Below are 71,562 nucleotides of genomic sequence, written 5' to 3' on the forward strand. Positions count from 1 at the left end.
GCCATCATAATTTAACTCCCCCCCCAAAGTTGTGGTGGCAGAGGATACTTAGCTTGTACAGCTTTATCAATTGGCTGCTCTGTCGGCTGAGCCGTGGGTTGCCCGTCGGCCAGTTGTATACCATGCAATGCAAAGCAGTAAAGCCAACATCGTCCAACAGCAATTTGTTATACAGTGATGGACGGCTCACTACAAAGTGCTCTATCTTGCAGGTGTACCATGAATTGCAGCATTGCTTCCAGCATTTGAGTCAGTGTAACATAGGGATTATAGAAAGGTTAGTGAAATCAGATTTTCCAGTATCTCAGAGTACTGCCGAAAAAACACAGAGAGTAACGAAAGGCTAAAACAAAGCCCTTTTTATTACAGATTGTGGTATAAAGTCTTACTAAGGAATCTTACTTAAAATACTTTTTTCATTTAACATTACAGCACATGGCTAGCCCAATTATAACATTTGTCTTTTTTGTCGTAGTAAAAGTCCTAGAACATAGAACATTTACCTAAACCAAGAAACTGGACGATCAGTAAGTGTGCGGAAAATGATCATTAGACTCTATTGTTTATATGTGCGTTGTTCTTTATAACGTGTTTGTGTGGAGCCCCCTGGAGGCGAGGTTCAATATGGACACAGATCTGCATTTCTATGACAAATAAATTGCAAAAGTTATTACATCTGATTTTACACAATAATCCAAAAAAAATCATAATTACAAATCTGATCTATCTTAATAACGTTTAAGGTTTACTCTGAGCCTAATTATAGTGATGTACATTCACATAATACAGAATGTGTTCAGTCCTCTTTGGTATGAATGGGTTTCTGCTAATGTGCATGGATTTGCAGAGCGTAACTGTACTGGCCAATAGGAAGAGAATGGTCCTTGCTAAGTACATAGTGCAACCACAGATTTTTGGGACTAGATTCATTATGCATATAAAAATAAGTGAAATAGGTGTGGAGAGGGTGTATATTAGGCATATCTCCCAATATTACCCTCTCCAGGAGGGACACATTGCTCTGCTCGTGCACTTCCCTCTTAATGTATGGTTACCATCACCTTTCTTCTCAATTAACCAGCTCACCACAGGTGATGGCAATCATACTTTAAGAGGGAAGTCCAGGAGCAGAGCATTGTGTCCCTCCTGGAGAAGGTCATGTTGGGAGGTATGTATTAGGACAGGGCTGGGCAACACCGGCCCTCCAGATGTTAATGAACTACACATCCCAGGATGCTTTGCATTAGTTTTGCTATGTGGCCATGCTGAAACTGATGCAAGGCATGCTGGGATGTGTAGTTCATCAACACCTGGAGGGCCGGTGTTGCCCAGCCCTGTATTAGAAGCTCTGTAGGATGGCGTTTTACCATTTTCCCGTGATCTTTTTTTCAAGCTCTCAAAATGCGCAAACAAACCAAACCTTCAAACTAGCGATGGTCTTGGACAAATATACCATCTATAATATATATACAGACGGAGCCCCTCTCAACTATTTTCCTTAGGTCGTAGCTCACCATGGCTCACCATGGCTATGCTATTGTTCTCAGCAGCAATACAATATATAGAACAATACAGTAGGGGATTAGCAGAGTAATCCTATGACTCACTTAATCCTATTGAAGGGCTAGATGAGGAGGGCTCCGTCTGTAGCGAACTATAGAAGTTTTACACAATTGATGGCCATCAATGCATTGGATCTGATTGGGAAGTTGAAAGGAGTGTTGGGTTATAAGAGACATTCTTCCATATCCCTACAAATTTAGACACACACATTTAGTACAAGCATCTCACACATAGGGGTAAATTAGATTGGAGTTCTGTTGCCCATAGCAACCAATTGGATTTTGAGTTTTATTTATTTAGCACCTTCTAGAAGATAATAGATAGGATCTGATGGTTGGTTGTTATGGGCAACATCCCATCTTCAATAGCACTCCCATATTAGTACATTTACCCCATAGAGAGAACGAGTACACCTTGCAATGTGCTCCGGGGAAACAAAACAAGGATATTGGAACACCAGGGCAACGCCACAGCAGCCTAGGGTGGACTTTGCAGTCCACTGAGATATGTATATTAGGTCCGGAGGAGGCAAGCAATTTATGGGTAAAAAATTAAACATACCGGCTATGCAGCCTATCAAATCACTTGAAACTATTAGCACCAGTCTCTCGATGATATTACGAAGTCCCAAAGAATTCTTCATCCGCTGAGTGTATGTTCATAGTGAGTTCTATTAGTTAAAAATTGCTTCATAATTTACGGATAACATGACGCACTGAGGTATGATGACCATGCACCATGTAAGGTAAGTGTGTTTGGCTACATAAGGCATATGCACGTTTCCCTGTACATATAAATTCCAACAATACACGTGTATAAATCGATCATGGGTATCACAGTGATCCATTATACACTGGCTAGATAGTCTCAGCGGCTGTACAGTGGCTAGATGTCTCTATGGCTGTGCACTAGATAGTCTCTATGGTTGTATACTGGCTAGATAGTCTCTATGGCTGTACACTGGCTAGATAGTCTCAGCGGCTGTACACTGGCTAGATAGTCTCAGCGGCTATACAGTGGCTAGATAGTCTCAGCGGCTATACAGTGGCTAGATAGTCTCAGCGGCTATACAGTGGCCAGATAGTCTCTATAGCTGTGCACTAGATAGTCTCTATGGCTGTGCACTAGATAGTCTCTATGGCTGTACACTGGCTAGATAGTCTCTATGGCTGTACACTGGCTAGATAGTCTCTATGGCTGCAGGGCCTGTGCTAGGCACCGGAGTGCCCCAGGCGAGTCGGGGTGGGAGCGCCCCGGTGCCGGGGGAGGGGGGGGGGTACCTGTCCTGCGGCGCTGTATATTTAAAGCTGGTGGCGGTGGCAGAGAGGGGTCCCTGCAGTCAATGAGCGCTATCCGCCGGGCTATGCAGAAGCGCTTCTGTTGTGAAAACACTGGCAGCACGGCGCACGCTGACTGGCTGAATCTCAGCCAATCAGCGTGCGGACAGTGTTTTCACAACAGAAGCGCTTCCGCATAGCCCGGCGGATAGTGCTCGTTATTTCTTATTGACTGCAGGGACCCCTCGCTGCCTCCACCGCCAGCTTTAAATACACAGCGCCGCAGGACAGGTACCCCCGCGGCACGGGGGTCAAAATGCCGCCCTCCAGTGGCCGGCGCCCTAGGCAAATGCCTAGATTTGCCTAGTGGTGGTGCCGGCCCTGTATGGCTGTACACTGGCTAGATAGTCTCAGCGGCTGTACACTGGCTAGATAGTCTCAGCGGCTATACAGTGGCTAGATAGTCTCTATGGCTGTGCACTAGATAGTCTCTATGGCTGTACACTGGCTAGATAGTCTCTATGGCTGTGCACTAGATAGTCAATATGGCTGTATACTGGCTAGATAGTCTCTATGGCTGTACACTGGCTAGATAGTCTCAGCGGCTGTACACTGGCTAGATAGTCTCAGCTTGATTACAGTACCAGGCACTTTTTCACTTCTCCTCCCTTATCACTGCTTCATACATCTACCCTGTGTTCTCCGGTAGGAGGCATCACTAGGGTGCTGCAGAGTAGGACTGCACCTGGAGGTCACCAAAATGCTGGCTCCTCCTCAATCACAGGGGGTTGGTGCAGACATTAATGTCCAGGGCAGCCCAGCATCAAGCCCCTGGAGTGATGTAAATGGGAATTTCTATGAGGCCATGACACTGTCTAATGCTTGTGTCAACCTAATGACCTGTCAACCTAGACCCATGTCGACCTTGACCCATGTCGACCTAATGGTGTCGACCCAATGTTTGTCGATCAGCATACTGTAGACCAAATGACCGTATCCCCAAATCAGGCCCTGGGTCTGTTGAACCTTTAATGAAGGAGGCCACTAAAGATTCTTAAAAGATCTATTAAATGATTGGACACATTAAAATTCACTTTCTTTCTTACCTATATCGAAAATCTCAATGAAGGGTGGTAAGGTGCTATAAGCCAAGAAGTCGTTTAGTTTTTTCTATGATCAGGTAAGACACTGGTTGGTGTAGGGGCCTGTGGTCACCTCTCCGCCTAATGATGTTCCTACCTGTAGAGGTGCTGTGAAGCACTATAAGCATCTTCAACATTGCTGTGTAAGAGATGGCAGATTAACGTAAACCCAAGGACAGATGACTGCAAAACTCCCATGATCCTTCCTGAGACACCTAGTTCAGTTCATTTTCAGCTAGAAGACTCTCGGCTATTCCATTCAGTCCATTATCTACCAGTGCTTCCACAAGTCTCTGTAACGTGGCTTTCTTCCCTTCGCAATCAATGAAAAGTCGTAGCATCTGGTAGGCCTGTTCGTACAAACCTTCATTACAGTAATCGTGAGACAGGTTTTCTATGGCGGGATCGCGCAGAGCCCGGCAGTTTATCTTCAGCGTCCTGCCCACTTTTTTCCATGACCTGCCAACCAAAGTGGCAAACCGCTGGTGATGTGCAGCAGTCAGAGGCCTGTCCACTGAAAGAAACATTCCCATTAGCAATATTCAAAGGGAGATAAAGGATACATTGAAAAAGAGAGAAAAGTAATTAGACCCTCTCTAAAGGTGCCCATACACGTTACAATTATTGTATACAATATTGTATACAATATCGCATCTCATAGCATATCGGTTTAGCGATGAGTACAAAAAGTATGTGCAGCACATACTTTTTGTACTAGATCTCATCTAATCTGATCTCATCGCCAAACCGATATGCTATGAGATGCAATATTGTATACAATAATTGTAACGTGTATGGCCACCTTTACACACGGGACGACACTGCTGAGCGATCTGAGCAATGTAGATTGCTCAGCACACAGCGACGTGTCAGTGGTGTGTGCTGAGCGATCTGTCATAGCCAGTGTTCTCCGGTGAGAACACTGGCCCTGACTGGTGATTAACTAGTTTTATCCAGCATGCTGGGTATTAATCGTCGGGCGATAGCGACGCAGGGGGCCGGACATCCAGAGCAATGAAGAGGCATTTTCTAAGCGATCTAGTGAAATCGCTTAGAAAATGCCCTGAAATCACACCGTCAGGGCCAGATTAGGGGGGGGCGGTGTCAGTATCCCTGGGCCCCCATCTCTCTAGGGGCCCCTTGTGGTTGGCATGTATTAAAAAAATTTTTTTTTAGCTAAGGGTTTTTTGCATGGGAGTGGGGTAGTGCTGCAGCTTCACCTATCTGCCAATGCGGCAATGATTAATGGTGCTGAGCATCGGGAGCCAAGGCACCCTGACTGCACAAGTGTGCAGTGCATTACTGGGAGTTGACTAAGTCCCATGAGACTTTGCACAAGAGGTCAGAGGCTGAGAGGCTTGTGCTGTGCTCTGCTTGATGAAGCTCATCATATGCTTCTCAGGTCCATGGAGGATAGCAGCAGCAGCGGCCTCGTCATGGGAGGGTTTTTAATTTTTTAATTAGAGGCAGTGCTGAGCCTGTAAGGCAGAGTAAGGTACAGAGAGACAAACACAGGCTTTTCATGTGGTATTTTATATATATTTTATACACTCATGCGTCTATTAGTTGCTGAGAGCAAAAAAATCTGAAGGAAGCTGAGCAGGATCTAGAAAAAAATCAATGTATAGAAATTATAGATCTTAAAGAGACAGAAGTATTTATAACTAGACACGTAGAAATACTCAAAAAAGTGTCAAAAATTTAAGATAAAGTCATAGAAACTAAGAAAAAGAGGGTTTCAGAGAGATAAAGAGGATTATGAGAGAGATGCAGTAAGAACTTGGCATAAAGAGAGAAATATATATAGGATGGAAAACCGGGAGACTGCGTACCTGGGAGCATCCTTCTCACCAAGTACCGTATAAAAGAAAATGTTCGGCTTTTAGACCTAGAAGAGATCAACCAGTTCACAAAAAGTATCTCAATACAAATGACAATGGCGCTTATAAAGGATAGGAATTTTGTACTCCCCTGTAAGTGTCCTTGTGGTCTCCTCTCCTCTCCTCTCATATGATTCTCCTAATCAGCAGGTTATATGAAAAACATAAGGGGACAATGCGCACAAATCCTCGTGCGATACTGAATTGTATTTTTAGATATACAAATATTTTCTGGGCATAAGGTATAGATATACAATCTACCGTTCTGGTGTTTCTTTTCATATTTGATGCGGAGGATCACCTCCTACACAAATTACTTACAAAGTATTAGTGTGAAATCAGCATATCTGGGGGGTCTTTTCTCCACTTCACTCCTCCAGTAAAGGTAAACTATAAAGGATAGTAACCCACAAAAAGCAAATGCTGTAGTAGGTTTTCAAATAGTTCCTGCAGCAGCAGATGCCAGAAGCAACATACTGAAACCCTCTTTTCAGCTTGTCTTATCACTTAAAGATTGAGCAGTCAGCTAGTTTACAATAAGGAAAAGCAAATATTATGCTAGCCACCAGGATTGAGGTTGCTCCACCACCCAGCCTCCTGCCAGCCGAGCTCCACCCTTTTAGAAACAGGTGTCTGAACACAACAGATTAATGTAATGCCAGCACTAGGCATGGAATGGGTTAAACATCCCAGGCTGTGTGTGTGACCATTAGGGAGCATGTGACTCGGGGATCCAAAAGGTGCTTGGGAATGGCAGAGCTAGCTGAATATGGGGTCAGGAAAGGGAGGAGTCTTCCTCTCTTTCCTGCTGAGATTTTCCCGCCCTCCCTTCCCTGTGATAATCGGTTTTAAATGGGGTTTTTTTTCGGGATGTTTTAATCGCGTTGGCTGATAGGTGGGAAAGAACGGCAGGTTAATAGTTTATTAGCCTTCATTACCCGTTTATGCAACGTATATAGATGGTTTTCGGTGCGCTCGCCTATTCATTGACTTAGGCCTTTCGCTCGATCTCCCGCTCGGGGGCAGCGAGACCACCTGGCTGGGTGGTAGTCAATGTAGTAGGTCGAGTGGATACCGCTTGGTAGGGTAGTTTGATTACGTATGCTGAGTTTGGGGGTGGAGTTTAGTTTAGTAGCCGTTCTTTCTTGGCCACCATTTATTTAAATTAGTTTAATCAAATCAAAAACTAGCTTAAATATTCAAATAATAAATCAGCTAACAATTTCTGCCAAACCTATGTCTCCGAGTCTTTATTTCAGGTTTAATGTTAAGATAAGTTAAGTTAAGGTTTAACATGCTAGAGGTACACACACATGAGGTGCTAGGATGTTTAACACTGCCTTAATCCTGGTGGCTAGCATAATATTTGCTTTTTCCTTATTGTAAACTAGCTGACTGCTTCATCTTTAAGTGATAAGACAAGCTGAAAAGAGGGTTTCAGTATGTTGCTTCTGGCATCTTCTGCGGGTGTGGTATGGGACTCCGACAGTCGGGATCCCGACAGTCATTATCCTGACTGGCCAGAGTCAGACAGCATGGTGAGTGCAAAAAAGCCCCTTGCGGGCTCGCTGCGCTCGCCACGCGAGCCACCTATTCTATTCTCCCTCTATGGGGGTCGTGGACCCCCACGAGGGAAAATAGCAGGTGGCCGTCGGGCACCCGGCTGTCGGTGTTTTGACAGTCGGGATCCCGACGTCGGGTAAATGATTGTTGGGATCCCGACTGTCGGGAACCCATCCGGCACCCTCTTCTGCTGCAGGAACTATTTGAAAACCTACTACAGCATTTTCTTTTTGTGGGTTACTATCCTTTATAGTTTACCTTCACTGGAGGAGTGAAGTGGAGAAAAGACCCCCCAGATATGCTGATTTCACACTAATACTTTGTAAGTAATTTGTGTAGGAGGTGATCCTCCGCATCAAATATTAAAAGAAACACCAGAACGGTGGATTGTATATCTATACCTTATGCCCAGAAAATATTTGTATATCTACAATTCAGTATCGCACGAGGATTTGTGCGCATTGTCCCCTTATGGTTTTCATATAACCTGCTGATTAGGAGAATCATATGAGAGGAGAGGAGACCACAAGGACACTTACAGGGGAGTACAAAATTCCTATTCTTTATAAGCGCCATTGTCATTTGTATTGAGATACTTTTTGCGAACCGGTTGATCTTCGAAGGTGTGGAGGTACCTCTTAATCTCTTCAAGACATCGGCTGCATATTACAGCGCAGACAGACATATATCCTATATTTCTCTTTCTAGAAGAGATCAAAACAGGGACTGGCAATACCCTGGAAAAACTTGGAGGTCAGAGGGTGGACAAACAAATGAACAACGTGCTTTTTTAGGGGAATGACCACCAGAATCCCAATCACGCATCCCACAGTTGAGGGGGGAAGAACAACAAGGTACCACAGAAGGGAGAAAGTGAAGGTTCCTAGAAAGAGAGGAAAAAGAGCTTCCAAAAATAGAACCAGAATGAGACACCCCTACCAGTAGATCTAGGTCGACGGATATTGAAATCTGTCAAAAAAAAAATAATTTTAACGGTAGTTGAGAAACAAGTTCTTCAAAAGGGACTGTCATAAGCTCCTTCAAAGGAGGCAGAAACGTTTAATCTGCAAATTGATCTAAATCTCTATGTGAGAAAATTAATATTAAAGCGGCACTTCCTTCGGAAATCCGATGCCGTTATAAAAAAATTGGGATACAAATTCCTCAGGTTTAAAGTGCAAACCGACTTTTTTTCCTTTGGAATAAAAGGGTCCCTATTTGGAGATGTTCTCTCAATTAGTAAAAACTGATATATAAAAGCTAGAAAATCCAAACAAATCAAGAAAAATCTAATTACAGTAGAATTTAATGCTCTAAAAGGACTAGCAGAAGATACAATCATCGTAATTAAAATTCAGATAAAGGGGGGTGGGGATTGTGCTTTTAGAGAGAGATTTTTATGTAAATGAGGTGTATCACCTCTTGGGAGATGAAACATCATATGTGAAAATTTCAAAAGATCCAACAGATCAATATATCAATATATACTAGACCTTCAAGTCTTATTAACCGAAGGACTAAACAATGAAAAAAAGTATAAATTTAGAGGAATACAATTATCTTCTTTCAAAAATCCATAAAAGTGTAACCCAACCACCTGGGCGACCAATAATTAGTGGAATAGGCTCCCTAACATCAAGGATGTCTGAATTTGTTGACAGTTTTATAAAAAAAAAAATATGTGCCAATGTTGGAAACAGACATACAAGATTCAACACACATGTTACATGTACTCCACAATCTGAATTGATAACCTGAATACAAATGTTGTACAGTAGATGTACAGTCACTGTACACCGCCATACCCCATGAAAAAGGGATTAATGTAATCTGTGAAAGACGAGGTGAAGACCCAGAAATAGAGACTAACTTTATTTGTGATTGTTTAAAATACAATTACTTTATTTTTTGGGGAAGAATTCTTCCACCAGTGCTATGGAACGGCACTGAAGCCTGCACGGACCTTACGTCTATTTTTCCTGGCGTATTTGGCCGGCAATTATCGTCAGTTTGCTGATAATTAGCAGCCGTATTTTAATACGGCCACTTAGTAAATTAGGAATTACCATTCTTTTGAATGGTGATTCCTATTCGTATTCTATCGATGGTATATTAATTTGTATTTGTAAATACAAATACGAATGTGCCATTAATACGAATAGGCATATTTTCGGGATAGTAAATCCCAAAAATATGAATGTGTAAAAAAATAGGTGTATTTCTGTATACGAATACACCTATGTTTTACGATTTTGGCTTAGTAAATTTCCCCCTAAATCTCTTGTATCAAAAAGAGGAGGGGACAGAGAAAAAAGCTAACAAAAAGAGAAACCTTCTGGATAATTACATTAAATATACTAATTCCAAAAGGGCTCAATGAAAACTACGAGATCACACCCTTTATTCAAGATTCCTAACAAGAAAATAAAATAAACATAAAAAACAAAAAACCCTCAAAGAAACAAACAATGATTATGATAATAATAATAATGGGTACTTGTTTCCTAGAAGGGCGCCCATCGCGGGCATCGCATGTACATCGCATGCCATTATAATGGCATGCTATGCGACCGATGCGATGGCTGCGATTTTACATAGAAATGCATGGTAAAATGTAAATCGCGTCGGTCGCATCGCATGCGGCCAAAAAAATCGCATGCGATGCGACCAACGCGATTACCAATTTTACATAGGGAACAATGTTAAATGGCCCAATTGACCCGATTTTACATAGGGAACAATGTTAAATGGCCCACAGACCCCAAATAGCCACCCTGAAGTGTAAAATGGCCCCCCCAATAGTTAACGCCACCCCACGATCAACGTCAGCCCGAAGCATGGCGGTACGCGTCCTCCGACCTTTTCATACCCCCACTATCCACGTCGGCGTGGAGTTGAGAATAGAAAGTGGGGCGAGAGCAGCGAGCCACCGAGCCCGAAGCGTGGCAAGGGGACGCGGAATACAAGCCCGAAGCGAGGGGACACGGAATACATGTTAAGTAATCAATGTCCCCTCGCGGGGCTCGCTGTGCTCGCCACGCTTCGGGAGCGTGTTCCGCGTCCCCTCGCGGGGCTCGCCAGGCTTCGGGCTCGGTGGCTCGCTGCGCTCGCCACACTTTCTATTCTCAACTCCACGCCGATGTGGATAGTGGGGGTATGAATAGGTCGGAGGACGCGTACCACCGCCCCTTGCGGGCTCGCTGCGCTCGCCACGCTTCGGGTTGACGTTGATCGTGGGGTGGCGTTAACAATTGGGGGGGCCATTTCACACTTCAGGGTGGGTATTTGGGGTCTGTGGGCCATTTAACATTGTTCCCTATGTGAAATCGGGTCAATTGGGCCATTTAACATTGTTCCCTATGTAAAATCGCGGTAATCACGTCGGTCGCATCGCATGCGATTTTTTGGCCGCATGCGATGCGACCGACGCGATTTTTTTTCCTTGCGATGCCTAAGATCAAAATCGTGGGCGCCCTTCTAGGAAACAAGTACCTAATAATGTTCAAAAATAAAAACAATCTCTCAAATGTTTTCCAAAAAATATTTCGAAAAAACTTATTAGAACTCAGGTACGTATAATATTATGAAAACAAAAACTGGGATTATTTTGCTTATTATGTTTAACTATGTGTAAAGCATATCTGTCTTTTGGACCTATAGAAATATAAAAAACAATTTTTGGCGTTTTTCACATTTTTTTTATGGCATCACGGAACACATTCAGGAGACACATGACACCACTGCTTACCATATATGAGAATCTCATTTTTATTGGAAATGCATTCTTCAAGCTATTTGACATGGCACTTGTGTACGGGTGTGGTATGGCGGTCCGACAAACGGGATATCGCCGGTCAACATCCCGACATCGGAATCCCGCCCGCCGGTGCTCCGACAGGGAGGCAAGCGCAAAGAAGCCCCTTGCAGGCTCGGTGGCTCACTTCACTCGCCACAAGTTCTATTCTCCCTCTACGAGGTTTGCGGACCCCCACAAGGGAGAATAGCCCCTGTTAGTCTGGATCCCGACTGTCGGGCATTTAAACAGTTGGGATTCTGACCGTTCTGAGTACTGACTGCCGGAATCCTGACTTTCAAGCAGTCACCCCTTGTGTACAACTACAAAAATCTTCTCTACTCCACGTTAGAGGACATTTCCATAACCAAGGAGAGAACTCACCATACTCTTGTCCATTAAATTGGAAAGGGATTCCTTCAGTTGATGTAGAGCACAGAGTGTGGGGAGGGGAACCTTGGCTGGATGGAACCACTGGGGAGCCCTGGTTGGAAGCAGAGATGCTGTTCTGTGGAGTGACGGAACTCAGCGATAACTGCATTAAATTCCTGTCCAGTTCCGCAAGTTCATCATCTTTCTGATAACTGGGCTGAGCATAAAGAGATGGAGAACGTCAGGGACAAGTGAATTTGGAGAAGTTACCCACAGTGTTGCAGTAGCTGTGTATCACCATTACAGGGTTTCCACGCTGTTCTAATGGCAAATCCCCAGCATCACTCCCTATGTGAATTAATTTCATACCCTACCGTCCATTAGGGCCAGGAGGGAGAATGTGTCGACCTATTTGTGTCGACCCTGTCGACTTTAGTCATGTCTATCTAGTTCATGTGTCGACCGAATGTAGGTTGATCTTCATAGTGTCAACCCTATGATCCATACCCTATCTAGCACAGCCTGGAAAATGCCAGTTAAGGGGCCCATACATCAGGAGTGTATCAGGCCAATTCCCTGTTCTACGGATGCCTGTGCCGGGGCATTCGCAAAATCCAATATGTTGGAAATCCTCGATTTGCAGATTCCGACACACATAGCCCGACGCTTGGAGATGATGTCATCTGGAAGCGCCACCTCCGTCTACACTGCAAATGGAAAACTGTTGAAGATATCCCTCACACAATGGCCACCGCCTCAGAGGAGACGGATGTGAAGCATGCTATAGGGTGGAGGCCATTTTGGGAAGGACTTTACTAGGGTCAGAAACTAACAGAATTCTCTGGAAGGGTACTTGTGTGTTATCACGGCGCCCACTACGCTATTTGCATAGAGGGCTATTCACGGTAGTGAAATCGCATCGAATGCCATACAGTATGGCATGCGATGCGATTTCACTACCGTGAATAGCCCTAAGCCCTATGTAATGTATTCACTGCTCTGTCGATAAAAATCACATCGCATGCCATTATTGTATGGCATGCGTTGCGATGGTGTGTGATAAAAAAATCTCATTCCATCTCATCGCATGCCATTATGGCATGCGATGCGATGAGATATCGGTTTTGATGGAACCTACAATAATGCCATTTAATGGTAAAATGACATATAATGTCATTTATTTGGGCCCCCCCCCTCCCCCCACTATCCATGTCATCCTGAAGCGTGGCGAGCGCAAAAATTGACGCTACGCCACTGGACAGTACCCATTATTGCTGGCTATGTATCAGATCGGATGTGGTGGAGTTTAAAAGGCATTTTTTTTGTTTTGTTGGACAGATTTGGTTCTTAAAATATTCACATGTATGGCCCATTTGTCCTCTTTACACAGCACACAGCAGTGCAGGGGCTGGTACAACACTGGTAGGGGGCTTATTTGTATGTATATGATGAAAATGCCATCAAAATAAAAATGCATTGACAAGTCTATACGCTGAGACGTGCCCTCCTGCAATATTGTGGGGGTGCCTTCACCATGTGAATGTGACATGATACAAAAAACAGGCTGTGGCACTCCATAAGAAAATTCAATGGTGATGTTTAGTAGACTGCATGGGTGAAATTCACTAAGATGTGAAATACACTTCACAGGTCATGTAGCTATGGGCAACCAATCAGAAGCTACTTCTTATTTATTTACCACCCTCTGGAAGATAGTAGACAGGATGTGATTGGTTGCCCATAGCAATATGACCCGTGAAGTGTATTTTACATCTTAGTTAATTCCACCCCATGCGTCATAACATGACGCGTTTCTCCACCACCCATCATCATCTAGGGGTCGTGTCCGGCACTCACTACCACAGACGCAATAAATAGCTGATTGAAAATATATACAGACTGCGAATTACCTTCAATGAGAAAATATACTGCAGACATTGGTCCTCCTTCTCCAGAATAGTGTCAAGCTTCTCGCCGTCAACTTTGAGTTCCAAATGGACTAGCAGAGACTCTATGTTTAGGCAATGACTGAGTTGGTTTTGTAAGTGTTGGTGTAGCCTCCGCTCTTGGTAATCCTGAAGAAAACGCTTACAGGTCTCTTGATCACTGAACTTCAGGTGAAGAATCAGTTCACGGTCACCTTTATTAACCTTTAGGATCTCAAGAGAATTTGGAGAAACCCTGGAAACATCTGTGAACCAGAGACATAAGGAATGGTCACGCTAAATATTCCATCCCTGGGATGTGCTCAGTTAGCTTCCAGGAGTCGATGCATGGGTGGTCAGCCATACTACACTGTACAACAGGCACTTCTGGGGGAAATCCTCTGCCCGGGCACCACACGATGTGTAGTACATAGGTTACACATTGCCCATTTTCAGATTTTGTTAATTCAGTGTTGGTTCCACTTTAACATTTGGAATGTCACAGCAAATCTGTCACATCCATATGAATACATAGGGCCTTATTCTAGTTCACTCTTTCTGACAAAATCCTTCCTAGATGGACAAAACCATGTGCACTGCAGGTGGGGCAGATGTAACTTGTGCAGAGAGAATTAGATTTGGGTGGGGTTTTACTTCAAAGTGAGATCTATGTTGCAGTGTCAAAATAAAGCAGCCAGTATTTACCCTGCACAGAAACAAAATAACTCACCCAAATCTATTTATCTCTGCACATTTTACATCTGCCCCCCTGCAGTGCACGTGGTTTTGTCCATCTAAGAAGGATTTTGTCAGAAAGAGTGAACTAGAATAAGGCCCATAGGGTAGCAGGGACAGCATATTTCCACACGAGGGTAATGTGGAAGATCCAGTCCAGGTCTTAGAGCAGGAAAATTAGATCCAGTCCAAGTTTCCTTAACTGATGTGATCAAGGTTTGGCTGATTAGCAGCACCTGTGACTCCCTGTTCTATGTGTGTCCAGGGCAGGAGGTCATTGCTTCTAATGCTGAAAAGCAGCCGGGTGATGGGCCGGTAATGTAATATTATGTTTGGGGCTTTGTAGTGTACCCTGACTGTGAAATCTGTGGAAAACCCTGCAATGCTGTAACCTTGTTTGCCAAGCTGTTAACCTGGTATGCTGCTCACCTGCTACAAAATAAAGTCAGACTTCATCTATATCCAGTGTATGCGATTGCTTGTCACAATAAAAAAAATCTACTATACCTGTCAATGCTTTGCTAAGTGCAGCGTACACCGTCGGTCTACAATTGTCATATTGAGCAGGGAGAGAGGTAGAATCTGATTTGATATAGAGGTAAACACTTCCAATCCAATCAGTAGGACTGGATGTCATCTTTAAGGCCTGAAAGACACAAAAAAGGGAACAAGGCGCAGCAATTATCCTCCATGCACAGTAAAAGAATCTTGTAAAACAGATTGATAATCATATGAAAAGCGCTTTGTAACTATTGAATTACATTGGGACTGATGCACTAGGCAAGCTTGCAGAGTCAGGATGGCACATACAACACAGCATTGGTTCCAGCGCCACAGCAGCACATTATTCCCACGACCCTGTAATTGAATAAACATGACCCAACTGGTATTGATAGCCCTGACCCAATCACAAAAACAGAAGTAGCTAATTGGATACACCCCGATGGTCCACCTGTGTGAGCCTGCAGACTCCTATAATATCAGTAGTACCCCCCCTTCCCCCCGCGCATGCATCACGGCGGGGCCGCAATCCCATCTGCCCTGCCCGCAGCCGCTTCTCGCCATAGGTTTTTATGGGGGATGTGATGCTGCCCGATGTATCAATATTGGGCATCGTCGCATCCGGTCCTAAATATACCGCCATTTTGAGATGGCGGTAGGTTATTGCAGCCTATGGCTACAGACCGCACTACCGGCGGCACAGTGGGGTCAGCGCTTACCACACATTTGCAGAGACCCGGCACCTGTCTGCAGGAACATACATAAGGACATTATGATTGCATATTACAATGCGATTGTGGCCCAGATCGCATTGTATATTTTATCCTTCTTAAATGGGCCCAGTCTCTTTCATTAGAGACTGTGTGTGTATCTTAGAAAACTAGCTAGGAGCACCCTAGGTCAGTGATGGCTAACCTTGACACTACACATCCCAGCATGCCCTGCATCAGTTTTAGCATCGCCAAATAGTAAAACTCTAGCAGGGCATGTTGGGATGTGTAGTTCAACAACAGCTGGCATGTCAAGGTTAGTCATCACTGGCCTAGGGGACCTGGAGATCATGGCCAATGGCATGACCAACGGGACAAGATAGTGCACATGTGCCATATAATTCATGGCCACATTCTGCATCATGACATCGTCTGTCAGTTTCGTCTGATTGGTCATCACAGCTGACTGGAGGACCCTGATGTTGGCAGGTCACAATGTACACCAGGGTTTACACTGTACACACTACCCAATGTGCACTATATGTGGGTCTGAGTTACCAGATTGGACAACATATCGCCAGGTGTGTACCCAGCATTATACTATATATATATAAGACATTTTTGCTTTCATTAGTATAAAATAAATATTACGGACGGTTAGTATACCAACACAAAAAACAAAAGTGTAGAAAAGTCCCAAGGCGCTATCCGTCCTTGCAGCCACCGACCCAAATGGAGGAGCACTCGGAACTCCTCACTGGCAGATGCTTTGGAACGAAGAAAGGTCTCGATGGCGCTGAACAAATATGTCTCTCGAAAAGTGTGTTGCTCGTGATTAAGGGCAAATAAGTATATGAAAAAAACGTATTAGAATTTTCAAAGATTTGGTTAAACGAAGGTGTTCACAAAAAACACTTAGTGGGGGGGGATTCGTACCCAAACTCACTGGTTAAATGTGTGGTAAAGGTGTATAAAGGTATCTTTTTAGGGGGTCCCCCCGTGCAGATAGAATTAATAGGAATACCAAGAAGGTTGAACAATGTCCTAAATGGCGTACCGTACTCACTGTATATACAGGAGTTTGACGCCTATAAAGGTTTCTTTTGTTGACACTTGGTACGAAAAAATGGTCAAATATCACAAATCGGTGCCTACCGTACTCACTATGCAGGTAGGTTGGATAAGCATATAGCGGTTTCTTTAAACGGAGAACGGCCTCTCAATTTCTTATCAGCCCCTTCCCCAGGGGTATGCAGTATATACAAAGAGAGGAGGACCGGTCTCAGTAAATGGATTTATTACTGGTACAACTGATATGTGGCCAATAGCCATAAACAGATAGTCCAATAAACACAGTAAAAACAAAGATTAAAACACTCACTTCTCTGCCAACATGTTTCGGCTGTCACAGCAGCCTTTTTCAAGGTAGAGAGTGAGTGAACAGACAGTGATTAAATAGCATGTGGAGAAAACACTTCCGGGTTAAAATGATTATATATAAAAATGTCAAAAAGGATCTACTAAAGTGCATAAATATCCTCTAGTGATGCCGCTCTAGTGGCGGATAGGCTGGGGAAACTTACTTTGACAAGTTCGCTGTTTAATAGCTCATTGTACGCCAGGTTTTAGCGCTGTGGAACGCACAATCGCGTACTACTTCTGCGATGTGGAACGCAAGGCCGGAAGTATCGTTACTTCCGGCCGGGTCAGTGTCCCATATCATCTCCGGTCTGCCGGAAGATAGATGTACTACTATCTCCCGCGATGTAGAACGAGGATGTATCCATCCCAGCCGGGTGATCTCAGTGAATGCACCGTAACGCGCTTCCGGTCTGTGGAACGCACGGCCGGAAGTGAGGTGACGCCATGGTACACCAATAATGAATCCTGTTTTTATATATATAGCGCACCATAAAGTGACAATAATTATACATAATGCGGCTGGATGGGCATATATTACTAATGTAAACATTTATATATTAAAAATGGGTAAATATTATTGCCGCAAAAGTATACCCTTTATGCTGTGTTTTCTCCATTCACATAATAAATACATATGTAATTACAAGTACAAAAAGTATACAAAAAATATTCTATAAAAGTACAAAAAAATACAAAAATACAGAAATTACAGTAATTTTAGTATAAAATGGTTTTAAAATGGTATAAAATATTTACAGAAACCACTTTAATTTAAAATCGTGGTTCAAGCCATCAGGGGATAGAGTTGACAGATTAAAGATCCATCGCATCTCTGTTTGTGCGAGGCAAACATCTCTATTATTATACCTCCAGTTGGTTTTAACCATCTCCAACCCCCAAAAGCCTGTAATCGACTTAGTGGAGCTATTGTGTATTTCCAAAAAATGTTGTGAAAACGGATGTTCTTTAAAACCTCTTTTAATATTGCGAACGTGTTCGGCAAGGCGGACTTTAAGACTCCTTTTAGTCTTGCCGATATATAGTTTCTCACATGAACATCTGATGGCGTAGACCACGTAATTTGAATTACACGTAATGAATTGTTTAGGTTTAACAAGAGAATGATTTAATTCAATCGCTGTAAACTTTCTAGTGGATGAGGGGCAGGATTTGCACATAGCACAGTCACCACAGCGGTGAAAACCGTTATTACGTGTAGAAATTATATTCTGTTCAATAAATGCGCTTTTAACCAGTTTCCCTGAGACTTGCAGCTCGTCTATAGACAAATTTAGGTTTATTTGGCAAGATATCAACTAAAACTGGATCCTCTAGTAGGAGTTTCCAGTTTTGTTTAAAAATTTGTTCAATAGATCTATTGTAGGCATTATATTGAGTGCTATATGCTATGCTATAATTATTAGTGTGAGAGGCATCACCGATGGGTTTATCTTTGAGTAGCTCCTCTCTTGAGAGGGACCTAGTCTCATCAAGGGCCGCTTCCAGTAGAGTATCATCGTAGCCTTTATTTAAAAATTTATTTTTCATTTTTTCAGCACTGACCTCAAAATTGTTGGAACTAGAACAGTTACGCTTCAAGCGCACAAACTGTCCTTTGAGAACATTAGATACCCATCTATTAAGGTGATTGCTGGATGGACAAATGTATGAATTTGAATCTGAAGGTTTATAATAAACTGTAGTTTCCAGTTTATTATCCTCCACAAAAATTCTTAAATCCAAAAAATTAACCTCAAGTTTGCTGATATTAAATGTCAGCTGGATATTAAGACAATTTTTATTTAGGTAATTACAGAATTCATTGAGTTCTGTTTCTTGTCCCCTCCACACAAATAAAATGTCGTCGATATAGCGCCACCATTGAACCAGATTTGCACCCCAGCCATGGCCCTGCCACACCATCAGGTTTTCCCATCCAGCCATAAAAATATTCGCATAGCTGGGGGCAAATCTGGTCCCCATGGCAGTACCGACCTCTTGGATGTAAAAACACCCGTTAAAATTAAAATAGTTATTGAGTAAGATAAACTCAATCCCTTGTATCAATAAATTTTGCAGATCAGACGTGATATTAGTATTGATCAAAGCTTGTTTAACGGCATGTATACCATCCCCATGTTTTATAATGGTATATAAGGACGTGACGTCTGCCGTGATCAGAAAGCAGTCATCGTCCCATACAACATTGTTTATCTTATTTAAAACATCTTTGGTATCTTTAAGATGAGACCTATTCTTGAGAACAATTGGCTGCAAATGATGGTCAATAAAATAAGATAAATTAGCAGTGATACTGTTAGTGCCAGCGACGATGGGACGTCCTGGTGGATTTATTGTATTTTTATGAATCTTCGGTAGGAGATAGAGCACAGGTACAGAGTACTCCTCTCTCACCAAAAATCCAGCTGCATCACTGCTTAAAGTGCCCGATGTTACATAACCATCGATAAATGTTTTTAAATTTAACAAAATTCTCTGTGACGGGTCAGTCTTAAGTTTCTTGTAGGTGACACCATCATTAAGCTGACGTAAGGCCTCAGAGGTATACATGGCTTTGTTCAGAATAACAACTGCTCCGCCTTTGTCGGCCAGCTTTATTATAATGTTGATGTTATCCTTTAAACTATCCACGGCCTCTCTTTCAATTTTTGTTAAATTGTGTTTAAGGGTGGGTAAATTATCCTTAAGTATTTGAAATTCGCTATTAACTATTTTCTGGAATGATTCAATAAAACAACCCTTCATATATTGAGGATTGAAAACAGAGGGTTTCTTAAAGGGGGCAATATCCTGACTAGTATTACTAGGTTCCTTTGTTGCAAAAAAAATTTTTAAAGTAATTTTACGAATACATTTATTGACATCTAGATACAGATCAAAAAAATTGATTGTATTACTGGGAGCATATTTAAGTCCTTTCTGCAAAATGGATGTCTCTCCTTCAGTGAGTACATGATCACTAAGGTTATAGATTTTTGTAACCTTATCCTCTGAATTATTGATCGTAGGTTTGGGGTGTTTGAGCCTTCTTTTGGTCCTGTTTCTTTTACGTGAACCTACATTGGTTAGTATACCAACATCTGAATATTTGGCATCTGTATTTCTCACAGGGGGGGCGAGCCCAATGAAGCTCCATAAGGGAATTCTCCCATTGTCAGTAGGGATTCCAACTGTCGGGCATTTAAACAGTGGTGATTCCGATGTTGGTGTAGTGACTGTCGGAATACGGCACCCCCAGGAGCAGTGTCTCCTGCTCTCTCACTGTTTGGTAGTGGACTCCCGCATACCTCCCAACTGTCCCGCTAAACGCGGGTACGTCCCGATTTTTGGGGACGTTCACGCGTCCCTCCCGCGGCCGTCAGTGTCCCGCTGTGGAGGGGGGGCAGTTGGGGGAGCCCCCCCAATCTGACAGAATAGACGCCGCACGAGTGTCCCTGTTCTCTCATTGAGAAAGTTGGGAGGTATGCTCCCATCCCCCACCCCCATGGAACTTCAAGTCAGTCTCTCTTGCCCTCTCCACTATTACACCACCTGGCGGCTATCTGCCCCCACCCCCCCAATCTCCCACCTGGTGACTGTCTCCCACCCCTTCTGTCTGTGTTTCACATTGCCAGTGTCCATCTGTGTGTCAGCGTACGAGTGTCAGCATCTGTTTGTCAGCATCTGTGTCACCGTCCATGTGTCATCATCTTTGTGTCAGCATATGTCTGCATATCTGTGTCAGCATTGGTCAAGGTGTCAGCAATAGTGTGTCTGTGTGTTAGCTTCAATGTGTCTGTGTCCATGTCTCTGCATCCGTGTGTTAGTATCTGTCCATGAGTCAGCATGTCCGTGCGTCAGCAAGTCAACCATGTGTCAGCATTTGTGCATCAGTCTGTCAGCATCAGTCTGTGTCAGCGTGTCAGTGTCTGTGTGTTAGTGTAAGCATTTGAATGAGTACACGTGTGCCAGCATCTGAGTGTCCACGTCAGTGTTTGTCAACATCTGTGCATCACACCTAAGATTTAGGTTTATGCTGTGGGAGGGGAGATGGATAGGGTACGGAGCAGGAGGTGAGTTTTAGACTGGGGGTTGTTGAGATGTGGCTGCAAGAAGCTTGTGTCCTGTGTTAGCCCACATCATTTAGCTGAGACTTTCTGGGGCTTGTAGTGCCGCAGTAGCTGGAGAGTCAAAGGTTTTCTGCCTCTGCAGTGGAATGTATATCCTTATGCAATCTCTCATATTTGCTGTGGGGGTTGCAGGGTGGTTGGAATGTGGGGGAAGAGGGGGCTCTGCCTGTTCTGGCAGCTGTGGGTCCGTGTAGCAATGGGGAGAGATGCGCTCTGGGTAGGAGGACAGGCCAGGCATGGGAACCTGGTCACACCTCTATTGCACACAGTCATATACTATAGGAAAGGTCTCTCATCCCATGCACGATGGTAATGTGTTTGCTGCACACTCACACATTATATCATTTCCTTACTGGCATAGGTGTGGCTTTTCCTGTAAGCAGCAATTGGATTACACAGGAGAACTCAATAGAGCACACAGATCCTTATACAAGGAGCAGTCACTCCAGGAATTCTTGGCAACAGAGCATACATGCTGACAATCAATGTTGGTCGACATTCAGTAGGTCAACATCAACAGGTTGACATCAAGTGGTCGGCACTGACAAGATTTACATTTTTTTTTTTACAAATTTTTACCATCCACATGGACTTAATAGCGGTAAAGCATCCCAAAGCATGGCGGACAAGGAGAGTCATGTCGACTTTTTTGTTGGTTGTGTCCACCTACTTCCAATGTCGACGTTGTGCATGTTGATCTTTTGCTGTTGACCTAGAGATTGTCTGCGAGCTACACAACACCCGCGCTTGCTTTGTAGACACCTGAAATAGGTCGACGTGGCTAAGGCCGACAGGGTTGGTATTTCATGCCCTACCACCCATTACGGTATGGTGGGTAGAATAAAATAGTGCGCTGAGGGCAGCAAGCCATGCGAGGGGACGTGATACACTTTTACGATGTCCATGGCGTCTATGTCGACATTTGGGACAAGAAACCTTTCAAAATTCTTGTCGACCTTACTACAGCAAAATGTCTAGTTACAGCACTGTCCAAACTGTGGCCCTTATTCTGGTTCACTCGCAAAGGCTAATTCCTTCTCAAATGGACAAAACATTGCACTGCAGGGGGGGAGATGTGCAGATAGAATTAGATTTGGGTGAGTTATTTTGTTTCTGTGCAGGTAAAATACTGACTGCTTTATTTTTACACTGTAATATAGATCTCGCTTTGAATTAAAACCCCACCCAAATCGAATTCTCTCTTCACAAGTAACATCTGCCCCACCTGCAGTGCACATGGTTTTGTCCATTTGAGAAGGAATTTGCCTTTGCAAGGGAACCAGAATAAGGGTCTGTGTGCCTTGGATTGGTAGTCCAATCCAAGGCTAGACACGGTGAGATATGCACTACTTTTCTATTCGATTTTGGTTATAGATGCAAAATTGAATAGAAAATCGAATGGGCATCGAATGGTTTTTCTACATTCGATGCAGATTCGATCCCAATGCGCGTTCCCGTGTAGTGTACATCGATTAGAAAAATAGTTTGGTACTTATGTATTATCTGGACCATAGTTGCCTACCCTCCTGCATTCTGCAGGAGACTCCCTGAAATAGCAGCAATCTCCCTCTCTCCCTCATTAGTCTAGCAATCTCCCTCACGTCACCCAGCCCACATTACACTGTTACATTTTTGGGGATAAAAGGAACGAGAGACAGATACGTTTACAGTGAATCATCAGTAGCATTTCCCAGCACTTTACCAAGTATAGTAGCCTTTATTAACTGCTTTGGGGATCATCTACATTTGGATATAAGTCATTTTAAAAGAATTCTCTGAGATGTAGCAGTACACACCCACGCTTCTAGGTGCCACGTTCACAATCTCTTTTCACAATCTCTCCATATATGGAACTAGACACGCCCTTTTGGTAGAGCATGACACGCCCCCTCAATGAGAAACTGCAAAATTCCATTACGAACTATAATCTCCCTGAAACTAGTTTTCAAAAGTAGGCAAGTATGATCTGGACTCCCATGTTAAATGCACCCCATTTTTTCATACCCCTACTATCCAACTACGCATGGAGTTGATTTTATATAGTGTGGCGAGCGCAGCGAGCCACCGTGCCCGAAGCGTGGCGAGCCCCGCGAGGGGATACGGTCTCATAAGAAAACCGGGAGCCCAGATATTACATAAGTACCAATAGTTTTGTCAGGCAAGACTTTATAGTACAGATCTGCACTATATAGCCAAATTGAATACATTTTGCGTACCACTCAAATCGAAACAGGATTGAATCGCAAGTAAAATGGCACCGTGTGTACCCACTATAAGAATGACATCTAAAAACAATTTACTTAATTTAATATAGGTTTTTTTTCTTAATTTCTGAATAAGAAACTATTGGCCTAGGGGTGCCATGAACAGAATTCTGATACTAAGGCGATGATATTCAAAAAAGTTTGGCTACCATTGGACTAGTGATACTAGATGTTTGAATCTTTTTTAGATCTGCCCTAACACTGCGATAGAACGAGAGCTGCATAGGTTCGAGTGTACTTAAGAGCCTGTGAATTTGATGGTTGTTAAATAAAGCTATTGAAGATAGACAAAAGTGCCCAGGGGAAATATCAGGTTGAGTGGCAGGTAGATCTGCCAATCAGGTAGCATAGGGGCGGCAGCTTAGAGAGGGGTATATTAGGTGATGCTGGCAGGAAGTGCTTCCTCTTTGAGTCTGGATCCCCACCCTCCCTTTCATCTTTGCTGCTACCTGGCCTCTGGACCATCACCAAATTAGCTTCTATGGCTTTAATGATTAATCGGCTAGAAGGCGCTCTCGACCAGCAGTCAGGTGGGGTGTCAGGAGATCGATGTGCGGTATTGCCCCCCTTTGCCAGGACGGCGGGTGAGTCCCGCCAGGACATAGAAGGGGTGGTATGTCCGTCACAGCGCGGGCTGTACCTTACGGTAAGGGGTGTTATCGGATTGGGGCGTTTTAGGCGCTATCATGAGTAACACCCTGGGACTGGTGCTGGTCTCAAGTGCTTTCTTTGCCATCCCTTAGACAAATAGGGGTCACACCATTACAATAAATATTCATGACCTGTTTAAACTTACGCAGTGGTTGTCCGTGTCATTATTTATAGAATAAGGTGTTGTGTGAGTTATTTCTAGGCATAAGAGTTAAGTAACGGTATAGGCCAAGCAGCATAATTCATTAGTCGCCTTACAAGGAAAGTGTTAAAGATAAAGACATACGAGCTGTCATACAAGGAAGTGTAATACAGTTTAATACCTGGAATCAGACCTCATTTACAGAGTATACATCCCATACCAAACCACAGCCACAATCCACTACACGTAATGCTACACATTGTATTACACATTCACTTATAGTAAACATGTATATTGCATAAAAGCATTGTCTTTGTCAGAGTTGTTTAACTCCTGGAGTGAATGGATTGGCACATGCGCATTTTCGCACGTGCGCAAACCCCGACCAATTCGGCCCGCTATAAGCGGTTCTGAATTGGCCCAACGATTGAGAAGCACGGATGTAACTAACATTAATAATACGTTATATTTTTAGAGATGCCTCCTGTCTATGAGTGGTCTCAAAATATAACACCATGCATTGGAATACAGTCACAGTATCGGCTGCTGGGATTCCAACAGTCAGGGGCCCTGATCCGGCTTCACTTGTAATTTTGGGAGGATCCATAAAACTACAACTGCCAGCGGTAGCCTGCGGGGGGGGGGGGGCAGGGGCAGCACAGAGGAAGTCCGCCCCGCACATCAGGTACAGTGGCGTAACTATAGCCCCCCAGCCCCCGCGGTGGTGGGAGGCGCTGAGAAAGTGGTGGCGCCTTGGGGTATACGGGGCTATTGTTACCCGCTGCCGTCTCTGCCGGTACCTGGCCTGCCGCAGTTGTCTGCGGTCACGGTCCCGTCTCTCCCGGCACCGGCTCCTGCTATAATGAAAAGTGACACTTAGAAAATGGCTGCCCCCATACGGCAGACCGTTTTTGAGGATGCTAGAGACCACCACCTCCTATAGCATCCTCAAAAACTGTCTGCCGTATGGGGGCAGCCATTTTCTAAGTGTCACTTTTCATTATAGCAGCAGGAGCTGGGAGAGACGGGACCGTGACCGCAGACCGCGGTGGCAGGCCAGGTACCGGTATAATGTGATGTGGGGCGGCTCATCGAATTTTCAATAATTACGCCACTGGTCAGGTGACGCATTCTCAAAATGTTGCGATTGTATTGCTATTATGCGAGCATTACGCTGCATAGCGAAGTGTGCGCATATTAAATGTAGCCCCCTGGCTGTGCAGCGGCAGCACCCCCCTCCGACAAACGGTCCAGATACTCCTCCATTGTCAGAACCGCACCCATTCAATGCTTCATCGCCACCCGACAAATGCGCAATTGCCCCATGTGCGAATTCGTAGCCGCGCTATCAGGTCTAATCAGTCCCCATATCCTGGGATATGTGGGGCGTAGTGGTAATAAAATGACGCCATGACCACTATTACATTATCACCTGAACACTAGTATTGGTGCCAGCGCACAAGATAATTCCTGTCAATACATCGCCAACAATAATTCCTCTCGGCCAATCACCTCATGAATAGGACAATGTGATCACTCCCCGGCTACAATTTTGGATATTGATTTGATCGTGCAGTGCTAGCTTTTTGTGGCCCACATGTGGCGACCAAATTTACATAGGTGTGGTCATCTTAATGTGTGCACCATTGGTACCCGGCCACTTGACCCAACTCATCAAGTCTATTTACTACTGTACCAGTGAGACAGCAGTTAAACAGTCAACGGATTGCTACCACACCACATGGGCCTGATTCAGACATGATTGCTCAGCCCAGAGATCCATTTAGCCTCTGCCCCGCGCCCAGTGAAACCTGTCTTCCAAATGAATGTGTACACTGTGGTTAATGGATGTGTACGGCTGCAAATCCACAGGCTCAACACTGGCCACAACTCATCGCAACCGCCACGTAGCCCAGAACTTAGTGGCTGCGATGAATGCAGGCTATATGGCCTGCTAATGACGTCATACACCCTCTCTTTTCCACACCTGCCTTTTCCCAGGCACTCCCAGTGGGTTTTCCGGCATGCAGAGTTTTTATGGCCGCTGCAAACCCCCCCCCCCCCCCCCCCCCCCCCACACACACACACACGCAAAACAAACAGTCTCTGTCGCCCCCCCCCCCAGATATGCAGCGGCATTGTGTAAAAACAGTGATTTACAACGATACTAGATTAAACCCATTATGTGTCTGGAAACACCTAACCCGATGTGAGTTAGGTGCGCTACAGAAAAATGATATCACTATTTTCGGACTTTGACAACATATCTTGTGAAGTGTTTTTGATTTATTTGAACTCATACACATTAAATCCCCTTTTTTCACATAACCAATTAATTGGGGACGGGAGGATCGATGAGGAAGATCCCAACAAGGAATCACCAGGTCTTCAAAGGAAACTTCTGAGCTAAGTATTCCTTACAGGTACATCCTGTTGATATAGGCAAAGCGCCACCACACTATACTACCCTCTTTCTTGAATCTGTCACCCCCCCCCCCTCCTGGCACAGGGAGAGGCAGGTGTCACCTGGGCAGCGTGGGGTCCAGGGGCTGTTGGTGCAGCGGGCTGTTCGCAGTGTCTGTGATGCGCTGAGTGAACGGACACTGCGGACAGCGGCGGCAGAATTTGAAAATTCAAAAGATAGGCTGCTGATTGGCTGAGGGAGAGAGAGCCAATCAGCGGCCGAGGAGACTGTCAGCAGCACTTCAGGAGGGGGGGGTTGATGTCATCAAGCACCGCCCCTTAGTACTGCAAATCCCTGCCCCATCCCCCCTGCTGGAAAAGCTGCTGGAAATTAACACTGCTGCAGTAGAGATGCAGGGGGAGGGAGGGGGGGGGGGGGACACGAGGATGGTATCCGGGAGGGTTGCCTACCGCCATTCCAGGGGGCCAGGAGGGGGACCCGATTTTTCAAGGGTAGGCAACCCTGAGGTAGGAGCTGGATGGTGGGCACGTTATCTCTCTCCACGGCTAAGTAAATAGAACTCAAAGACCAGCCAATCAGCTCCTAACTGCCATGTTACAGGCATCATTTACCCAAGGAACTATAAAAAACACTCCTAAAGCATGTTGTGAGGGAATGTGATCACTAGAAGAACCCTGTATCTAAAACCAAGGGGTGTCCCCATCTTTCCTGTGCACACAAAGATGCTGTGACATATAAGAGTATGTAATCACTAGGGCAGCAGTTCTCAAACTGTGGGTCCTGACCCCAAAGTGGGTCCCAACCTGCTAAGCATGGGGTCGTGACTCCATGTTGCTGACCATCAGGCTGATGACTTTTGTAATCTCAGTCAGTGGTTCAAGGAGTCTGAAAAATCTGTTAAATTGTCTGTTATTTTAGACTCCTCCCATCATTTTGTGCCTCCACAATGCTGCCATGTATGTGCTGACTACACGTGTGATGTGATGGGTTATGGTATATCCAGGGCCGGAGCCACCACTAGGCAGCCTTAGGCATTTTCCTAGGGCGCCGGCCACTGGAGGGCGGCACTTGGGAGCCCCCCATCATGGAGCAAGTGGATAGGTAGTTCCACAGTGGCGCCCGCACTGTCCCCTACCCCCTTTGAGCCAGGTCCGCTGCGTCTGGAGAGCGCATTGGCGCCCGCACCATCCCCACACCCTGCCCCTCCCGGAGCAGGTGAGCGGCGGGGGGCTCCAGTCGTCCCCCCTGTCATGGAAAAGTGCCGTACATAGCACCGGCCCTGCCACCACCACCACCAGGTGCCTGTCCGAGGCAAAGTACGCGCCCCCCTGGCTCAGGGCAGGGAACAGGTCGAGCAGCTCCCAGGTCTCCCGCAGCACGTGCTGGGCTGGCCCAGGCTGCTGGTTGGTGGGGAAGGCTCTGACGGTGGACTGCGCCCTCCCGATACGAAGCTGAAGGACGGGAATGCAAAGTCTCCCCCATGTGTAGCAGTGCACGGCGGATTGTGCAGTCCCCCCCCCCCCGGAGCAGGTGAGTGGTGGGCGGGCGGCGGGGCACTCCCCCCCGCCTGGGGTGGTGCCGTACCTGGCACCGGCCCTGGGTATATCAGACTCCTCCCATCATTTTGTGCCTCCACAATGCTGCCATGTATGTGCTGTCTGCTCACTACACATGTGATGTGATGGGTTATGGTATATTAGACTCCTCCCATCACTCTGTGCCTCCACAATGCTGCCATGTATGTGCTGTCTGCTGACTAAACATGTGATGTGATGAGTTATGGTATATCAGACTCCTCCCATCACTCTGTGCCTCCACAATGCTGCCATGTCTGTGCTGTCTGCTGACTACACGTGTGATGTGATGGGTTATGGTATATTAGACTCCTCCCATCACTATGTGCCTCCACAATGCTGCCATGTATGTGCTGTCTGCTGCCTACACGTGTAATGTGATGGGTTATGGTATATCAAACTCCTCCCATCACTATGTGCCTCCACAATGCTGCCATGTATGTGCTGCCTGCTGACTATACGTGTGATGTGATGGGTTATGGTATATCAGACTCCTTACATCACTCTGTGCCTCCACAATGCTGCCTTGTATGCGCTGCCTGCTGACTACACGTGTGATGTGACGCGTTATGGTATATTAGACTCCTCCCATCACTATGTGCCTCCACAATGCTGTCATGTATGTGCTGTCTGCTGACTACACATGTGATGTGATTGGTTATGGTATATCAGACTCCTCCCATCACTCTGTGCCTCCACAATGCTGCCATGTCTGTGCTGTCTGCTGACTACACATGTGATGTGATGGGTTATGGTATATCAGACTCCTCCCATCACTCTGTGCCTCCACAATGCTGCCATGTATGTGCTGTCTGCTGACTACACATGTGATGTGATGGGTTATGGTATGTTAGACTCCTCCCATCACTCTGTGCCTCCACAATGCTGCCATGTATGTGCTGTCTGCTGACTACGTGATGTCATGGCCTTCTGCAGTAACTTGCTGGGGTCCTGTCATTATTTCTATTGTCTGATGGGGTCCCAGAGCAAAATAGTTTGAGGACCCCTGCACTAGGGGAACCCTATATCTAAAACATTGGTTCTCAACCTTGGTCCTCAGGACCCCCACACAGTGCACATTTTCCAGGTCACCAGTAGCTGCCCTCTGTATCACCAACTGTCACATTGTAAAAATGTACAAGTTACCTGGTAAACATGAACGGTGTGGGGGTCCTGAGGACCGGGTTGAGAACCACTGACCTAAAACCAAGGTGTGATCCCAGGTTCCCGTGCACACACAGGTGGGGTGAAATGTAATAGGAGTGTGCGATCACTAGAACACGGTACCTAACACCCAGCTGTGACCCCAAGATTCCAGGGTTGGTTTTGCCTTGTAAATAATTGCCGCTGTAAAAAAAACAAAAAAAAACATCCGTGATTGGCTGGCATACCGCACCTCTGGCAAATCCAGATTCTATTGCATATGCCCCCCTATCACATAGCCATCCTGTGCACATGCAAGTGGGGTCACATAAACCAAGAGCATGGGGTCACTAACAGGCGTAGGCAACCTGTGGCTCTCCAGCTGTTGTGAAACTACAAGTCCCAGCATGCCTTGCTACAGTTTTGCTAAGCCTGGGGCACACACAGCATGCTGGGACTGTAGTTTAACAACAGCTGGAGAGCCAAAGATTGCCTATGCCTGCACTAGGAGTACACATTATCTAACACCATGGGCCAAATGTATGTTTCGGGATAGGTTTTACATTTGTTTAAAGCGGCAATCAATTACATGGCAAAATCAACCTGGTTTTGCAGTGTAAACGATTGCTGCTTTAAAAAGCTGGGAAAACTCTCCCCAAATCTCTCACTTTCTGATTCTCACACCCTGTTACATTTGGCCCCATGTGTGCCCCAGTCATCTTGTGTGCATGCAGATGAAGTAACACGTAACAGGAGTACGTGGGGGTAGCATACCATATAAATGTGATCACTACTAGTCGAACCCTTGCTACCACCCAAGTCACAGGTTTGACCCCAGCCTTCCTGTACCCATATAGACAGGGTAACATGTAACATAGCGTCCCCCTATCACAGTATAGCAATACTATGTCCGATACATCCACATAACCAGCTTACTTTACCTGTTCGCCCAATTCTCAGTAGCAGTCTGAGTGTCAACTCTTCCGACAGTGCATGCAGCTCACACACCCCGGCCAGTGACGCTGCCATCAGCAGGAACCTGCCTCCCACTTAACTCTTACACTGCTGTACACACCAGGAAACACCTTGCAATTTATTACACACTATATACTTCCTTTCCCCAACACAGGCAGTAATAGCATCAGGTAGCAGGGCAGTCATCAGGGGGGTTCTGTGGGGACTCCAGTCCCGGGACCAGACAAAAGGGGGCCCATGACTGGAGTCTATAAAGTATAAATTGTTGTTAACAAAGTTCACATTTCCCTTGAAGCAATGTTGAGATTGAGACTGAGTAGAGAAACCAGTGCTGCAGAGAAAGGTCTCCCCAGGCACGCTGGGTGCCTTTTTTGTCAGTCCCGGGCTCCACAATTTGGACTATGTAAAAACCGGTCCGGGACATGTGGAGAGCGAGATTACAGCCTCCCCGTGTGGTCCGGACGGTTCCGGTTTTGTGACATGTCCAGACCATACAAAGAGGCTTTATTCTCCCACTCCTGCTCTCCCTGGTGACAGCTGTCACCTGAAGCCCCCCCAGGCAGAACACCCCCCGGACCAGACACTACAAGCTCTGGGATGCAGATTTTGATGTCCAGTCCGGCGGTCCGGTGACTTGTCAGGGTCCAGTTTTTACCCACACCCTCCACAATTTCTGATGGCAGCCCTGCCAGGCAGTAGCAGGATATTTCTACACTGGTCCGCATGGATAACTGGATAATGGGCTAGAAATATAATTTATTGATCTCATAGGTAGTTTTGGAAACTCAATTTGCGATGAAGAAGAAGAGCAATAATATAAACAACAATAATAATAATATTCATAACAATAATAATTATAATAATAATGATTAATAATAACAGGGGGGGGGGGGGGGGTTCCTAAAATTTTTCTGGATTTTCTTGCCTGATGGTCCTTATTGAGCAATCCAATTAAAGTCCTAGGTTTTTTTTTTTTGGGGGGGGGGGGGGGGGGGGGAGGCGGTGATAATGCACAGGATCCAGGATAAGTTGCCACACTTATGTGTTATCATAGGGCTGGTTATCAGGGAAAATGTTTTTCTGAGGCACATGAAGTATAATCCCTGATAAATGCTGGCTATCGGGGCTAACGGGATAATGATGGTAAATCACTCTGAACACCGCACTAATAGAAATAACAACAATGACAACAATACAGTAATAATAATATCGATAAAATACTAATAATAATACTAATAATATAATAATAATCATAGGAGGAAGTAGACTAGAAATAATGGTACTTATTTCCTAGCACGGCGCCCATCGCATAAGATTGTATGCCTTAATTAAAGGTGCCCACACACGTTACAATTATTGCATACAATATTGTATACAATATCGCATCTTATGGATCTCATGGATCTTATGCACCCATAAGATGCATAAGATCCATGAGATCCATAAGATAAAAGATCCATCAACACCAACCCGAAGCGTGGCGAGCGCAGCCGGCAGTGTCCCGCTGCGGGGGGCAGTTGGGAGTCCCACCCAATCTCACAGAATAGATGCTGTGCGCATGCGCACAACGTCTATTCGCGGCAGAAAACGAGGGCGTGGCCTAATTTACATAAGCCACTCCCTCATTTGCATACGCCACGCCCCCTTCTAGTGTCCCTATTTTGATCATCAGAAAGTTGGGAGGTATGTGTGCGCATAAATTAGCCTTCAAATCTTTTGTCCGTCCTGGGCAAAAGATTTCAGGCAAGCGCACATCTTCCCCACAGATTTCTCTTAAGATCCCGTGTGTGTTCCTATGGATCTTTTGTTACATCTTCTGATCCTTTCATGCAGCACGTAAGATCAGAAGATTTAGCAAAAGATCTGCGGGAGCGCATCCGATCGATTTTGGGCGATCGGTCGGAAATAGGCCAATCTGCAATAAAATCGTTCTAGGGTGTGGGCACCTTAAGTAGATTTTAAGTGTTCAAACATAAAGCTGGGTGCACATATGAGGACATGTGTACCCAGTGATGTCGGGGGCCCAGCACATACACACTTTCCGATGCCGGGTGTGTCGAGCAGAGAGAAGCGGGGTGGCATGGCTCTTGCTAGCGATAGGGGTGCCGGACGGGGTCCCGACAGTGGGGATCCCCACAGGCATTCCCCCGACGTCGGGATCCCGACTGTCAAAACACCGACAGCCGGGTTCCCGACGGCCGTCAGCTATTTTCCCTCGTGCGGGTCCACATCCCGACTGTCGGACCCCTATACCACACCCGGTGACAAGAGGCAGGGCCGCCACTAGTAATGTAGGGGCCCGGGACCCCCCTCACGCGCGCCGGCACCACGCCTCCCCCCCACACCCAATTACTATTATACTTACCAGCGGTGGCGGCGGCAGGCGGCAACGCAGTATCTTCTCCCTCCGGGCGTCGGGACTCGGAGCACTCACTGCACATTGCAGCCTGCAGAGTGCCGAACCTCTCTGTATCCTAGGCTCTGCGCTCTGCAGGCTGCACTGTGCATTGTGCGTGCCTGGCCGCCAGGTGGCATTGTGCGGGGTGGGGGGGGGCAGGACAGCTGTACCCCTGGCACCCCCCTGTCAGTGGCCCTGACAGGAGGGTATCACTGTGGGCCAAATGCACTAAGCTTCAAAAGTGATAAATTGGCGAGTGATAAACCACGAGCCAATCAGCTCCTGCCTGCCATGTCACAGAGTGTGTTTGAAAAATGTCAGAAAGGATCTGATTGGTTGGTTGTTTATCACTCTCCGTTTTATCACTTTTGAAGCTTAGAGAATCTGTTCCAGAGTCTTGTACATAGAAACCTCCTGAAGTCAGACAACGAGCTTCCAGTGGTGAGTGGGTTAATGTTATGCCCCGCCTTCTCTGACACATTCCGTGACCAGATGAGACTCATTAGCATGCCGCTGCGGATTGGCCGACTGGCGACAAATCTGATAGGCTGGTCTGTACAACGATCAGCTGGTGATGCTGGTGGGCGGCGCTGCTGCTGCTGAGGTTGGAGACGCTGTGAGTGACCCGTGCAGGCTGCGTCAGGTTAGGTTGCGTTGGGTTTGTGTGACTCGCTGCATGCAGCTAGCACATGTACTGGGAGAGAGGCCTGTGTGGTGCTGACAGGCATAGGAGGGCTGCTGGTGAGACTGCTGGCAGGCATAGGGCTGGTGGTGAGACTGCTGGCAGGCATAGGAGGGCTGGTGGTGAGACTGCTGGCAGGCATAGGGCTGCTGGTGAGACTGCCGGCAGGCATAGGGCTGCTGGTGAGCCTGTTGGCAGGCATAGGAGGGCTGCTGGTGAGACTGCTGGCAGGCATAGGAGGGCTGCTGCTGGTGAGACTGCTGGCAGGCATAGGGCTGCTGGTGTGACTGCTGGCAGGCATAGGAGGGCTGGTGGTGAGACTGCTGGCAGGCATAGGAGGGCTGCTGGTGACACTGCTGGCAGGCAGCACAACTGCAGGTAACCAGCTCCTCTTCCTGGTATTGTGTCTGAGTGTTCTAGTGTCCTTGGCTACATATAGGAGGAATGTACTGTGATAATATATGTATTTTATGTACAGCATGAAGCCCAGCCATTTCCATATGCCTGTTATATATCAAAGCCATGATAACCTAATTAATATATATAATCCCATGCACCCCGAGAAGTCATCCAGATAATGTAGATTGCAAGTTTTTACTGGAAATGGATCTGGGGATTCCTCTGACAGGTCCAATGCTGGCAGTAGTGACAGGGGAAACTATATTTCTGTATTGTAATATATACTGAAAAAGATGATTCAGAAGTAGCCTTAAACTGCAATATGAGCTGATACATTTTGGGTCTACCACTAATTAATAATGAGAAGAAAAAAGCCTTCAGCGCTTCGTACATGCGCACATAAGCTGTAAGCACATAATCACTTCCTGGGGTCCACAGCAGTGTTTATAGCAGGCATGTCAAAACTGTGGCCCTCCAGCTGTTGTGAAACTACACATCCCAGCATGCCTTGCCATAGTTTTAGCATTCCCTAATAGCAAAACTGTGGCAAGGCATGATGGGACTTGTAGTTTCACGCCAGCTGGAGGGCCACAGTTTGGACATGCCTGATTTAGAGGCTGTAAATTCGCAACTTGTTGGGGAAAATGCTTCCATCAAATTAAGAAAATCTGTGGCTGCTATCCAAAGGCTTCCGATGTCCATCACTACATATTGATTATCGATACTGGGCATACATACGGCCCATAGTACACCAGCATGATGCCTGCTAAGGCGATTGACAGGAAGTGGGCATCTGGGGCTTAGAAAAATGCAGGTGTGACAGAAAAATGGCTAGGCGGCCTAGGAAAATGCAGGAGTGCCCAAGCATTTATGGGAGAGTGTGTGACGTCTGCTCCTGGGCAGATTTTGCTGTTTTTATTGCAGCCGCTATGTAAGTCCCTGGCTACTCCTAGCTTGTGATTACTGGTGCCCAGTGGAAAAATAATTTGATGGTAAGCGTCTAACGAATAGTTTTGGATATTTTCGCTTGTCTGCAAACTCTTAAGGCCCATACACACTTGGCGACTTTGAGCTGATAGTCGCTCAAAACAGCTGCGCGCTCCCGCATAATCACCAGAAAAGCCGTTTATCTGCTGGTATTACCAGCAGATGAGCGGCTTTGAGGACGGGTTTGCATAGCTCTGCATTATGCAAAGGTCGCCGGGCAGGGGGAAAGTGGCTCAGTGTGTATGCACTGAGTGGCTTTCCCCCCCAGCGATGAAAACGATCATCGCTGTCCATACACACTGGGCAAAATCGCCCAATGTGTATGGTTCTTAAGACCTCTATTCGCAAGGTGGGATTTCAGTTTAGCGGGCAGTGTTTACAGGTCAAAACTAATTTCACTCAGCAGCAATCGGTTCTGAATCAGTCCCTTTAAGCAAACCTGGGTGAGATGGCAAATTGTCCCTCACACAAGTACTGGTAACTATCTGTTCTATATACTAAAATAGTTTATTGTTCCTTAGGGATGGCCATCAGTGCAGTCTCCATCAATGGTTGCCATCGATAGTAATAAACTGTGTGATTGACCTTTGATAGTTTTACCTATCAATGGTCATCCATTTTCTTTGACTAGTCTGTGGGCCAATCAGAATGTAGGGGTGGGGCTTCACATGTGTTGGGCAGAGCTATGCTCTGTGTCCCAGCACTTTTGGGGGGAAAAAAGAGAATCTGGTTTCCCCCATCGATGGCGAAAGTATTCACCATCGGCTATAGACATCAATGATTTTGAATCGTCGATGGCCATCCCTATTTTTCCCGGATCTTTTACATAAAATGTTCTCTTTATTCATATTTTTTTTTTTTTATGTTGTGCATCTTTTTTTGGGACACAGTCCTGCCTTGTCTAGATAGCCAGTTATCCAAATGCAATGTGACATTTTCATTTCTGTACATTATTCTTTAATGACAGCACTTTTTTATTAATCCCCCAAATAATTGTTGTTTTACCCCACAGAGTACCAGTGTTTTGAGTAATGAAACCCTGGTGTTACAGTTTTCCTGGCAAGTGTGCCTACTGCCCCTTCCTGAGGTGATGGCGCAAGCCCCTTCCATTGGGCAGCCGGTGCTGCTGGGATTTAAAGATGCGGTACTAGAAGGCAAAGGCTCTTCGTGGGATGTCAGCAAGATAGGGGGTCTGCCGGTGAGATCGGAGGGCTTTGTGTCTGTCAGTGCTGTCTAATAAATTAACATAGTAATCTTGTTTATTCCAGGATCATGGGAGATCAGAAACCCAATGTTTCGGGGCTTACTATTCCAGGCCCCAGATGGAAAGGGAATCTAGCCATTTAACTAGAAATAAAGACATGATTGAAAATGGAGATTTACGCCTTGTTTTAGATGTTTGTGAAAAAAATTAAAATTAACAGTAGACGTCTTCAAAGTTCTGATCATTTGATTTGCCAAAGCATTGAACTGAATAAATCAAGTTTAGGAGCTTTCTGCCACAGTAAGGCCCACATTGTACGTAGTATTGTAATTGGGAGGCCTACTTGTCAAACTGACCTAGTGGATTATAAAGGAATTGCAGGAGGCACAATCCCATTGGTTGAAGATGCACATCAATGACTGTAGTCCTGTCGGCCAAATGTAACAGGATTCTTTTATACTGATTGGTTGCTGTGGGCAACTTCATATTTAGAAGGTTTGATAAATCCCCCCTTAAGGATAACCTGTACCAATAAATGTTTCTTTTGGCAGGACACCCCGCCACATGTGACCCTTCTCTTTCCATCATGTCCTCTGTGCTCGTCGGTCCTCTGTCACGTTGTCCAAGTGTACTGTCCATTGGAAGGCTCACAGTACCACCGCGTCATCCACGTGTTTGCATGCAGCAAGAAGACGTGCTGGGGGAAGCCGGAGAGGTAACAACATAAAACTTATGGATGACTAAACCTGCGGGTCACATGTCCCTGCCTCTCCTGTAAAGGGGGGGTTAATAAAGTTACATATTCATACTAGATTATAACTTTACAAATATGTATAGTAAAGGGTGGAGATCACACGGAACAGTGATGGCTAACCTTGACACTCCAGCTGTTGTTGAACTGCACATCCCAGCATGCCCTGCATCAGGTTTGGTATGGCTAAATAGTAAAACTGTAGCAGGGCATGCTGGGATGTGTAGTTCAACAGCAGCTGGAGTGTCAAGGTTAGCCATCACTGACCTAAAACAACCCGGAGGACCTATTTTACAAGAATTCATTAGAAGGGCTAAAAGGGAGAAAGCGTCTCAGCAGCCCTGCGCATGTGGCATAATGGTGACGGGATATATTCCGTGATTGACCAGGCGCATTTATGGGAGGTGACGCAGACGTGACTCGACCGTTTCAGGAAAGCGTCGCAGCTTGTGACTGAGACCCCTCCAGTTTCTTATTAGAAACATCAGCGACATTTGCTTATTTTAGCACAGCAGCTATGTACTAAATCACAGCTGCAAAAACATGGGCAGACCGCTTTATAACCAAGATGTCGCAGAGAATGTTCCCTCATCATAGGAATACCCCTAAATGTCAGCCTTGTGCTGCTATGACCCTATCACCGGGCCGCCGCTGCGGGTGCAGCCTCATACACCTAGATCAGAATTCCATGAAAGTTAGTGTCATTGTAAATGTAGTGGGTGTGAGATGTAGAGTGAGTGTATGCTAAGCTCCGCCCAGTGGGTGTCGCCATTCTACGCTCTCACCTATTTTATCTGCAGTAGCACTATAATTAAACTGCATGAAGACTGTATCACAGCGGTAACTGTATTATGTCCTCTGGCGTATTTAGCACTAACATTTCTCTTCTCTGGCTGCAGTTGGGTGGCCTTACGATCCCAGTGCCTTGAGGAACATAAGCCACAGATCACACCGTCCGTGTCACAGCAGGTACTTCCTCAGATCTTCATGTATGCTGTATAAACATGACCTTAATAGTGGTTGCCTTACTCACGGACTGCCTACCTTCTCTGTGCAGGAAAACCAGATGTCTGCTGCGGATTGGTGCGATGACGCAGATAACTGGGGGTTTGATAGCGATGAACCTCTCGCAGCTCCCGCAGTAACACATGCCACAAGTTGCCCTTCTGTGCCCCTGCAGACAGACTGTTCCTCACAACTCCAGAACCTCTCTCTCATGGACCCGTCGGAGCCAGTGCAGGCTTATGACAATGTATTTCAGTCTTATTATATGGCGGTGGCGGAGGAGGAACAATGTGAGTGGGACACGGACCTGGATCATGCTCGCCGTCTACTGCGGGAGTACGAGCAGCAAGAGGCGACCATAATGGAGGATGTGCAGAGGTGAGGTCACAAGCTGGAATTGGATTTGTTTTACTACAATCTTAATTGCTTAATGGCCCGCAAGTTGTGGGAGACAACATATTTGTGGTCAGACCCCTGCACCCACAGAAGATTGGACTAATCTCCCACATCGCACCCACTACCTAGAGAAGTGGGCAGGATGGGGAGACTATACCTGACCTTTATGGCTCTATAGAGGGGGAAGGGCTAAATCGGGCATGTCCAACCTGCGGCCCACCAGCTGTTGTGAAACTACACATCCCAGCATGCCTTGCCATAGTATTGCTATTAGGGAATGCTACAACTATTGCAAGGCATGCTGGGATGTGTAGTTTCACAACAGCTGGAGGGCCACAGGTTGGACATGCCTGGGCTAAATGATGCAAATTGTATAACGTGGCCCCACCTCCTCTGCATTCTGCCGGTGTGGGGATTAGCAACCAGACTGACCCCCATATCAATTTGATTTTTAAACATTACAAATAAAATTCATACAAGCTACAGAGTAAGGAAATTGCAACAATACATAGTAATATAATTGCAGCAGGCGCGTCACATGAAGCATAGAGAAATGGAACGCATTAAAATGAGCTTGAAGAACTGTAGTAAGGATGAGATGACCAACCAAAAAAAGGGGGAAATATAGGTGGACACAGAGTATGGAATAGACATTGTAGACACGTGGTAGAGGTAGTTATTGACCTACAAACCTAGTAAAGGAAGCCGCATAATCTGAGGCCACTCCCCTTGTATATATATGTCGCCACCTTTCCATGAGCCAAAGTACTATTAATTAGAGAAATACAGCTGGTGTTCCTTCTACGATCAGGGCAGGGTGCTGTAGTATGGGCTAGCGGGGCAGGCTGGGCCTGGTGATCTATGCCAGTACTGTGCTTTTCCCGAGCTCACCGGTGACAGGGGACGGCCAGGCTGTTCTAAAATGGCGCTGCTAGGGGAGCAGGACACATTGGGGCAGATGTACTAAGCCTTAACAAGAGATAAATGAAAGGGTGATAAGGAGAGATAAATGTCCAGCCAATCACCTGCTAACTGCCATGTTACAGGCTGTGTTTGAAAAAAGTCAGTAAGGAGCTGATTGGCTGGACGTTTATCTCTCCTTATCACCCTTGCATTTATCTCTTGTTAAGGCTTAGTGCGACCCGGCTTGCCTAGTGTAAAAGGGGTATAAGGGATCTAGTAAGATCACTTAGAAAATGCCCCTAAATCGTGTGTAGGCCACTTGAGACCTGACAAACCGCGGGCATGTCTGTTTACTCATGTTCTATTGTTATTATAATGGTACAGTATATTTGGAAACACTACTGTGTATGTTATTATTTTCTGGCAGCCTGGAGGGTAAAGGAGAACGGGAGAAATATGAGAAGTGTGAGCTGCGGAACTGCAACCTGGCGTTCTACAAGTTCCTGAAGAAGATCTCATCCTGCCGGCAGCAGATCCTCAGGTTATTACCTAGAACTGGTAAACACTGGTCCGGTTATGTCCTTATTGTTGATTTAAATACTCGCACAATTGCTTTACGTAGATGTATAACGGTAGCATCTTTCCTATCTGCCAGCCATAAGTAAATGGGCTGCCCGAAGATAAAAGGTTTTAAGACTTATTACAATAAATAACTAAAGGCTTTACCACCCAAAACAGTTATCGGTGCACATAGAGGTGTCCAAATATCTTCCAGCACTTCAATTCCTAATGCCACCAATGGTTTAGCACTGCTGTCCACTGTGCGGCTAGGTTTTGTTCCATACAGTCTGCAGTGTCCCTGCTTCCCTGCTAATCCCCTTCCTTCATGCACCAATGGGAAAGGCTGTGACTTTACTGCCAAGCTGTGATGGCCCGGAGAAGCTGACTGGCTGTTAGAGGGAATACTGCCCCACTTGTAAGTAACATGTAGTACATTAGACTAACACCCTTTAAGTGCCAACATCTCTGAGAGATGGGTAAAATATGCATCTTTCAGATAAGAAACAGACCATCATCCTTGCCGTATATGCATTTGTGACGACCGACACCTTGACCTTTCTGACCCCACAGATATTCTTGGAATGGAACCCCATTATACATGAGCCTTCCCGATGTTGCATCCAAACCTCCCTCTTGCACACGTTGCGGGGGAAGGAGAGTATTTGAATTTCAGCTGATGCCAGGTCTCGTAACAATGCTCCATGGAACAAAGGCTGGTAAGTGACTCACCTGATACGTCAGTGGATGCAGTGCTGTGACTCACCTGTGTAGGGGATGTGCCTAATGCTTGTGTATCTGATAGATCTGTTGCTGGAGTTTGGGACCGTTCTTATTTTCACCTGTGGGAGGAGCTGTTGGGAGGCCAGCGACAAGGCCCCAGTGCAGGAAGCCTGCGTTGTACAGGAAGATCCAGACCAGAGATACTTTAAATAAGTGGAATTCTTATACTGTGAGCATTTCCTGAGAAGCGGAGAGAAAACGTGCACAGAATAATCAGCTTAGAAAGCAAATTACACGCTGCTTGCTGGATTTCTGCCGCAGGATCGTCCACTTGAAGCCAAGTCTTTTAACTTTGTTACACTCTGCTATATAAAGTCAGGCTGGGAGGATCAGTATAACTCCATCCGTTTGTTCTGGATTTATATTATTCATTTCACAACTTTGGCCTTGCTGGCTGGCAGATGAGGCTTCCTAATGCTTCACAGGGATGAACAGCTGAATATTCGATAATGGGGATCATTGTATTAGGAAGCAAAATTAGTTCTATTGTATGGAATATGAGACTGCTAATGCATTATATAGAAGTGTTTACTTCAAGGCAATCGTTACTAGCTAAAATTTGCTTTTCTGTCATTCATGTAAGTGGCGATACTAACTAGTCCATCAACCGTGCTGCTGTCTTAAATACGCTACAGCAGTCAAAGCCGTGTATGGCCATCCGGTCCTTCTTGAGCCGCCGAGTACCTTCCCGGGCAGCAGGATCGGATGTGGTACTGTCATGTCATGTGATGTACTGTACTGTATGAGACCTTGTTCCCCCGCCTCCGGGAGTGGGAGTTTGGCAGTGCAAGCAGGTGTGTTCTCAGACTACGAGCCAATGTGCGTGGGACTGAGCATCAGATCGGATAGGATTTCAAACACATGCGATTTTGGACGATTTCTTGTCCTGACCTGGGTAAAATTGGCCCAAAAGTGTATGGGGGCTTTAACGGCCTGTGTGTTAAAAATATAATTCCTAACCAAGGCACTTCTGTGTGGAGATGTTATGGTCTCTGTTTTGGTTTCTTTATACGCACCAAAAACATACTGCTAATTTAAGTGACTTCTGACAATGAAAATAAATTAATCCGGTTGTGTCTGTGATTGGGAATAGGGATTGTAAACTCCATATCAGTCAGGGAATGATGTGAGTGATCCTCCTTTTCCACTAGACAAACCGTCTCACTACCCAGCTTGCTAACCCTTTCCCACTAGTCTGCCTATGCACCAAGCACCGGAATGCAAGAAGTTCTGGGGCTTGGATGCAGTTGGCAAAACCATCTTTAATTGGCTTTGCCCTATAGAAGCTTATAGGATTCTTTTGAATTTCCTGCTGCATTGAATTCAATCAGATCCCTCCTAGCACCCACCTTTGCTCATATGTCACTAGACGTGTGCAGATAGGATTTTGCCACAAGAGCTGTTTTTTGTGATTTTCTGCAAGCATATCGTGTTAGTGAATGCTTTATGCTCAGGAAGGCGAGTGGTGGGATGGTTGGGATTCTTTGTACTATTCTCATCCTTGCCTATCTGACCCTCTCCATGCGGGAGAAAATGCTCTGTTCCTGGACTTCCCTGGTAATGTATGATTGCCATCACCTGTGGTGAAACACCTTTACCTAGCTCCCCACAGGTGATTTTTTTTTTCTAAATTTTAAGGCCCCCATACACTATGCGATTTGGTCCCGATTTCACCCGATTCAGATGGATCGGGCAGTGAAATCGGGCCAAATCGCAGGTATAGACACCCGGTCCGACGCAATGCGCGGTCCCGTGCGCATCGGGTCAGAGTTGGGAGGTCGGACCGGCTGCACATAAGATTTTCTAAATCTTATGTGCAGCCGGGCAGGGGACACAGGCGGCGGATGCTGGCGAGGGAGATGGGCAGGGGGAGACGGAGCAGGGAGCTGTCAATGCTCCTTCCGGTGGAGGGAGTAGGGGGGGGGTGGGGGACGCTTCTAGTAGTGAAGAGGCAGCGGACGCTGCGGGGGACACAGGCGGCAGTAACGTAGAGGCAGGCAGGGGGAGCCGGGAGCTGTCAGTGCTGGAAAAAAAAAAGCTCATACAATGAATGGGCAGAATGTGATTGGCTGAGCGCTCTCTCAGCCAGTCAGCAATTGGCTGAGAGAGCGCTCAGCCAATCACAGGCCGCCCATTCACTGTATGGGCTTTTTTTTTCTCCAGGGCTGACAGCTCCCGGCTCCCCCTGCCTGCCTCTACGTTACTGCCGCCTGTGTCCCCCGCAGCGTCCGCTGCCTCTGGGCTACTAGCAGCGCCCCCCAGCCACCTCGCAGCGTCCTCCACCCGCCACCTGGATGTCCCTTGCCCCCCTGCTCCCTCCACCTTGTAGCTCCCCGGGAGCTGCAAATGATACATCGCATGCGATGTATCATTTGCAAAACTTGGCACATCAGTGCCTAATCGTGTGTCCCCCTCCCGGGGAGCTGCAGGGGGAAATCAGGTCCGACTTGTCCTTAGGACAAGTCAGACTAATGTATGGGGGTCTTTAGTGCAGTGTGTGATCTGTTGCTGCAGATGTAGCAGTGGATCACTCTGTGTAAACATTGGTCATCTGAATAACCTTCAGGCTTAAGGCCCCCATACATTAGGCCGACTTGTCTTTAGGACAAGTCGGACCAAATTGTCCTGTGAGCCGCCCGGCAGCTCCCCGGGAGGCTCACATACAATTTGTCACTTGATGTGCCCAAATTACATGTGATAAATCGCTTGCGATTTACCACATGTAACGGGGAGGTGCGGGGCAGGGCGGGCGCTGGTGATCCTGGGGCGCAGGGAGCCGTGTAAGAAGCCACTGCCCTCAGCGGGAGCAGTGGGGGCAGCGCAGAGTACCAGGGAGCCGGGCCGGGCAGGAGAAGACGCTGCCGGGCAGCGGTGGGACTCGGGAGCAGCAGAACACTTAAAAAAAAAAAAAAGCCCATACAAACGCATAGGAAGCCATTGATTGGCTGAGACCTCTCTCAGCCAATTAGTGATTGTGTTCTGCTCCCGGCGCCACTCGCGCTGCCTGGCAGCGTCTTCTCCTGCCTGGCTCTCTGGTACTCTGCGCCGCCCCCCTGCTCCCGCTGACGGCAGCTTCTTCTCCTCCTCTGCCGGGCTCCCTGCGCCGCTCCCCTGATCCCTCCGCCCGGCTCTGGTAGGTCCCCCCGCCAGCTGCAGTCCCCGCACGGCTCCGGGCAGCACATAAGATTTAAAAAATCTTATGTGCAGCCCGTCCGACCTGCTGACTCCGATGCTCACGGGGCTGCGCATCGGGTCGGAGGTCATGTCTCCATATGCGATTTGGGCCGATTTTACGGCCCAATTCATCTGAATCGGGCAAAATCGTGCCCAAATCGCATAGTGTATGGGGGCCTTTACTCAGGTTGACCTGGATATTCATGGGTGCGTTTTGCCACCTCTAGATGCTCCAATGACATCGGCACCGTTCTGTAAATGCACAGTTGAACAAACATCAGAGATGTATGTAACTGATCTTTTGTACTTTGAATAGTCCTGAACGTTGTACTTGTAAGCAACATTGTAGGAGTCTTACTTACTGTATATAGGGCCTGTAATAATGGTCTGGGGTTGGGTACCGTTAGGCTGGTTTCACACACTCCGGCTCCTGCCGGACGGTGAAATCCCGCACGGCCAGGGAGCCGTGCCGCACGCACTAGTTTATCATGGAAGGGATGGCCACAGCCCGGCAGCCGTCCCTTCCAGTGGCGGGATCCTGCTGCAACCGTGCGGCCGGGTCGTGGCCGTCCCGTGTGAATGGACACAATAGTGTCCATTCACAACTAATGTGTGCGGCACGGCTCCCTGGCCGTGCGGGATTTCACCATCCGGCAGGAGCCGGAGTGTGTGAAACCGGCCTTAGAATATACATTTTCTGCTGGTGAAATATTCTTGAGTCTTTAAAGTTTGGCCCTGACTCCACTCAGTCTGAGCAGGGGGCATGATGGGAAATGCTGCCATGTGACTGGGAATGTGAAACCGGATGTTACCGAAAACCATTGATGAGGAATTATATTATAGAGCAAGTACAGCCTTTTATTATGAATGATAAATAGCAGTGGTTGGTACATAACAGGGACTCCCGCCTATGCACTTAAGGTGGCCATACTCTTATGCGATTTTTGGCTAATTTCACCCGATTCAGCCAGATTGGGATGAGAAATGGGGTAAAAAGCATCCAAATCGCGTGTGTCCAAGGCCTGGCCCTTTCATTGAACCGACTGCACGTGCAGCCATCAGAGCATTTTGCAGCTGCTTTTGCATTTGATTTCTCTTCTACTACCCCCAGCAGCTTCCCGGGAGTCTTCTTTACATGCTATCAATCGCGTGCTGTTTATTGACTAGTGTATGGGAGCCTTTACATTACTGTGAGGAGGGGAGGGAGGGGATGAACTTACGCCACTGGCAGGGCCGGCGCCACCACTAGGCAGCTCTAGGCATTTGCCTAGGGCGCCGGCACCTGGAGGGCGGCAGTTCGCCCCTCACCCCCAGCACTGTGGTACCTGTGAAGAATCTTGCGTCCCCGGCGTCCCTGCTGAGTGCTGGTGCGTGCAGGGGTGTCCGTGCCGCCGGGGGCTCCTGCGGCGCTGTTATTGTGTATAAGCTTGTCGCGGCCAGCAGGGTCCCTACAGTGAATAGAAAATAACTAGCGCTATGCGCGGGAAGCGCTAGTTATTTTCTATTCACTGTAGGGACCCCGCCGGCCGCGGCCAGCTTATACACAATAACAGCGCCGCAGGCTCCCCCGGCGGTACGGACACCCCTGCACGCACCAGCACTCAGCAGGGACGCAAGTTTTTTTTACACAGGTACCAACCTTCCCCCCCCCCCCCGGCACCGGGGCGCCCCCACCCCGACTTGCCTGGGGCGCTCCGGTGCCTTGCACCTGCCCTGGCCACTGGTCCCATAACATAGCTAGGAGGATGGGGTACAAAAGTTTGATGAAATACATTTAGGATAAGTTCTGTATATATTGTTACAGGAATTAGGAGATCTCCCTTATTAATCCAGGAAAGTGATGTAACCATTGCTTCATGCCGGAATTAACGGATCCATGATGTAGAACATGAGAGATTGTTGCTTAGTTAATAGGCTTGTGCTGGTAGGGGCTAAACAGTAAACTAACATCTTTAGCTGGACACCGGTCCTCAAACGTTTTCCAGACCACCTGGCTGGGGCACAGGTGTAGTCATTACAAATACCCCTTTTAGACATACTACCCGGGATTTTCAACCCAGGTCACTCACGGGATTTTAGTAACAGACCCCCTTTCACACAACACCTCAGATCTGGGAAAAACCCGGGTATACCCCTTTCACACATAAGCCAGGCTTTTCAAGCATTTCAGTGTTTCATCATTAAAATAGGACACTTTGCTGTCTCACAATAATTACATCATCCAAAGGTGGGGGCTGACTACAAAAGGGCCTGTGTGGGGTTCCCACAATACATTGCTGTTATGGCTGCTGAGAACATGTGGAGGATGGAGAGTTTGTATGCTCTTATGGATTTGCTGTGTTATGCAGGCTGTGATGCTGCACATGCTGTTCATTGTTGCACAGTGTGAGATGCAGAGAAGGAGGTATAATTTTTCTCATCAGAAGACGCCCCGGCAGCAAAGAAAAGCAACATCGAGGGCCAAATGTAATAGGGTGAGAGTTTCAGAAAGTGAGAGATTTTGGGAGAGTTTTCCCATGTTTTTTAAAGCAGTAATCAATTATACCCCTTTTACACCGCCGAAAAATCCGGGTCAGCGGCGGGTCAGACCCGGATCTTCGGCAGTGTAAAACCCTAACGCCGTGTCCCTTTACACGGGACTTCTACCCAGGTCCTGACCTGGGTAGAACACGGCTAGGACCTGGGTAGAGGGCGGTGTAAATGGGAACGCCGGGTCGGATGACCCGGCTCCCATTTACATGAATGGGGAACGTCCACCCTGCAGACCGCAGCGTCCGCAGGTTGGACGGATTGTCAGTCTGACACTGACAGCCGGCGCTGCTGTCTGCTATACTCTGCAGACAGCAGCGGGGGAGGGAGGTGAACGGATGCCTGTGTGCGGCATTTATTCACCTCCTGTCCAATGGCGGGGGGGTGCGCGCGGGGACTGGGGGCAGCCTAGCAACTTACCTTAGTGCTGGGCTGCCCCCAGCAGCGTTCCGGGTACGGCGGCGTCGATCGGCGCTTGAAGATGACATCGCGCTGTCATCTTCAAGCGCCGGGGAGGGGGATACGGGCGTTTAAGCCCGTCCAGTGTAAATGCCCCTAAACGCCGGGTCGCACCCGGCTTCAACCAGGGTCCAAAAAGCCGGGTGCGACCCGGCGTTTTGGTCTAAAAGGGGTATTACATGGCAAAATCAACCTGGTTTTGCAGTGTAAATGATTGCTGCTTTAAAAAACATGGCAAAACTCTCCCAAAATCTCTCACTTTCTGAAACTCTCACCCTATTACATTTGGCCCCACATTAAAACTGAAAAACCTGGGTAAACCCATTCAGACATAAGCCGGGTATTATACCCGGGAGTTAAATACCGGAAAAAACCCTGGTCAATTGCAGGTGCTCAATATCTGGGAGTGAAATCCCGGGTATACCCTTTCAGACATACGCTAGTCCCGGGTTTGGGCGCGCTCATGTGCAAAAACCCGGATTTTTCGCGTATGTCTGAAAGGGGTATAACATTTGGAAACCTGTGCTGCATTTGCTCCTAACTGACACATTCTACAGATCCACAGGTGGCCTGGAAAACACAAACTGTTGGTAGATCTGGAGGACTGGTTTGGCCACCCCTGATCTATTGGACTAGCCCAGATTAGACTCCTAAATGTCACAATAACACAGTGCTCGTCTGCCTGGATTGCACAGTAAAGATGCATACACACTGTACAATTTTTTTGACCAATTTTGTTCACTTTAGCCCTTCTGAACGATATTGATATCTTTCAGTGTGTATACTGAAAGACACTGATGACCAATTTCCCTTGAACCCAGCGTCCTGCAAAAGACGAACGATCTAGCTACAGTCTATAGCAGTGATGGGGAACCTTGACACTCCAGCTGTTGTTGAACTACGAATCCCAGCATGCCCTGTTACAGGTTTACTATTTTGCCATGCTAACACTAATGCAGGGCATGCTGGGATGTGTAGTTCAACAACAGCTGGAGTGTCTAGGTTAGCCATCACTGGTCTATAGAGTTTTTTTTTTAAAAGATATCCAAATTGAGCTGCCTGCACCGTTGACGAACCTTGATGAACAACTGGCGGGTATGCGCGTCATCATTCGGCGTTGGGGTTGAGGTATCAAACAGTGACAAGTTGAGCCCCGTACACACGGGGGAGATATATTGCTCAGTGTCTCCTTCTCATCAGCGACCAGAGATGGTCGCTAATGAAAAAGGAACCTCTGCTGGGGGAGCCGCAGAGGGAATCAGTTGGTTGCAGGACCAAGCTCCTGCGACCAGCGATCATAAAGGGGCTAAAAACGGGAGCGCACACCCGGCGATTTATTGCTGGTGCGCACTCCAATCACTGGCAATATGGTCGCCAGCGACCATATTTCCAGCGATTTTAGCCCTATCGCCCCCGTGTGTACACGGCTTAAAAGTTGGTGCTAAACAGCTATAACTTTGTAGTTTGCCTGTTTTCATTATTACCTCAGTGTCGGTGCCAATCTTCAATTCTCATTTTATAGATATTTAATGCATCACCCTATATAGTAACTAATGGCAACAGTCAGTGCTAACATTACAGAAGGAAGTAGCTGTGGGGTCTGTACTAATCAGCACGCTGCTAAGTCCGACTAGTGGATTTCTGCTCAAACCCCTCCTGGTGCACAAACAAAAAAATCTAACAAAACTAGGAAGGAGATGCTGGCGTGGTGTAAAAAGCATTGTGAGGGGCACTTGAGTAGGAAAATGCCAGGACTCGCGACTAAACACCCACAAGTATTGTCATTCAACTGATTTGAACAGCTCCCAGAGTTCCCACTCTCCTCCCCTTGCTCCACTGATTGGCCAGCACACGACCTGGAGCAGGGGGGAGAACAGGAATACTCACACTCCTCCCCTTGCTCCACTGATTGGCCAGCACACGTCCAGGAGCAGGGGGGAGAACAGGAATACTCACACTCCTCCCATTGCTCCACTGATTGGCCAGCACATGTCCAGGAGCAGGGGGGAGAACAGGAATACTCACACTCCTCCCATTGGTCCACTGATTGGCCAGCACACGTCCAGGAGCAGGGGGGAGAACAGGAATACTCACACTCCTCCCATTGGTCCACTGATTGGCCAGCACACGTCCTGGAGCAGGGGGAGAACAGGAATACTCACACTCCTCCCCTTGCCCACTGATTGGCCAGCACACGTCCAGGAGCAGGGGGGAGAACAGGAATACTCACACTCCTCCCATTGCTCCACTGATTGGCCAGCACATGTCCAGGAGAAGGGGGGAGAACAGGAATACTCACTCTCCTCCCCTTGCTCCACTGATTGGCCAGCACACGTCCAGGAGCAGGGGGGAGAACAGGAATACTCACACTCCTCCCATTGGTCCACTGATTGGCCAGCACACGTCCTGGAGCAGGGGGGAGAACAGGAATACTCACACTCCTCCCATTGCTCCACTGATTGGCCAGCACACAACCTGGAGCAGGGGGGAGAACAGGAATACTCACACTCCTCCCCTCGCCCACTGATTGGCCAGCAAATGTCCAGGAGCAGGGGGAGAACAGGAATACTAACACTCCTCCCATTGCTCCACTGATTGGCCAGCACACGTCCAGGAGCAGGGGAGAGAACAGGAATACTCACACTCCTCCCCTCGCCCACTGATTGGCCAGCACACGACCTGGAGCAGGGGGGAGAACATGAATACTCACACTCCTCCCATTGCTCCACTGATTGGCCAGCACATGTCCAGGAGCAGGGGGAGAACAGGAATACTCACACTCCTCCCCTTGCTCCACTGATTGGCCAGCACACATCCAGGAGCAGGGGGGAGAACAGGAATACTCACACTCCTCCCATTGCTCCACTGATTGGCCAGCACATGTCCAGGAGCAGGGGGGAGAACAGGAATACTCACACTCCTCCCATTGCTCCACTGATTGGCCAGCAAACGTCCAGGAGCAGGGGGGAGAACAGGAATACTCACACTCCTCCCATTGCTCCACTGATTGGCCAGCACACAACCTGGAGCAGGGGGGAGAACAGGAATACTCACACTCCTCCCCTCGCCCACTGATTGGCCAGCAAATGTCCAGGAGCAGGGGGAGAACAGGAATACTCACACTCCTCCCATTGCTCCACTGATTGGCCAGCACACGTCCAGGAGCAGGGGAGAGAACAGGAATACTCACACTCCTCCCCTCGCCCACTGATTGGCCAGCACACGACCTGGAGCAGGGGGGAGAACATGAATACTCACACTCCTCCCATTGCTCCACTGATTGGCCAGCACATGTCCAGGAGCAGGGGGAGAACAGGAATACTCACACTCCTCCCATTGCTCCACTGATTGGCCAGCACACGTCCAGGAGCAGGGGGAAGAACAGGAATACTCACACTCCTCCCCTCGCCCACTGATTGGCCAGCACATGTCCAGGAGCAGAGGGGAGAACAGGAATACTCACACTCCTCCCCTTGCTCCACTGATTGGCCAGCATGCGTCCAGGAGCAGGGGGAGAACAGGAATACTCACACTCCTCCCCTTGCTCCACTGATTGGCCAGCACACATCCAGGAGCAGGGGGGAGAACAGGAATACTCACACTCCTCCCATTGCTCCACTGATTGGCCAGCACATGTCCAGGAGCAGGGGGGAGAACAGGAATACTCACACTCCTCCCATTGCTCCACTGATTGGCCAGCAAACGTCCAGGAGCAGGGGGGAGAACAGGAATACTCACACTCCTCCCATTGCTCCACTGATTGGCCAGCACATGTCCTGGAGCAGGGGGGAGAACAGGAATACTCACACTCCTCCCATTGCTCCACTGATTGGCCAGCACATGTCCAGGAGCAGGGGGGAGAACAGGAATACTCACACTCCTCCCATTGCTCCACTGATTGGCCAGCACATGTCCAGGAGCAGGGGGGAGAACAGGAATACTCACACTCCTCCCATTGCTCCACTGATTGGCCAGCACATGTCCAGGAGCAGGGGGGAGAACAGGAATACTCACACTCCTCCCCTCGCCCACTGATTGGCCAGCACACGTCCAGGAGCAGGGGGGAGAACAGGAATACTCACTCTCCTCTCCTTGTTCTGCTGAGTGGTCAGAGCGTGTCCTGGAGCAGGGGGGAGCAATGACACTGCATTGTGGCTTGGGGGACCCGGTGCTGTGGGGGTGCATGGTCTCTGCAGATTCCAATAGGTTTGGCTATTCGTACAGAATCTGCTGAAAATGCCCGTGCAGAAATGGCTGCATGTGGTACACCGGAAAAGACGGCCAGTAACCCTTTACCTTGGCCTCGGGAGTCTTGAGCGCGACGTGTCCTTTCGGCCTGAGCCTCAGCCAAGACAGAAATGAGACTAAAATAGCGGTTCAAAGGTATTTATTAACAACAACGATAATACCTGAGCGGATAACCAGCGGGTTCACCCACAATAGTACTCAGAGTCGCAAAGTGCAATTTTTGTCAGAGGCGATGTTATAGAACAAGGCACAAATAACGATCTAATCAGCTTCCTAGAAACGATACTCTTAAGATTACTCTTCTCAGGTGTAACATCTACACTCCATCTTTGGTAGTCACTCTCCTGGGCGTAGCTGACCAACACCGACACAGTAGACTCAATAACGCAGGGACTGATTGAGGAGTAAGCTACGTTAATTAAAGATTTCAGTCCTGATGCGAATCAGCTGAGTCGCCAAGGAGCGTGCTAACAACTCTCCCTAGTCGATTAACACATCTAAAGCAGACAATACTTAATCAATACATTCACTGTAACGGCAACATATGGCAATAACAAGTTATAACAAATCACTGTATCACATCAATCACTGTAACCTTTAGGGCCACACATTAATACTATACTGTAAACACGGTCACGTGACTGGGTACCAAGATGTCTATACTAAGCTGTCTTGGCGACAGCACCTATGCATAGGGATTTAAGGTCCGTTGGAGGCCTCAGGTAGTCCTGTGCAAGGTTTAAGGCACGTGAGGTAGCAATCCTTCACGGTGGCGAAGGGGCAACTTTAAAGGGGGCAGAATTCAACTTTAAAGGGGCAGAATTCAACTTTAAAGGGGCAGAATTCCGGACCAGAAGGAATAATGACTGTGATGTCCTTTTTCTCCGATGGTAAGGCAGTTCCTAGTCACGCCACAAGATGGCGCTGTTGGGTCTCTTTGGCTGGCAATGCCTGCACTCTCCTGTGCCAGCTCCTATTGTACAGCGCAGGGGCCAGGTCTATGCTCCATATGAATACTGGGGCTCTCAGTTGCTGTGGGTCGCTGCAGTAAGGGTGTGCTGCCTATGGGAATCAGTGCACTATCCCCTTCTGGGTTCCCCAGGTGTCCTGAATGGTGCCTCTGTATAGGGGCGATCACGGTGGGTGGTGTGGTGGCAGTCACTCTCTTTTGCATAGGCTCCTGGGGAGCAAACGAGGATGCAGGAGCCGAAGGTGGGGTCTGCTGTGGGTAAGGGTGCTTTCCCTGCGGTGGTGTGGCTGATGGGCGTCTGTGGCGGGAGTGCGAGGTGTCACTTACAGTTTGGTGCGGCACCTGCCGTCGGCGTCGCTCTGCTGGGCTCTGGAGCTGAAGCTGCGGAGGGGACCTCTCCTCTTCTTCCGCTGCTGTCTCTGGCCTCGGGCGGGATCGCGGGGAAGCTGCAAGCTGCTGTCGGGTCTCCGCCGGGTGGACGCTGTAGACTGGCGTCACCCGTCTCTTCCTCTCGTCGCCGGGCGCAGGATGACGCGCGCTGACCTTCTCCTTCCTCGACAGCCGGGTGCAGATGACGTGTGCCGCCCGCGCTGTCGCTGGATCACGCCGTCTGCTTCTGTCCCCGCCGAGTCTTCTCCTCAGCGCCGGTCTCTCCTGCAGGTCGGGGCTGGATACTGCACTGCTGGGCTTCCTCTTCCACGTGCCAGGACCTCGCTGTACTCCACGCGCTGCCGGAGCTTCCCTCGTCAGGTCACACCGCCTTCTTCTTCCTCAGTACGGTACACCCCTCCTCCTTCTCTTCGCGCTCACAGCCCCTCCAATCCCAGGCTTCTCTTTTCGCGCCCTTCTACGAGGGCAGGGGGTTAACCCTTCAGGGTCCTGCCTCCATTCAGCTGCACTAGGTTTGGTTGCCTAGCAACCCTTCTGTGGGGCCCTGCACAGTCGAAGTCCTGGGGGAAAACAGGGTGTCCCCAGGAAAGGGGTACCCCCAAAGTCTGGGGTGTCACATGTCCCCCTGCTCGAAGGATGCCAGTCCCCGGGCATCAATTTACAAACTAGCAAAAGTCCTGGATAAAGTCCTGAACATAAATACAAGAAGATGAGACCCCGAAATGTCCTTTCCAAAGGGGTCGCGGTAAACAACAATGGTCAGACAGATCTTAACACTCTACACATTTGTACATATATTTACAAAGAATTTGGTCTTACAGTACTGTCTATATTCTGTAGCGGAGTGGTAACACTCCTTTTGTGCACCGCTCAGATCTTCGGACTTCCCTGACGGGAGTACGGTGGACAACAGGGATATCAGCAGGATCCGCTTGATCTTCAGTTACTGGCCGTGTAGGGCTTTCGTGGCGTACAGTCTGTACTGGTGCTCTCGGCATAGACCCGCTCATGAATAGCAACAGTTCCATTGGGTCATGGAGAGGAATGGGTTCAGCGAGTTCGATGAGTTCTTGGTCAGAGGAGTCTTCTTCTGATGGGGGTCCCTCGATGCACAACTTTAGTTGATTTCTCGATACGGTGAGGACAGGCCCACCAAAGTTGCGTTGGATCTGGTAAGTGTAGACGTCTCCATCTGGGATGCGAAGCACGGTGTACGGGGCGGCCTCCCACATTGTATCGAGTTTGCTTGACCGATGGTGCTTCCTCTTCCAGACCCTGTCGCCTATCTGGAGTGGCGTGGGACGAGCATTTGCGTTGTAGTCGGTCTCTTGTCTGGCGTGTGCTGCTTCCATCCTCTTCTCTACGATCTCCCGAGCGTTCTCCATCCTTTGCTGGTGTTCTTGCACCCAACTTTGTTGTAAGCGGGGCTGGTTATCTAGGCCGGGTGACAGCTCCAGGTCCTTTGGCAGCTTTCCCCGTCGGCCAAACAGGAGGTAGTAGGGGGTAAACCCCGTGGAGCAATGTTCTACATTGTTATATATGTAGGTGAGCTCGGGGAGTAGGGTCGGCCAGCGAGTGCGTTGTTCGGTAGAAAGACTCCGGAGCATCCCCAAGACGGTCCTATTGGCCCTCTCGCATTGTCCGTTGCCCTGGGGGTGGTATGCTGTAGTCTGGACCTTCTTGCAGCCGTAGGTGGAACACAACTCATGGAACAGTTGGGAGTTGAAGGCGGGCCCTTGGTCAGTCAACACCCTGTCGGGGTATCCATATGGCTTCACAAAGTACCTCCAGAACAGTTTGGCCGTTGTCTTGGCTGTCAAGTCGCGAACTGGTACCACCACCAGGAATTTGGTATAATGGTCGGTCATCGTCAAGGCATAGGTGTGCCCACTGGAGCTGGGTTCCAGTTTTATGTGGTCGAGGGCCACCAACTCGAGGGGGTAGGTGCTCTTGATGGGATGTAAGGGATCCTTTTCGCTGGCCTCCGGATGTCTTTTGAGACTACAAGGTACGCACTTCTGGCACCACTGCTCGATGTCCTCCCTCATGCCGATCCAGAAGAACCTGGTCCTTAAGACCGCTTCAGTCTTTCGCGTGCCGAAGTGGCCGGAGGCATCGTGGTATGCTTCGAGCAATCTAGTGGCTTGCTGCCGTGGGACGACCACTTGCGTGGTGGTCTGGTGAGTTCCTGGGTGAAGACTGACACGTACCAGCAGGCCCTGCCGTTTCTGTAGCCGATCTCGGTGCCTTAGTAGCTTCACCAGTTCTGGGTCTGCCGTCTGTCTCTGCTCTTTAGTTAGGCCACAGCGTCGTCGAAGGAGGCGGGTGAGATCCTGGATCACCGGGCTCTTCTGTTGGACCTCAACCCAGTCTACCTTGGGCGTCCCAAAGGTGGGGGCGGTATCGGCTTGGTTGGCGGCAACCAACAGAGGTTCGGAATAGACCATAGTTCTCCTCTCGGCCTGGAAGAGCGGAGTTTCCAGTTCTTCGGCAACTTCTCCACTCTCTTCGGCTACGTCTTCTACAGGGAGGCGGGATAGGGCGTCTGCGTTCCCGTTTTCTTTGCCACTTCGGTAGGTCACTGTATATCAAAAGTTGGCGAGGCGTGAGACCCAGCGTTGCTCCATGGCCCCTAGCTGAGCTGTGGTCAGGTGGGCCAGAGGATTATTGTCCGTCTTGATGACAAAGGGTGTCGCGGCGAGGTAATTCTTAAACTTTTCAGTGACGGCCCAGATCAGGGCAAGCAACTCGAGTCTGAAGGTGCTGTAATTCTCGCAGTTGCGCTCGGTCTTGCGGAGTCCCCTGCTGGCATACGCGATAACCCTTTCCTTCCCGTCCTGTATCTGAGACAGGACCGCTCCCAGTCCTCTGTGGCTCGCATACGTGTATACTTGAAAAGGCTTCTCGTAGTCGGGATAAGCCAACAAAGGGGTATTCGTCAAAGAGGCCTTTAACTGTTCGAATGCTTGCTGTTGTTCGGGCCCCCAATCGACCGGGGCAGACCCCTTCCTCTCTTGCCCAGACTTTCCTCTCAGCAGTTCGTGGAGTGGAGCGGAGATGCCGGCGAAGCCCTCTACGAATCGGCGGTAGTAGCCGGCAAAGCCAAGGAAGCTTCTCACCTCCCGCACCGAGCGGGGCACTGGCCAGTCTCGGACGACCTGAATCTTATCGGGATCTGGTCTCACGCCCTGGGCACCGACAATATGCCCCAGGTAGGCCACTTCTGGCTTGAGGAGGTGACATTTCGCTGGTTTGAGCTTTAACCCAGACTTGGCTAGCAGCCGGAATACCTCTTCTAGGTGCTGGAGGTGCTCTTCGTAGGTCCTCGAGAATATGATAACGTCGTCTAGGTACAACAATATCATTTCAAAGTTGTGGTGCCCGAGACAATGCTCCATTATCCGTTGGAACGTGGCGGGCGCATTGCACAATCCGAAGGGCATTCTTTCGAATTCGAAGAGTCCTGTAACGATCAGATCAGGTGATCGATCAAATTAACGTATGCCTCCTGTTATGATTATCTGTTCAATCAATGTATGTCTGATATTGGTGTAATAGTTATGTCTCCTGTGAGTATTGGAATCAGGACATGTCTTGTATGTAAACTGTAGGTGACCCTGGTTTGAGTTTGAGGCCTGTATTCCCTCAGTGTGACATCTGTGGACTCCTCCGGAGTTAGGATGTAAGATAAGATCTGAGCCCCTCATAAACCATGGTCCAGAAGAAGAGGTTAGAGTTTGTCCCCTTCCTTCACATCTCTTATCAGTGGGTCTGCTATGCAAGGAAGGAGGATCAATCACTTTGAAAACAGCAGACTGTAGATTGCCAGGGACCTTCCACACTCCTTCAGCATGGAAAGAGTGGAATCCCAAGGGTGGGAGGGATGAGGGAGTCTGCAAGGTATAACTAAGACTCTTCTCCCTATAGTCAGTGTCACTACCTGGGGGTCTAGCAAACAGGCTGTAGGCGACGAGAGATTTCTTGTGGAGAACCCCCCCACTTCAGGATTGTAAGATACGGTTCTGTCTTTTTTCCCTTTTTATTTTATTTCTGAAATTTGCATTTAATCGTTGTGTGTACTTTTAAAATCATTGTAATATCTTGTAACCATTTTGTTTAAAGCTCTGTAGTATTTCTAGGAATAAATAATACATATTCCCAGTTCTGGTTCTGTGTTCCTAAGACTCATTATCCTCAGAAGAGAAAGGCTGGAAAACGTTACCATTGTTATCTTGTATTGTGTGGTCAGGGGCGAGCCAAGCCGCCCCTTGCGCAGTTTCAGGCGCTAAAATCAGGTTTTGGCTGGTGGCAGTGTACCTCAAGGAAAGGACCCGAGTGTCCTGAGTGAACCCCAGTCACGGCCGGCGCTGCTCAGATTGACGTATCGGAGCAGGCGACCGGTGGGTCCGTGACATTTGGTGGCAAGCGGTGGGGTGGAGAATTCATTTTTCTCTTTAAGAACTTAAGTGAGTGTGGGTAGAATTTTGTGAGAAATACCCACATCACCAGAATCAGAACTCAGAGCTTTACTATAGTTTTAAAAGTCACACAGTGGATGCAATTTCTGTTCCCTCCCTTCTCTTGTTTTTCTTTCCTATCATTTTATTTGACAAGTGTGAGACTCAGGATGGCTGATTACCAGCAGATGAGGAGAGATGACCTGGCGGTCGTGTGTGTGCAGAGGAATATCCCTTGGTCTGGCCAGAGTAGAAAACGTATGATTCAGGCACTAGTGGATGCCGATCGGACTCTAGCTGCTGGAGGAAACCAGTCCATGGACAATCCTACCCCAGGGGCTCAGTCAGCACTGGACAGTACAAACGATTCCGCGCCAGGGTCAAACACTTCTGCTGGACCCAGCAAGTCTACACTGCCGAGCGACCTTCTAGCTGTTATCAGGCAAATTAAGAATGTGAACCCCGTATTCGCTTTGCAGCTGGTGCAGTTCTGCCAAGGCATTGTCGACAGAGAGGCTGCGGAGCGCAAAGCCACTGTGGACAGAGAGGCTGCGGAGCGCAAAGCCACTGTGGACAGAGAGGCTGCGGAGCGCAAAGCCGTACGAGAGGCTGAGGAGCGCAAAGCCGTACGAGAGGCTGCAGAGCGTCAGGCTGAGCGTGAACACCAGTTGGTGCTGGGGAGGCTCTGAGGCCTGATCGCTGTTGGTGAACCAGTGGAGGATGATACAGGGCATCATGATGGCGAACCTTTACGTGAGACTTTATCTGCCGTGGCTACTGAGTTAGCAGGAGATGGGCTTCGTACTGAACTTTTACTGTCTGCGGAAGTAAATAATGTGTTGGATCATGATGTGGACTCTGTTATCAATCATGGGGAGCCTAACAAGGGACAGAGGTCCCAAATCACCGCTGACGCGAATTTCACCGGACCGCGTCATGCACAGTTCCCTGTCTTGGAAGCAGACAGAGGAAGCCAAGTGAGTGTCAGCTTGGTTGTGAGTAATGAGCTGGCCCTGGACACTACAACCGATGCTCAGAGAGGTGACATCTCTGCTAGCACCAGGGAGACTGTAGGATGTGTGGCAGTCAGGGAGACTGCAGAGTACCAATCCCCTACAGCACCAGAAGAGCCCAGTGGGTATATTGACCCAGTGGAGGATGATGATATGTTTACCCTACTGAGCACAGAGGAACTAACGGAAGAATGCCAGCTGCAAGGTATCTCCTGCCACAACCATACTTGTGGGGAGATGATCACGCAGCTCACCCAGGCCAGGGACGATGGGTGCAATGCCTTCAGCCAGTATCGTGCAGCATTTCGTTTCTGGGGTCCATCCGCGTCTCCTTGGGTGCTGCTGAGAGAACTGGGACAATGTTACAAATTTGCGCAGCAGGAGGTCGATGCTTGGAGAAAGCTGGATACCCCATTTTGGGGAGATCAGTGCCGCCGGATAGGTGTGGAGTGGCGTCGCCTAGAACAGCTGTTGTTACCAGCTCTGGAAGCAAAGTTCCAGTTTAAACGGTTGGGAGAAGCAGAATCTGAGGATGTCAGCAGCTTGCTCTCACCAGGGGTGCCCCACCAGGGCAAGGTGCCTCTGCCTACTACAGCAGTCATGGAGCCTGCCCAGGAGACCTCACATCACAAGGCCCAGTTTAAACTGCTGGAAGATGTGAGCAGCATGTTCCCACCCGTTGCTCCAGATTTGTTGCCGGAAGCGGCTGACTGCATAGTGAAAGTATGCAGGGATGAGACTATGTCGGAAATAGGAATGGGACTTTCTGACTGTATGCACACAAGTATGTGTGGGACTACTGATGTGGGACTTTTATTAACTCCACACATATCTGTCAATGTCGCTAACCCTTCTGAACCATATGATGCATCTCAGGTAGTATGTAACCATGCTGAACATTGCAATGTTGTTATTTTGTGTGAAGCCCCTGGGATGATCTGTGATAGTGCCGTACCTTCGGTGGAGGTGGAGGGTGAGTTAGAGACAGGTATAGTGGGTAATCCTTGCCAGTTTGTGGGGTTAAATGAATGCCCTAATCTGGTTGGGAATGAGACACCCTCACTCATCAGTGGTAGGAGTGCTTATGGTGATGTCATTAAGGTTGCTGTGCCAGACGTTAACCCTGTTCTTCCAGTGATGTCTGGTTGTGACATCGTGCCAGGGGTCGCTAACTGCACAAATGGGACAGATCTGAGTTGGTTGCAGGCAGAGCATGTACCTGCCCATAAGTTACTGGTGACAACATGCTCAGATAACCCCATTCCTGCTCAGAGACAATGGGATCCAGATATAGCGTTTTTGCCACGGTGCAATTGTAAGCCAGCAGGATGGGCCCCATGTGTTGTGGAAGATGCACAGGCTAATTTGCAGGTATTGCAGGATGTCTCCCCAGGTTATGATATTGATGTTACTGTTGATAATGTGATGTCTTGCGCTACTGTGGGAAATGTGGTACCAGGAATAATAAGTGACCCGGTGGGTCCTGTGTGCACTGTAGACCGGTCAGATAGGGAGAGAGTGTCCCTTACTGCAGCTTTTCCCCCAAACCCCCCTCCTTACTGTAGCCACACAAACACAGATACAGGAACACAGCAGGGGTTCCCTTCAGATACTGAGAACCCTCCAGAGAGTGCATTTTTCCAGCATCACTGGATAACGGATGCCTCTCCTGAGAACCTCAGTGGCACCACCCCAGCCACAGAACCTGCGGGTCTGGGAGGGAAGGTCAGGCTCAGGAAGGTGTCCTGGACTGCCATGGAAAGCTTGGCTTTCCACGCAGAACTGAGAATCAACCCTGCACAGGCTGCCCCATACCTGGGAAGTGGGAAAGATACCCCTGGGTACAGTGAAAGGGTTGTTTTAGGAATAGAGCCAGTGGCTAGTAGGGAAGCTGCTGTGTGTAACCAGAAGGGTGGGAGGGCCCGTGAAGCACAGGTAAACTCAGCTATATTAACCTCAGGAAAGCTGAGCTGGGATGTTCCCAAGACAGGGGACAAGGACCTGCTGGTATTCCCCCTTGCAGAAACGTGCCCCCCTTCACAATTCACACACACAGACACAGAGGGCGAATCTCCTCACAAAAGGATGAGGTGTGAGGTGTTGAGTGAGTGGACCTTCCCCCCAGTGAGGGGGAGGGGGGGTCAGTCAGCTCAGGAGAGGTGCTGGGAAGACATTTTTAAGTCTGTATATAGTGCGGGGAGAATGCCCCACACCTGTGGTATAGTTAAACGTGCCGAGTTACGAGTCCCAGGGGGATGGCCGTTTGGGGTGTGGCGGAATGGTCTGGTACTAATCTCAGTGAGTAAGGCCAAACTGCCAGCTGCAGGGGAGAATCCGTGTCCAGGAGTCCGACGCACAGCTGTGGTGGGCTGTGTCAATACCAGCCGGGAAGGGCACAGCTCCCACTATATCAGTGTGCTCACAGACTATGGGTTCGAGGACACCTGTGTGCTTTTAGTTTGCAATCTCCTGCGAGAGGGACAGGGACTATGCCCATTGCCCACCCTAGCCACGGCTATGGTGTCAGGTGGTGCCATGACAGACGTCAAGTATAGTGAAGTGTTAGTACAGATCCCGCAGAATCAGTGGCAGCCTGTCTCAGCACAGAGACCACTGCTACCTGTCCAGGTGATGTAGTTAATAGCGCACTGATGAGACGGTGACGTGGGTCACCGCCTCTGTGCGCCATTTTAAAAGGGGGAGGTGTAACGATTAGATCAGGTGATCGATCAAATTAACGTATGCCTCCTGTTATGATTATCTGTTCAATCAATGTATGTCTGATATTGGTGTAATAGTTATGTCTCCTGTGAGTATTGGAATCAGGACATGTCTTGTATGTAAACTGTAGGTGACCCTGGTTTGAGTTTGAGGCCTGTATTCCCTCAGTGTGACATCTGTGGACTCCTCCGGAGTTAGGATGTAAGATAAGATCTGAGCCCCTCATAAACCATGGTCCAGAAGAAGAGGTTAGAGTTTGTCCCCTTGCTTCACATCTCTTATCAGTGGGTCTGCTATGCAAGGAAGGAGGATCAATCACTTTGAAAACAGCAGACTGTAGATTGCCAGGGACCTTCCACACTCCTTCAGCATGGAAAGAGTGGAATCCCAAGGGTGGGAGGGATGAGGGAGTCTGCAAGGTATAACTAAGACTCTTCTCCCTATAGTCAGTGTCACTACCTGGGGGTCTAGCAAACAGGCTGTAGGCGACGAGAGATTTCTTGTGGAGAACCCCCCCACTTCAGGATTGTAAGATACGGTTCTGTCTTTTTTCCCTTTTTATTTTATTTCTGAAATTTGCATTTAATCGTTGTGTGTACTTTTAAAATCATTGTAATGTCTTGTAACCATTTTGTTTAAAGCTCTGTAGTATTTCTAGGAATAAATAATACATATTCCCAGTTCTGGTTCTGTGTTCCTAAGACTCATTATCCTCAGAAGAGAAAGGCTGGAAAACGTTACCATTGTTATCTTGTATTGTGTGGTCAGGGGCGAGCCAAGCCGCCCCTTGCGCAGTTTCAGGCGCTAAAATCAGGTTTTGGCTGGTGGCAGTGTACCTCAAGGAAAGGACCCGAGTGTCCTGAGTGAACCCCAGTCACGGCCGGCGCTGCTCAGATTGACGTATCGGAGCAGGCGACCGGTGGGTCCGTGACAAGTCCCATCGGCGTCGTGAATGCGGTCTTCTGCATGTCTTCGGGGGCCATCGGGACTTGCCAGTACCCACTCATAAGGTCCAACGTGGAGAAGAAGGCCGCGGTCTTCAACGCCGTCAGTGACTCCTCTATGCGGGGCAGTGGATAGGCGTCCTTGTGGGTCACCGCGTTGAGCTTGCGATAGTCAACGCAAAACCGCAGACTGCCGTCTTTCTTTTTCACAATGACTATCGGAGAGGCCCACGGGCTATGGCTCTCTCGTACGACTCCCGCTTCCTTCATCTCGTCAATCATCTTCCTCACTAGCTGGTACATCGCGGAAGGGATAGGCCGATGCCTCTCCTTGATGGGAGGATTGGCTCCTGTCGAGATGTAGTGGCACACATCCTTCGCTCTTCCGAAATCGGACGGGCTTTGGCTAAACGCCACCGCATTCCTCCGGACGATCTCGAGGACACCTTGGCGTTCTGGGTCGGTGGTGTCGGGGCCTCCTACTTTGATGTCTTCCCACCACACTTTCTCACCACACCCATCTTGTGGGTTCTCCTCGTCCCCGTCGGTCACGGAGGTCACGTTCTGCCCAACCACGTCCTGGAAGTCGACCTGGAAGATTCGGGCGACTGGACAATGCTGATGGAGTTTGATCGGATAATTGTGAGGATTGATAATTCGGACTGGTACCCTACCATCCTGGACTCGAGCCAACGTTCTGGCAACAGCAAACGGTGGGTGGCCATCATGTTCATAGGGCTCCAGGATGGCATCGTATGCTCCTCCTCCTGGGCCAATTCTGGCCTTACACCAGATGATGTTTTCGGAGTTAGGCAGGAGTAGGATTGGTCGCCGGTCTGCGACCCGAGCTTTGCCCACTTCGCCTCGGTCGTCTGCGAATTTCCGCTGTCCTTCTAAAACCCGCATCGTCCGCTGCATCGTCTTCCTCTCTCTAGGGTCTGCAGTCCTCATCCCTTTCTTCAGGGCCTCGACCATCTCTTCTGGACAGTGTTTGAGGATATTCATCCCCAGGATCATCGGGGGCAGGTGTCCACAATGGGCGGTCGTGACTAGGCAGCCTTGTCTCTGTAGGGTGGTTTTGCCTATCTTGACATCTGTCTCCCAGTAGCCTTGATAGTCGATGGGTTGACCATTACTTGCCAACAGGTGGAGCCAAGTGGTGGGGGGTGCGACAATGTTCTCTCTAGGCCAGTGGCGGTCAAATTCCTCTAGCTTGATGGTTGAAACCTGAGAGCCAGTGTCCAGTAGTGCCTCCATTGTCACCCCATCGATCTCGACACTGATGTGGGGGCACTTCCCTACGAAGCAAGCCACCAGTCTTCTTTCGGGGGACCTAGTAGCGGGTCTCCTCCCGAGGGTCGGTCCTCCTCCTCGGGGTCTCCCCGTTTAAATCGCCCTGAGGGCAATTTCTCTCAACGTGGCCGCTTTGGTTACATCTCCGGCAGATTGGTCTGCCTTCTTCGTCGAACCGGTCGGTCGATCGTCTTCCCGATTCTCTGGGCGTACTCCACCGCGGTCTTCCTCCTCCTCTTTCTCTTCGCGGGCGCCACTCGTTTTGTCTGGCTTCGCTCTGCTCCAGCCTTTGCCCCATTCTGGCGATGTTTAGAGTCAATTCTGTGAGCTTGCTATTGATAGCGGACAATGGATCTGGGCCTGCCGGCGATTGTGCTTCTTGCAGTACTGTTCTTTTCTTCGCACTACCAGGTCCCTGGTGTCTGGCTTCCCAGTGGTCCTCCGCCTCTTCTTCTCCCGCCGTAGCTCCTTCTTCCGGCTCTTCATTCTGAATTTTTTCCAATACCTGTAGTGCTGATTCTTTGAGTTCCTCGAAGGTGCAGCCTTGTTCTTGTCGCTTTATCATTCGGAGCTGGGCGCGGGTGGTCTCTTCTCTCGCCCCTTCTACGAAGAGGTCTATCAGCATTTCGTCCGCCAGTTGTACTTCTCTTGGGTCTGCGGCTTGGACTGCCTTCATGGCCTCGTGTAATGCCAGTGCGAAATCACGCAATGATTCTCCTTGTTTCTGCTTCCTGGCATACAACCTGCTCTTCAGCATTGGCACGGTTTTGGCATCGAAGATCTTTGCCAGTTTTTTCAAGATCTTGTCCGCCGTCTCCTTGTCGCCTTTCGACCATGACTTTACTTCTCTCAGGGCGGACCCTCTCAGCTGTGCCAGCAGTATTTCCTTGCTTTGTTCTTCGTTCAGTTGGTATAGGGTGAACGTCGAGTTCATGCGGTCCTTGAATGCCTTGAAAGTGCTTGTGCCTTTCGTCCGCGTATCTCCCGAGAATGTGAGGAGCCACGTGGCCCCGAAGTAGTAGGGCATCGTGATCTGTGCCGCCGCTGCTTTTGGCGGTTCTTTGTCTTCCGGTAGTGGTGGGAGACGTCTGCGGGGTGACGGTATTGGGGTTCCGTCTTCCGACATTTTCCGGTCCTGTTCGTGGACGCCAAGCTTAGATGTGGTACACCGGAAAAGACGGCCAGTAACCCTTTACCTTGACCTTGGCCTCGGGAGTCTTGAGCGCGACGTGTCCTTTCGGCCTGAGCCTCAGCCAAGACAGAAATGAGACTAAAATAGCGGTTCAAAGGTATTTATTAACAACAACGATAATACCTGAGCGGATAACCAGCGGGTTCACCCACAATAGTACTCAGAGTCGCAAAGTGCAATTTTTGTCAGAGGCGATGTTATAGAACAAGGCACAAATAACGATCTAATCAGCTTCCTAGAAACGATACTCTTAAGATTACTCTTCTCAGGTGTAACATCTACACTCCATCTTTGGTAGTCACTCTCCTGGGCGTAGCTGACCAACACCGACACAGTAGACTCAATAACGCAGGGACTGATTGAGGAGTAAGCTACGTTAATTAAAGATTTCAGTCCTGATGCGAATCAGCTGAGTCGCCAAGGAGCGTGCTAACAACTCTCCCTAGTCGATTAACACATCTAAAGCAGACAATACTTAATCAATACATTCACTGTAACGGCAACATATGGCAATAACAAGTTATAACAAATCACTGTATCACATCAATCACTGTAACCTTTAGGGCCACACATTAATACTATACTGTAAACACGGTCACGTGACTGGGTACCAAGATGTCTATACTAAGCTGTCTTGGCGACAGCACCTATGCATAGGGATTTAAGGTCCGTTGGAGGCCTCAGGTAGTCCTGTGCAAGGTTTAAGGCACGTGAGGTAGCAATCCTTCACGGTGGCGAAGGGGCAACTTTAAAGGGGGCAGAATTCAACTTTAAAGGGGCAGAATTCAACTTTAAAGGGGCAGAATTCCGGACCAGAAGGAATAATGACTGTGATGTCCTTTTTCTCCGATGGTAAGGCAGTTCCTAGTCACGCCACAAGATGGCGCTGTTGGGTCTCTTTGGCTGGCAATGCCTGCACTCTCCTGTGCCAGCTCCTATTGTACAGCGCAGGGGCCAGGTCTATGCTCCATATGAATACTGGGGCTCTCAGTTGCTGTGGGTCGCTGCAGTAAGGGTGTGCTGCCTATGGGAATCAGTGCACTATCCCCTTCTGGGTTCCCCAGGTGTCCTGAATGGTGCCTCTGTATAGGGGCGATCACGGTGGGTGGTGTGGTGGCAGTCACTCTCTTTTGCATAGGCTCCTGGGGAGCAAACGAGGATGCAGGAGCCGAAGGTGGGGTCTGCTGTGGGTAAGGGTGCTTTCCCTGCGGTGGTGTGGCTGATGGGCGTCTGTGGCGGGAGTGCGAGGTGTCACTTACAGTTTGGTGCGGCACCTGCCGTCGGCGTCGCTCTGCTGGGCTCTGGAGCTGAAGCTGCGGAGGGGACCTCTCCTCTTCTTCCGCTGCTGTCTCTGGCCTCGGGCGGGATCGCGGGGAAGCTGCAAGCTGCCGTCGGGTCTCCGCCGGGTGGACGCTGTAGACTGGCGTCACCCGTCTCTTCCTCTCGTCGCCGGGCGCAGGATGACGCACGCTGACCTTCTCCTTCCTCGACAGCCGGGTGCAGATGACGTGTGCCGCCCGCGCTGTCGCTGGATCACGCCGTCTGCTTCTGTCCCCGCCGAGTCTTCTCCTCAGCGCCGGTCTCTCCTGCAGGTCGGGGCTGGATACTGCACTGCTGGGCTTCCTCTTCCACGTGCCAGGACCTCGCTGTACTCCACGCGCTGCCGGAGCTTCCCTCGTCAGGTCACACCGCCTTCTTCTTCCTCAGTACGGTACACCCCTCCTCCTTCTCTTCGCGCTCACAGCCCCTCCAATCCCAGGCTTCTCTTTTCGCGCCCTTCTACGAGGGCAGGGGGTTAACCCTTCAGGGTCCTGCCTCCATTCAGCTGCACTAGGTTTGGTTGCCTAGCAACCCTTCTGTGGGGCCCTGCACAGTCGAAGTCCTGGGGGAAAACAGGGTGTCCCCAGGAAAGGGGTACCCCCAAAGTCTGGGGTGTCACATGCACCCTTGGAAGAGACAGATCCAAGAGGTGCAAGAGACAGATCCAAGAGCTGTTGTGGCCAACAGAGGGGTGTGGTCACACCCTGATTTTAAACAAAACTAGGAGGGGTGACCTTCCGCAGGTGGGACACTCACTCTGGGAGTGAGAAGACAGGCTGGTGCTGCAGCTGCTTCTCTCTCCCGCTCAGCACACGGCACTGGTCAGTATGTGCTGAGCTGGGGAGAGAGGCTGTGCTGCAGCAGCAGCCTGTCCTCTACTCCCCACTGCCCGGCTCCCTAAAGTGGAGGAGGGGGGCGCAGGACCCGGGATTCTCCTTTAGAACCGTGCCAGGGGTAAAAAGTACCCGCTCCCCCCTCGACGGCCCTGCATATTCCATCAATGATAGGTACCAAGTGAAGCATCCATCTTGGATGGACTACGTAGCATTACCCTAGGTGGAATAGGGCGCACCTACAGTAGATTACACAAAATGCCACCCCCAATATCCTTCCTCCTACAACAAAAGGGCACCTTATCCATCAGTGCCCCACCCTGGGGAGGTAGCTGTGGGGTCCCTGCCAACCAGCTGCCCTGTTGTTAATCCAGAACAGTATTGACCGAAATGTGTCCTGAGGGGCCTGGCATTTGTTTTACTTGTCACCCTACTGTCATTGTTTATTCTTTGTAACTTTACCAGCAATAACTTGTTACTTGTGACATGTGATTTCTGATCCCAGTTACCATGTTTAGTGGGCAGTGCCCTCATGTATCTGAACAATGCTGGAATGTTCTCTTATTGCGTGGTGAGTAAATTACAGTGAATAAAGGTTGGGGCATATCACATATTCGGGTAACAACTGGCTCCTGTGGCAAATGTTGTCTTATGCAAGAATTGGCTGAGATAGGTAACAATAAATTGTGTTAGATAAAGGGTAGTGCCAATGTAACATCAGGTACAAGGCTTCTCTGATATCTGCTGCGGCCCTCGATAATTACATCCAGGGGACACTTGATATTTGCAGATATCCGCAGGACTATTGTGGATATCCAGCAAATGTATTTTGATAAAGAGGTATTTTTGAGAAACAGATTCATTTTAATATGTATGTTTTTACATGTTACACATCACGCTATACATCATACTGTAGGTGGATAGTGACAGTTCCGTAGGGGCGGCACTTGCTGGAGGGTGGTACTTGCCTAGGGGCGGCACTTGCTGGTGGGTGGTACTTGCCTAGAGGCGGCACTTGCTGGTGGGTGGTACTTGCCTAGAGGCGGCACTTGCTGGTGGGTGGTACTTACTTACGGGCGGCACTTGCTGGTGGGTGGTACTTGCCTAGGGGCGGCAATTGCTGGTGGGTGGTACTTGCCTAGGGGCGGCACTTGCTGGTGGGTGGTACTTGCCCAGGGGCAGCACTTGCAGGTGGGTAGTACTTGCCTAGGGGCAGCACTTGCAGGTGGGTGGTACTTGCCTAGGGGCAGCACTTGCAGGTGGGTAGTACTTGCCTATGGGGCAGCACTTGCTGGTGGTACTTGCCTAGGGGCAGCACTTGGTGGTGGGTGGTACTTGCCTAGAGGCGGCACTTGCTGGTGGGTGGTACTTGCCTAGGGGTGGCACTTGCTGGTGGGTGGTACTTGCCTAGGAGCGGCACTTGCTGGTGGGTGGTACTTGCCTAGGGGCAGCACTTGCAGGTGGGTGGTACTTGCCTAGGGGCAGCAGTTGCAGGTGGGTGGTACTTGCCTAGGGGAAGCACTTGTTGGTGGGTAGTAATTGCCTAGGGGCAGCACTTGCTGGTGGGTGGTACTTGCCTAGGGGCAGCACTTGCTGGTGGGTGGTACTTGCCTAGGGGTGGTACTTGCTGGAGGGCAGTACTTGCAGGTGGGTGGTACTTGCCTAGGGGCAGCAGTTGTAGGTGGGTGGTACTTGCCTAGGGGAAGCACTTGTTGGTGGGTAGTAATTGCCTAGGGGCAGCACTTGCTGGTGGGTGGTACTTGCCTAGCGGCAGCACTTGCTAGTGGGTGCTACTTGCCTAGGAGTGGTACTTGCTGGAGGGCAGTACTTGCCTAGGGGTGGCACTTGCAGGTGGGTGGTACTTGCCTAGGGGCGGCACTTGCTGGTGGGTGGTACTTGCCTAGAGGCGGCACTTTCTGGTGGGTGGTACTTGCCTAGGGGTGGTACTTGCTGGAGGGCAGTACTTGCCTAGGGGTGGTACTTGCTGGAGGGCAGTACTTGCCTAGGGGTGGTACTTGCTGGAGGGCAGTACTTGCCTAGGGGCGGCACTTGCTGGTGGGCCTTACTTGCCTAGGGGCGGCACTTTGTGGTGGGCAGTACTTAAGAATGTACAGATGATAGTGATCCCTCAGCCCCATACACACGTGGCGATCCCTGCTGATGCCAATATTGGCGTTAGCAGGAACCTGGCATCGGCATGTGCATACACATGTGGTAATGCCAGTGGGGAAGAGAGTGATGTTGGTGGGGGCGGGGGCGACGGCCATCCTGCAGCATGGCCGTCATTAACAAGGACCTCCCTTGTCAGTAAATTAGAGAGGGGTAATTAACGATGCGCGGGAGCACACATCGTTAACAATATTGCGTGTACACACTGGATGAACTAGTGATATCTTTTATTATCTCGCCTGCTGTGTTTAGAGTTAAGGCATCTTTTGGTTCCGGTGTGTGACTAGATTGTGTTTTATGTTCATTTCAGTTTCAGGGTTTAGAGTTCCGCGCTAATTACTAAAGTAGTAGAAAAAAATCTAAGCATCAATATAGCAGATGTAGGTTCTGTATCCAGAAATAATGCTGTTAGAGATATAGGGCCGGATGCACTAAACTTCAAAAGTGATACAATTTTTCAAACACAGTCTGTGACATGGCAGGCAGGAGCTGATTGGTTAGTTGTTTATCACTCTCCATTTTATCACATTTGAAGCTTAGCGCATCTGGCCTGTAATCTTATAATAACTTCTCTCTTATTATAAAGGCCGGACAAATAGCTACACCATTGAAATCGTGTCTTCTGTGCTCTGCTGTGTTCTCTCGGTGATGTGTCAGCTGACTCTGGAGACCCAATACATCTGTGTGGGAGGGAAAGGAAGCCGACTTGTAGCAGGAAGGGATTTCAGAATTTATGGTGGTGAGTATATATATATATATATATATATATATATATGGGTGTGCACTGCAGGCTTGGCAGAACTGCTGCGATATATATATATATACACAATGTATGTCTGTGTATATATAGGACGCTGTGCCTGCCTGGTGCTTTATAGAAACTACTTTTTAACCACTTACTTTCCAGCCCACAACAAGAAGGGAAATATATGAAGGCGAGGCATTTGCTGCCCGGATGAATCATTTAGCTGCTTGCGTGGCTTAGTGGGGGTATACAGAGGATGGATTGACAATGTATTGGTCGTGTCGACAACATATGGTCGACATGGGGGTGTGGTATGGTGGTCGGAATTCAGAAGGTTAGCATACCGACATCAGAATCCGACTGCAAGAACTTCGGTGTGTGTCTCTACATCGTTTGCCTACTGTCACATATACAGTGACAGGTACAGAGAACTCTACAGTGGCAGAGGTGCTGCAGGGTGCTGGTCCGGTCCAGCGGTTCTGAGTCAGGGTATGCTCCAGATGTGCTGCTCCCAGTCCCTCTGTCTGATTGGGTCAGGAGGAGACTCTGACACCTTCCTGCAAGGGCGCACATGGGGAGGCGCACAGAGAGATCCACAGAGGTGATGCGGTCATTTGGTCTACAGCATGATGGTAGGCAGTCATTAGGTCGACATGGGAAAAGGTCGACATGGGTATATGTCGACATAGGAAAAGGTTCTAGGTCGACAGGTCATTCGTTTTTCACTGTTTTCTGAGCTGACATGCAGTATTTTATTCCCTACCATCCACTAGAATAAAATAGTGTGCCGAGCGTAACGAGACACCGTGCCCGACGCATTGCGAGCGCAGCGTCCATGTTGACTGTGTTGACATTCAGGTAAAAAAAACAGTAAAAAACCCCATGTCGACCTTTTCACTGTCGACCTAATGTGGAACCAATGACCTGTCAAACTAGCAACCTGTCGAACTAATGACCTTTCGACCTAGAACCATGTCGACATTTTCCCATGTCGACCTAGACCCATGTCGACCTAATGACTGTCGACCATCATGCTGTAGACCAAATTATCCCAACCCCCACAGAGGGATAGGTCACTAGCAGGGAGCTGGTCTGGGTAGATCCAGGTGCTTATGAGTCTGGACCATCAGGCTTTCACCCAATCCGAGCCTTAGTGGTCAATGTACGAAAAGAGAGATAAATTGGAGAGAGATAAACAAGTATTTGTATTAAGTTGTGGAGAGAGAGAGATAAAGTGGTAAGGAATAAAGGGTCACCCCCTGGGATTGAGCCTGTTATGTTATACTGTAACATACAGCCATACTTACCATGACAGTAAGTGGATCGTTTCCTTATATGGCCATGCCACCTTACACCTGTCCTCGATGAGTCATTTTACTAGCAAAACCTGTATAAGGAGATGTTTACCAAGGAGCCATAAACCAGGCTCGTGCAATAGCTGTTCCTGTAAACCAATGAGGGGGCAGAGATTCTGCTGTGTCATTGTTCAGCTATATCCTGTAGCCTGGACTGTGTATATTACCTGCCTTTCATTCTGCACACAGGTCTGCCCGGAGCTGGCCAGCCACAATGTCCTTACAGTGGGAGTACATGCCGCAGGAAGTGCTTGCACACATCTTTTATTATCTGCCCCTCACAGACAGATGGGCTGTCTCCCGGGTGTGTCACTCCTGGGCATCTGCCGTGGCATCAAACTCTGTCTGGCACTACACAGAAATCAGGTAGGGACTGTAGTTATTATGTTACCAATTTGCTACATATTTGATGAAGATCGTCACTTTTAAAAGGACAATGCATTTGTGAATACATTCATACAAGTCTCTTACCCGCGCTTCAGCGCCAACATTTAATATCAGAGCTGTGACAAGAACCCACAAGGGGTGTTCACGATGCCACTGAGCTTGTAAGGGTTGTACTTGAGAAAGAACACAGAAGTTTGTATTTATGGGGATAGGTCATAGGGTCGATGGATGGTAGGGCATGGAATACCGCCTGTCGGCACATGTCGGCTCGAAAAAAAAGAAGTGAAAAACCCCATGCCAACCTTCAGACATGTCGACATTGATGCACGTCGACCTATTGTGGGTCAAACCAATGCATGTTGTCCTTAGTGCTGACGGCCGTATACCGTATTTATGTATTGTTAGACGCTGCTGAACCCTCGTGGTGCCATATACATACACAATAATAATTCTAGGATCATACTTGACCATTTTTTCCCGGAAGATTGTGTGGGCTGATTGGTGTGGGGTGCGTGGTGTCATAAGGCATACTTGCCTACCCTCCCGGAATGGCCAGGAGGGTACCGCAAATCGGGACCCCCTCCCGGCCCCCCAAGAAGGGGGGCAAGTCTCCCGCATTTTCCACACAACCCCGGTTCCCCCCTTCCCTGCGGTATAAACCCCCGAATTCTGTGGGTCCGTCGGGAGGGGGCGGGGCTAAAATGACGCGATTCGCGTTATTTTGCATCATTTTGGCCCCTCCCACCATCCACGGACCTGCAAATTGTTGAAGCTGCCAGTCGTGGGGGCGAGGCTTAGTGTCGTCAGCCTCGCCCCGCCCCCAAAACGTAGCCTCTGCCCGCCCCCCTTTCACTCCTCTCCGGGCTTCTCCCGGAGAGGAGTTTGAAGAAGTCAGCAAGTATTGTCATAAGGTGTGGCCCCAGGGCCGGTGCAAGGCACCGGAGCACCCCAGGTGCCGAGGGGTGGGGTACCTGGGGAGCGGGCAGGGGGGTCCATGCTGGCGTCTGACAGGAGCCTGCAGTGGTGTCCTTTCCGCGTGGGTACCTGCGGCGCTGTGTATAAAGCTGGCGGGGGTCCCTGCAGTGAATAAGAAATAACAAGCGCTATGCG

General features: G+C 48.6%; 3 protein-coding genes across 7 annotated transcripts in view; 2 read left to right on the forward strand and 1 right to left on the reverse strand.

Moving 5' to 3' along the window:
• Positions 1-3,073: 3,073 nt before the first annotated feature.
• Positions 3,074-32,772, reverse strand: TRADD (TNFRSF1A associated via death domain). Of its 3 annotated transcripts, none has more exons than XM_083164147.1 (5): positions 32,553-32,772; positions 14,758-14,896; positions 13,501-13,781; positions 11,603-11,807; positions 3,074-4,496 (listed from the first exon to the last, which is right to left on the reverse strand). In XM_083164147.1, exons 2-5 carry the CDS (start codon positions 14,885-14,887, stop codon positions 4,198-4,200), a joined length of 915 nt encoding a protein of 304 aa, XP_083020273.1. In that variant the 5' UTR covers positions 14,888-14,896; positions 32,553-32,772; the 3' UTR covers positions 3,074-4,197. The 3 variants fall into 3 exon arrangements, with proteins under 3 accessions (XP_083020273.1, XP_083020272.1, XP_083020274.1); XM_083164146.1 differs by lacking the exon at positions 32,553-32,772 and adding an exon at positions 30,154-30,261; XM_083164148.1 differs by lacking the exon at positions 32,553-32,772 and adding an exon at positions 29,357-29,420.
• Positions 32,773-33,116: 344 nt separating this feature from the next.
• Positions 33,117-41,220, forward strand: PDCD2L (programmed cell death 2 like). 3 transcript variants are annotated; one of them, XM_083163855.1, is made up of 9 exons: positions 33,184-33,342; positions 33,598-33,645; positions 35,666-35,851; positions 36,409-36,572; positions 37,508-37,577; positions 37,666-37,991; positions 39,340-39,453; positions 40,044-40,189; positions 40,276-41,220. In XM_083163855.1, exons 3-9 carry the CDS (start codon positions 35,744-35,746, stop codon positions 40,404-40,406), a joined length of 1,059 nt encoding a protein of 352 aa, XP_083019981.1. In that variant the 5' UTR covers positions 33,184-33,342; positions 33,598-33,645; positions 35,666-35,743; the 3' UTR covers positions 40,407-41,220. The 3 variants fall into 3 exon arrangements, with proteins under 3 accessions (XP_083019979.1, XP_083019980.1, XP_083019981.1); XM_083163853.1 differs by lacking the exon at positions 33,598-33,645 and having other exon boundaries at positions 33,117-33,228; XM_083163854.1 differs by having other exon boundaries at positions 33,182-33,645.
• Positions 41,221-68,563: 27,343 nt separating this feature from the next.
• The window catches only part of FBXL8 (F-box and leucine rich repeat protein 8), an 8,858-nt gene continuing 5,859 nt past the window's right edge, over positions 68,564-71,562 (forward strand). Inside the window, exons 1-2 of the mRNA XM_083165660.1 lie at positions 68,564-68,704; positions 70,255-70,431. Coding sequence (XP_083021786.1) covers positions 70,280-70,431 — 152 coding nt within the window. The 5' untranslated portion in view covers positions 68,564-68,704; positions 70,255-70,279. The remainder of the gene's footprint in view (positions 68,705-70,254; positions 70,432-71,562) is intronic.

The sequence above is a fragment of the Crinia signifera genome, chromosome 11 (assembly GCF_055691185.1).
Source record: "Crinia signifera chromosome 11, ASM5569118v1, whole genome shotgun sequence".
Lineage (NCBI taxonomy): Eukaryota > Metazoa > Chordata > Amphibia > Anura > Myobatrachidae > Crinia > Crinia signifera.

Coding starts and splice junctions, on each gene's coding strand:
- PDCD2L (XM_083163853.1), top strand. CDS start 33,160: ATGCTGGTGGGCGGCGCTGCTGCTGCTGAGGTTGGAGACGCTGTGAGT. Junction 33,229..35,665: donor ACCCGTGCAGGCTGCGTCAG/GTTAGGTTGCGT, acceptor TTTACCCCACAG/AGTACCAGTGTTTTGAGTAA. Junction 39,454..40,043: donor TGCCGGCAGCAGATCCTCAG/GTTATTACCTAG, acceptor CTGACCCCACAG/ATATTCTTGGAATGGAACCC.
- TRADD (XM_083164147.1), bottom strand. CDS start 14,887: ATGACATCCAGTCCTACTGATTGGATTGGAAGTGTTTACCTCTATATC. Junction 13,782..14,757: donor ACTTAGCAAAGCATTGACAG/GTATAGTAGATT, acceptor TCTGGTTCACAG/ATGTTTCCAGGGTTTCTCCA. Junction 4,497..11,602: donor ATTTAATGGACAAGAGTATG/GTGAGTTCTCTC, acceptor TGTTTCTTTCAG/TGGACAGGCCTCTGACTGCT.